The sequence below is a fragment of the Sesamum indicum genome, linkage group LG8, assembly GCF_026168435.1.
Source record: "Sesamum indicum cultivar Baizhima isolate 11 linkage group LG8, ASM2616843v1, whole genome shotgun sequence".
NCBI lineage: Eukaryota > Viridiplantae > Streptophyta > Magnoliopsida > Lamiales > Pedaliaceae > Sesamum > Sesamum indicum.
The window spans coordinates 22,737,845-22,809,933 of NC_142664.1; the positions used below are offsets into that span (position 1 = coordinate 22,737,845).

The following is a 72,089-nucleotide window of genomic DNA, read 5'->3' on the forward strand; positions in this document are numbered from 1 at the left end:
CATTTAAATTGCTCTATTTATGATAAACTGATATGGGTTATGATTTTTGACTCTGTAGTTTATTTTGTTAGATTTTACAATTTCTTTTTTACTTTCATATATTCCATGAAATTCTAATATAAATCATACATAAAGTTGAAAATTTTGAAACTGCCCATATGAGTTTGTCCACAGAATTGTGAATCGTTGAATCAATATTTGATAACCATATCATATGTGATTCAGTGAACGAAAGTTCATACGGGTAACATTACTAGCCCAAGGTCGTTCTGTACAATTTTGTTCTTAACTTGGTGTATAATTCTACAATTTTGCTCTATAGATGCCCTCGATTCTATTTTTCGTTTTGTTTGTGACATGCTTTGGCAACGTCCTTCTAATGAAGGAATATGTATATGTATGCATACACACGAAATTTTCATGTTCTTGAGGTACCGGAGTTGAAGCCACCAAATTTTTTTAGGGAAAAAAAGACATTCATATGCATATGCAGAATATTTTGTGATTTTAGGAGTATGTCCCGACTCGTAATGACAATCGGAGCTGTAGCCACATACACTTTTGAAAGAAAAAACAAGACAGATTGTGCATACAAAAGCTATGAACTTGTTATTATTGCAAAGTTCATACTTAAAATGGAAGAGCCTAAACTAAGAAATACAAAGGGAACTAATGCTTTAATATCGAATGCCTTAAAAGTTAACATTCAATTCGAACGCACGCGCCTTTCTTTTATATAGTTAATTAATTTGCATGTTTTGATGCTTTGAAATAATGATAATTTAAGTATAGTAATGTAACAATACAGCTGGACTAAGTGTGATGCATATAAATACTCTACTATTATTAAATATGCAAAATTAATTAGGTGTAATTAAATTAAATTAAATTGACACTATCTGAGACGAAGAAGATCAATTATACAAACACTCTCTATTTTACGCAAAACTACAAGTCCATGTCTTCATGTTGTAGTTGTAATTATAAATATTTTTCTATTTAGTAGCAAAAATTAACACAAAAATCCCTTAAAATACATTATACTAATATCTGCTCGGGAGTTTACCTATAACATCACCTAAAGAAGATAAAATATTTATATAATTAAACCTAACCTTCAAAATTGTCAGTATAATGTACCTAATTAATTAATAGAAGAAGGGCAGTACAACATATGATCGTGCAATTTAATTGTTTATGTGAGGGCAAAACATCCTTTCCACAAAGTTGCATTCCTCAAAAGTCAAAATCATACTGCAATTATTATAATATATATATATATATAATACCTATGGAACATTTTCTCACAACCTGGTACTATTTGACGTGCAATATATTTAAAAATTTGTATATTGTGGAGTATTAGTTAAGTGTCCATTTTATCAATTAATACATTTTAATTAATGGCCTAAGCTACATATGATTGTTAATAAGTTTTTCTTGATCCCAGACCTGGAAAAGGTCAATCCCCTTGATAATGACATTTATCATCTCAGATTTTATAATTATCTTCTAAAGAAAATAAAATAAAAATGTGGGCTCAACGCTAATGTTTTCTTAACGCATTATTTTGGGAATTTTTTCAATCCAGGACATTTGATTTTTATTTTATGTGAAGATTCTTTACTTTTCTTTTGAACGGTAGATCAATCACATAATAAGTACACTATATTTATTATCACTTAAAAAAAAGTAGAGAGGATAATCGACAAGAAAAATCATGTGACAATTTTTAATCTTATCACTAATTATATGTGTATTTAGTGACAATTTTTTTTTTTATTTTATCACAATAATGAATTTTATAATTTTAACAATAATAATTTTTTTATAAAAATTATTATTAGTAAGAATTAATAACAAACACTTGTGCATAAAGTTGTCATTAAAAAAATAAGCAACGGCAATTATTAATTATCATTATATTTGTTTTGTCATTAAATTATCATTATAGATGCATCACTAATTATCTCCACTTAATGCTTTATACATAATTCTCTATCACTAATAAGTTATATTCTGCAACAATATGTCATTTAACATATACTTTGAGCAATTAACAATTTTAAAATTTTCAATTCAATCTTGTTATTAATATTATATTTTATTATAGTATATATAATTAATTCAGATATGATCGGATCCAATTTCAACTAGAGTGAGCCTTATTTTTCGGGAGGAATTGGTCTAACTTTCCTAAACAAAATGATTGTCAACTTGAAAATATATTCTGAAAGCACCGTAGCTGGAGGCATTATGCATGCATCCGAATATTAATCATGATGATTTTGTGGGATTTCCCGACCGAAATAATAGGAATTTTGACTTTATCTTAAAATTAATTAGCTAGCAGCCAGCCAATAATTTTATAATTACCACTTCTTAAAATTATCACAAAAGGCTTACAGACAATGTGCGTTGCTTAATTTCTCCGCGCGTGTTTGGTATGAGAAAGAGTGATATATAAAAGAGAGAGAGAGAGGGACAAGAAGTACATATTTTTTCTTGGAGGATAATTATTTCATATGTTTGATTTGTTGTGATTGAGGGAAACATTTAAGGTTTTTGAGAATTATTAACTGAAATTTAACTCTAGCCTTGTGTTTTGAAGTTGAATTATTTTTCTAATGTTTTTAATATACTATATAGCGAATTAATGGACCACATGACTCGATTCGTTTTTGTAATTTTGAATTTTTTTGTTATATTTATTTAAGTAAATAAAATAGAAAAATATATAATGAATGATTGATTAAAGTTGATAAAATACATTGATGGGCTTGAAATGTATATTTATAAAATATTATTTACATAATGAGTAATTGATCAAAAGAAATGGTTATTTGCAAGTAAAATTATTACTGTTTATTGATTGTTACGGTTAGTTAATGCTGTTCTATGTCTTTAATTGTTACAACATATGTAATATGTACATTTTGAAATGCTGTGTCGGGATTCGATCTCAACAACTTAATTCTTTAAGTGAGATTATAAATATGATAAATATTTTATCGACCCCATAATTTAGTTTTAATTACACAAATATTGTTTATATTGTGCAAAATTATAAATAAATCTCTTTTTTACGAGCAAAATGTTATAATTTGTAGACCCTTTAAGTAAATTATAATGATAATCCCTCAAAGGTGTAATATTTATAATTTCGCAAATAACAGAAAATATTTGTGTAGTTGGACCTTTTAACTTGAGAAGATATTGATGTAATTTATGGTTATATATAAAATGTTGAGTTTGTGAACATGCAGAAAAGCCCGTTTCCTGCTTAAAAGATATGAGAATGAGGACAAGAAATAAACAGAAAGAGAGATGAGATATATGCAAAGAGGGGAAAAAACAATGGTCCAGTGGGGGGTGGGGTTGAGAAAGAAATATGAGAGATGAATATAGCTGAAGAAAACAAAGGAACCTTTTGCTTCAAATTGCATGGCAGGAAAAAAGGAATCTTGGGCAGAAAGGCCTACAAAAAACTGTGCAGACAGCAGAGAGAGATAAGAGAGAGCCAAACAGGGAACATGAGATGGACCTTTCTCTATCCCCATTGGTACACACATTGTCTCACTCCATCACCATATCTCTCTCTCTCTCAATCAGTTTGGTCAAAGAAAATGGTTCTTCATGCAAACATTATATGTTTAGGTTAGCGTAATTAGGCCTTAAAATTGTTGGTCCTTCTATACCAGCTGACGGGTTAGGACATGCCTCCAAAAACATAGAAATTACTCATCAATACAACACTTACATCCAGAGGAAAAATCAAACTCCCACCTCCATCTAACTGGAAGTGGAGCATCGTCAACAATTATTGACGTTATATATAGACACACAGTACACTCACTTGACTCAATACATACATACATACATACATACATACATACAAGGGATAAATGAATAGTGGGTATGCAGGATTGAGAGAGGGCACGGGGGGCCATCTGTTGCGATGTTCGAAGCAATATTTCTGTTGCTATTCCTCCATCTTTTATCCTTTTCATCATATCGTTGGAGTTTCTTTCTGAGGAGGAGGGAATCTCTACCTGCTGTCTTATTGCTTTTTATTCATGCTCTTGTTTCCATCTCACACTTTGCATCTTTTTTCCAACACTTTGCGTTTCTAACCTCGACTACACAGTCTCCACATCTCTGACCTTTTCTCACCTATCTCCTAACCTTTTTTTTTTTTTTTTTCAATGGATCAGATTCAGATTCTTGCGATGATCATCGATCGATCGGCTTTAACTGACCCATGTATGAGTAGAAACTTGGCCTCTATTGCTGGCTAAGGCACGTACCCTACTCATGGTTTGATGAAGAAAAGGGTGACAAAGTGATATAATATATATATATATAAAGGTATTTATATATATATAAAGTGATATATACTCGTAATATTAAATTACTATAACAGTATAAAGATAATTTTTATACTTAATACACTTAATATATACACTTTATGGCATTTTAATATTTCCAACTCCATTATAAATACTCAAAATATTATTTTTTTAATGCAATTCACTATTCATTTAACATGACAACTCATACACTCTTATCCACAAAAAAATCTCTCTCTATAAAACAACGCTTTGCAAGTATTATATATGTCGAGATAATTTTTTCTTTTCATGGCTCTACTCAAATCACAACCACAACCACATTATTGATGTCGATTATAAACAAAAATTGCCCCAGCGTTAAAGATGCAAACCAAGTCTCGAGTTTGCAACATTCAAGTGGTGGATGTAGCCCACGAAGCACATGAGAATGGAATCGAACCCCCCCCCCCCCCAATGAAAAAGGTCCACCACCTCGTGAAAGAGTCCTACCTCATGGGCAAGCCCTACCCCCACCTCAAGAGGAACCACCCGGTATGACGTCTCCTTAAGAAGCAATGATACAACTCATGCAAGAAGCCCTACTTGCTTTAGTTAACAATGCCATCACAGACGGGAGACGTCCTCTGACCCTACTTGGTTGTATCACAAAATGTTGTTAGTTCAGTTTTGACACCACAGAAGATAAGTAATATCGGTCAATGACTATGTTAGCAAAATATTACAAGGGTGGAATTTAGATACTCCCAAATTGAAAAATTAGTGCTATCATTCGTGCTTGTGGCGAGAAAATTGAAGTCTTACTTCTAATTGTGCTAGGTGGTGGTTTTGTCAAATCACCTATAATAAGTTCTATCCGGTCCAGATTTCTTAGGAAGGCTGGTGAAAGTGCGGTGCAGTTACGTGAATTTGATATCAAATATTGCTCGACCAACTATTAAAACATAAGTGCTAGCTGATTTTTTTTCGTCGCGATGGCCTTCAATGAGTGAACATCTCCACGCCCACCTAGAGCTTGTATGTTTACGGATAATAAGTTTTATTTCAAGTTTCTTTTATGTTTGTTGAGTGCCGAATGTCCGTGATTAAGAGACTAGTTCTCTTTCAATTTAGTATTTAAATATGCTTATTTTCATACTTGTGTTCTTGCTAAGTCCTAGGTCATCCCGATTCTTTCACGTTTACATTAGTGGGTAGTGGAGCTGGAATAGTCTTCGAAAGCCCCATGGAGATAAATTAGCATATGCCATGAAGATAGAGTTCCCCACGTCAAACAATAAGGCAAAGTACAAAGCTTTCTTAGCTGAAGGAAAACTAGCCTTGGTGACGGGGGCGAGAATATATAGTGATTCGCAGCTGGTTGTTAATCAAGCCGAAGGGTCATACAAAGCACCAGGGGAAATAATAAGTATCAACTCTAGCAAAAAAATTACTTGAGAAATTCAAGGAATTATCTTTCATAAAAGTATCACGAATAGAAAATGCCACTAGGGACCAAGGTGACAATTCAAAATAGAAGGACCACTTTTCCTCTCCTCGAATAAAGCCGCAACAGAGGAGCAAAAGAAAGTTATGTGCACGTACACAACGCCTTCGAGTTGAAAGCATTGTCAAATTCCTAACAAATGGGATATCACCTGAAAATCAGAATGAAGCAAGGGCGTCGAGAGTCAAAGCAGCTCATTTTGTGATGATTGATAGAGAGTTCTATAACCGCGGTTTCTCACAACTCTATCTTAAATGCCTAACCCGGCAAGGAGGAAACTACGTCCTAAAGGGAAATTTGTAGAAATCACCTCAGAACACATTTTGTGATCTCTTATCTGAAGGAGAAAACCCAGAGCGTACCCCTGGGGCCAGGACTCAAGAACATCAACGGAAGAAGTGAAACGGTCACCCCGAGTCGAATAATGGTCATGCGTGAGCCGCACTCGCCCTTTGCCCACTATGGAGCTAATTCCTATTCACAACGTTTCTGCTCGTTCACGGCTCCTTCACCACTGACATCATCCAGATGTCAATCTTCTTACTTGAAATAAGAGATGAATAAGTAAGAAATCCATACATACGCGAGGAAGCTAAGCTAACATCTAAAAAGTTTAAGTAATGTCGAAAACAATATAAATTCAATACTAAATGAAAACTATCGCGAAATGTCAATCGAACTATTAAATAATCCTACTGACACAAAAGCCTCATAAAGGCTACCCAACTTTCTATAGTGGGGAACCAAAATGGGCAAACTACTTCACTCTAAAGCTAAATCCTAGCCATCATCCCTAACATAGAAAAAATTCTACTTCCATGAGCCCCGAGAAAAAGTGAACCCTTCTAGAAATTTATACCCACATGAGGATAAAAGTAAAATACCTCCCATCGTAAGTGGAAGAATACAACTCAGCCACTTGTCGTGCATTCCATAATGCATGAAAACCATTTAGTGTCACGGGAAGCCCCATGATCACGAGTAAGTGCACTGTTGCATATTCCGACATCACCACACGACATTAGGGAACAACCCATCCCTTATTACGCTCGTCATCGTAAGCATTCAATGCCATGACCATGCGTAGCAGCTCTAACTCCTCAGAAACATATACCTCCTTACCTCACTCTCGACAGGATCTATTCACCGTCACTCTCGGGCTCATCATCCTCATTTTGGGATACAACCTCTTCCACAAGTTCATCACCTGACTGAGGCTCTTTAGCTGAATGACCCAAACAAAAACAATCATCTAAAGCAGAAGGATTGTTAGGCAAACCCATAATCACCACGATATGATCAGGTGAATAAATTAGCTTAAGGTTAAATTACATTGGCATTCCCTATAGTAGGCAAAAATGCACACACTTCTTATATTTTGTTGAATTACAGCTACACCCACTGAAGTGTGTTAGTGTAATGTTTTTCTTTTCGCAAAAACACGATGACATCCTTTTAAGGGGTGTTAGTGTAATACTATTTGGAAGGTGTTTGTGTAATGGGGTATATTTGTAATTATAACTATAAGCTTAGAGACAAATTTGTAATCTTACAAAATATATGGGGGTCTTTGTGCATTTTGACCTAATCTCACAGATGTAAATGTAATTTATCATTATTTTAAATGTCCATGTGTACATTGTAAGTGCGTTTTTGTACCCATTTGTGCATGTAAACTCGTGATTCACTACTAGGGTTTGGTTGGTATATTTGAAAATAAAATGGATGTTCTGTTGCATTGGGCATGTTCTTGTGGTGCTGGGCAGATGTTGTTGGCATTCATGGTTCTTATACTAGATTTTCTTATTAGTTTGTTTGCTCGTTGACGGTATATTATATAACTTAATTATGGATGTATGACTTATTTTTCTTATTGAGCAGCTTTTTTGGGCACTTTATATTAATCTGGAATACTTGTTGCAAATGTGTTATGATGCGTTATTTATTGGAAAAAATGTAAGCAACTCCTTGTGATATTGTAAATAAGAAAATTATCCCTTTATGAAAAAGAAATAGTAATTTACTTTACAATATTTTCTAAAATACAGCAATTTACCTCCATATATTTTTTAGTATGAAGCAATTTACCTCCTTAACAGGGAGGCAAATTATTTCATTTTAAAAAGTACAGAAGAAATAAATTGTTATCTTACTTTTATAAGGGGATACTTTACTCATTTGTAAAATCACGTTAGGGTAAATTGCTATTCAAAAAATGTGGTTGGATTGTTTACTTAATGTATTTTCATTGTATGTGTCACGTAAATTTGTAATCGTAGAATTGATAATGGGTTGGTAACAAGTTAAGTTTCATTTGTTTATGGGAAAAATGCTGCCGAATTTTTTTCTCACATTGTATAAATATTTTGGTTTTCTAGTGTAAAAAAAAAAAAAAAAAAAAAAAACATAAAAATCCAATCCATTTAAAACCAAATTTATCTGAACCTATTTCCAACTCAAACCCGACATAACCCACCTATTTGCCACCCCTACTTGTATATCGAGACAAAGATTCAATATGTTATTACATGGAGTTCAGAGGCAAATTTGGGCCGGACTATTTGCTCATATAAATCAATTGGTTGAGTTAAAGTTCAGAATGTCATTTTGGAGTCTTCTGGGAGTGAGTTGCCCTATTCATGAGTTTGAACTTCACACGTCCGAGTTCTTAACAATCATGCTTGTTCTATTTGAATTCTACTAAATTAAACATAATTACTATAGATTTAGTGGTTTTTTTAATGCAATATACCCCTGGTAAAAGTTTCAAATGTTTGAATTCCTTCAGTATAGTAAAATTGGACCAGAAAAATAGATAAAGGATACAATATAGACAATAGAATTTACATGACATATTTTAGAACAGAGTATCACATAATAGTACCAAATCATATTGAAACTGCTACTTAGCCGCACAACAATACACAGAAGCCATATACCCTTTATCTACAACAGATGATGGTAACCCCAAGCACAAATGAACTCTTTTACATGCATCATACAAACGAACATGTATAATGACTGCCTAGCGAATGGACAAATCATATGCAGTCACTTCTTAGCTAACGACGGGCTGTGCCACATTCCCAGTCGCTCTGAAATCCGAAACGCTATCCAAGAGATGATGCGAAGCTTTCTCAAAATTCACAAAGCCCATGAACCAGAATTCGTGACCGTCTATGGTCACAATATGGATATACTTCTCAGGTGGATTTTCTCTCATGATCACAGGATTCACATTCCCTATGTTCCCCAAAGGTATGGTCACCTGTTCAACCCACGTCGAGTCTGAACATATAAGTTCCTTAATTTTTGCGGGATAAAAATATCTAAACTTGATAATCTATAGATGTTTTGCTAGAGATATTGCAAAAACTAAGTAAAACTCAAAAAAGTTATCCTTTTTTCATGATATTATGCACAGATCAGGCATATCATGATGAATTTCTTCAGTATCGATCATTTCTTCCACAAAGGCATCTAACAATTCGTGCTTTCATAATCTTTTGCTTCCGCATAAATGACCCACCAAACTATTGGGTCACCATTCGTATCGATACATTGTTTACTTGTAAGACTCACGCAAACAGCAAAACAGTAGCCGTTCACTTCAGTCGTTGCATCATATATCCTAAAATTCTAGATCAATTTATTCATATACTTGTTATTCACAGTAAAGCTGCAGCAAGCGATTTTAATGATACCAAGAAGCCAATAGCTCTAAATTATCGTTGGATGGAAATTTAATGTGCTACCTTGTAGTAACTCCATGCCTCCTGGCCAGACGGAGCTCTGAAAGATAGGGGGCGATCGCTGCAGAAAGCCACGCGCGCAGTCGAGAGATAGAGGGTTCCAGCAACAGGACCAGTTGTTGTGGAAAGGTAACAGGCAAAAGTCTTCTTCAGCTTCTCATTTGGTTCAGTTGGGAAAATCTGCCTAAAAAGGGACTCAAATCCTCCTTCTGTTATTGCCTTTGCTGTCAAATTAACCTTTCCCCATGCCGCTCCAGACACAGATGGTCCAGTTTTTACTGCAAAGGGTGGTTCACACCGTAATTAGTCATGACCAGATGATCTTGCTCATGTTTCCCTAGTTCTAGAAAATAAATAAAGGAGAATGCAACATATACGACAAAATACACAAATTTCAGTAATATTATGTCGTGTTCGGATCAACGGATTTAAAGATAAGGATTCCAAATCGATGACAATAAATTCATTATACGAGGAAATTGCATTTTTTGTCAGGTATCTTAGCGTTAGTACACTTTTTGTTCCATTGGTAACAAGATCCTCAATAATGGTCCCATAAGCTAAAGAATTCTCATTTTTAGTCCTTTAGTTAGATTTCCTTAGTATTTTACCAGCAAAAGCACGTGGCCGTTATCTAGGATACTAACAGAATCTGATGGAAAAACTAGAAGTGAGAACTTTTTGTACTTGTGGGACCATTAACGAAAATCCTGCAACTAATGGGACTAAAGTACGTGGCTAAAAGTGGCCAGAGAGCTAATGGCCATGTGAGCTTGTGCCTTTTCCTATCACAATTCAAATAAATTATGATGGAAGGACTAAAAGTAGGTTTTTTATAGGGGTGGCAAATGGGCGGGGGGTCGGTTTTGGGTCGGGTCCAAAAGGTTGGTACAATATAGATTAGGTTTAATATGAGTTTGAATTAATGGGTTGAAAACGGGTCTTGGATCAATTATACCCATTTTTTTATATTTAATATTTACACAATTTAAAATTCAGATAATGATAATAAGATGACAATATTTTTAAGACAACTTGTAATATAATATAATACAATTAAATTTGTTTTATTCATTGTTTATGGAGTAATCAAGTTATATTAAAGATTCATTTGATAAATATAAAATGAAAAGCTTGTAAAGTATTACAAAATACCGCATTTTTCCAAACAAATCATGAGATAAACAGTTGTGCAATCAATTTCACCATGATTCTTTCTAAAATTGAATTGTGAATTTTTAATCGCAATAATAATAGTACATGTTAGTTCATTATAAATTATTATTAGATATTGATATTTGATATGTTCATTGAAATTTATAATATAATTGTATACTATCAATTTTTAAAAAAAAATATTTAAATGGTCACATATGAATTGAAAGTTTTGACTTGTTATAAAATTTCTTCACTTTCCTTTAATTTGTTTCTCATTAATTTAAAAAATATAAATTATGTATCTATATTAATATTCGACTAGCATGAATGTACATATATATTATTTTTTATCAAAATTTAGATAATAATTCGTTAATTTTTTAATTATAAAAAAATTATCTATTAAATTTTTATTTGAAATTAAATGAATATGTACTATTTATAAAAGCGTTTTAAAAATTTTTAAAGAAAAAAATGTCAAGAAATAATAATTTATTTGATTCTAACATATTATAAGATGTTTCCATATCTTATAAGTTTCAACATCTTATTTTATCCAAACAGTTCAGGAGCGTATTTTAGAATAAGATCCAACATCTTATAAGCTCGTAAAACATCTTATAAAATGTTTTGAAAAAGCTTAGCCAAACCCCTCTAAGTTGGATTTGAAATCACTTTCTCCAAGTCTCTCTTGCATATTCAAATCCATTAGTCCAAATGAATTATTAAATCAGAGTAACTCCAAAATAGTTCTTCTTTTGCTCCTACCCACAGAGTAAATCTTTCTTAAAAAAATTGTCATGTTTATACAAATGAACTCATAAATTTCACCTAATTATGCTCTTGTTATTTCAACTCAAGCTGAACAAGTAATGAATTAAGTACTCCAAGAAACAATTTTCCTATTTGCCTTCATTCTTGAAAATATTCAAAGATTTAGCAGTTTCGTGACTACTTATTAGCTCTACGTAACACCAAATATATGAGGAAATTCAATCAGCTAAACAAAAGGTACAAATATCAAGAACTTACAATTGTGCCAGATATTTCGGGCCATTTCTTCGGCCCGATGACTCCATGAATTGAACGTGTTAACCACATATTCAAATGGGTTGTCTGGGGGCTTCTCCACAGGAGAATACACCAGGTAAGGCTGCTGGTTATGGTAAAATTGGGCCGGGCCTTCAGCCTGCCAAAGCGCCGCCTGCTGATTGTCAGGGTGAACCGTCGGTGCTGCCGGCGAGCCCATTATATGAGTGCCCCATTTCTTCGTTTCTTCTTCCGGACCTCCAGGGGCATCTGAATCTTTAGCTGCTGGTTTGTGATTTTCATTGGGGCTTGCCATGATCAAGAACAAGAAGGGACCCGGATTCAGTTGTGAGAGAATTGAATCCCTCTATCCAGAAAACCGATTTGAGAATGGATGATTGAAGATTGAAGAGTATGGATACGTATTTTAGTAAGAGATGAGAATACTTTGTTCTGGAAGAAGAACCTTAACCGCGTCCCTCAGGTTGGATTGACGACGAATTAAAGTATACCCACTTCTCTATTTGTGATTTTCTAATTCGGGTTTAGTCAAATTGGCTTCATCAGCAAACACCCGAACTTTCCAGATGGATATTGTATTTTCGCCCGACCGCACACAGGTGCCGCAAGCTGGTATTCTAGACTGAGTTCCACCAACCATGTCTTAACGGTTAATAATTGAGATATTATTTATAATTTTAAAATTTATGGGTTTGGATTATACTTGATTTATAGATACTTATTATAATTTATTTTATTAATTTTGATTGTATCATGTATTGATTAAATAATAGTATATTGATTGAATTAATATAATTATGTAATTATTTTGTTTTATTTGAAAACATATCATTAAAAATAAGAACTAAATAACATTCAGTGGAGAAGTCAATAAGGCCCAATTCAGTTGGTGAACTTGAGGTCTCATGACTTTAGAGGTCATGCATTTGAATGCTACTATATGCTTGATGCACAGTTTTACTACATAATAGGTGTCGTCTATTGTAATAGTAGATATTATTTAAATTTAATTTATTTTATTTTGTTGATCAGGGTATAATTATTATAATTATTTTTATAAAATAATGATATTCAATATAAATAATTATAATCGATTTATTTCAATAATAATAATTATCACTTTTTTAATTTTTTAAAAAAAAAACTCAATGGATGGGGTGACCATTATGTAATTACGGTTTAAACACTATACATACATATATATATATATATGAATTGATTTGGCATAGCTTTTTGAATAATTGATGATTATAGGCCTCTAGGGGACAATCCAGCCATTTGGGTTTGAAGATTTTTTTAGAGGTTTTGGACTCAGATCCTAGTATGTAGGCAAACAAAAATAGAAGTAGTTGATGATTATGGAATAATTACTTTTATTTTCAAATTTTTTATAAAAATTAATTTTAAAATAATTGATTCTATAAAATTGCCATAGGCTAAAACTTTTAAACATTAATTTTTACAAAAAAAAAAAAAAGAAATGCAAAATATTGTGTTTGAATAACTCAAAAGCTAAGTATATTTTAGATAATCGTCTCAAAATCATGCTAAAAAGTGATTTTGGATTTACATGACCACTAGAATTATGTTTGTTAATACAAAGTAAGCTTTTGTTTAGGAGTATCGCATTTTTATTAAGTGACCCAGAATCTATTTGTCATTTGTATCATATGTGTTTGCAACATGAAAATATGCTAGTATAGAACCCTTGGGGTATGACTTATGTGTATCTATGCCTACGATGGGGTTACATACGTTAATACAATTGCGAGAACTTGTCCAATAGCAGTGGAAGGTGTCACAATATATGCAGATTTAGTTGGACAAACCTTAACGAATTTGACGTTATTTTGGGAGTTGATTAGTTAACTCGTAATCGTGCTTTGGTGGGTTTTTTGAAAAAAAGGAGGTGTCACAATATATCCAATTATTTGTTTTTATCATTATTGCTTTTAATTTAATTAAAAGAGGGTATGAAGCATATTTAGTGAATGTACGTATACTACGATGGTTAGTTCGGGTGTATCCGGAAAGAATGAGTTGCTCATTTTATCTTGTCTGGACTACATTTGATTATGTATGTAGATAGGGCCGCTTATTTGCTTACTGAGTTACAGGTTCATTCATCTACTAATATTTTTCATATACGGATCTTTACCCACCGAGGGCTAAGTTCAAAACTTTCATTTCAATCAAGTCGGGTCAATATGCAGTTTTCTCTTCAGTCAGTAGTAAAAATGAAAATCACATTCTTGGGGTGTATAAAGTAATAAAATGTGGGTGACGTGCAAACTAATTATAAAAACTTTATTTTATAGTGTTTTATATGTGCATATATATATATGGTCTTGTCAATGAGGTGACAATTGTACTTGTGGTGATAATGAGAATACGTGTGTGTGTGTGTGTATATATTGAACAGGAACTAGATTACGTGCATAGTGACATGTATAAATAGGGTTTATTTCGAGTGTGATATTTAGGGGATATGTAGTCATAGTGTAGTTAGGGGATGCTACAGAGAAGGTGTCAAAGTGATATTTATGGGGATGAATAATATAACTCCGTATATTTTTTTATTATTTATATTACTTTTTAATTTAAATTTAAATTATTTTATCAATTTTTTTATTGAATCTGTTTATAAAATTACACCTCTTAAATAATTAAAATATTAAATTATTTAATTAATATATTAATAAAAATTAGTTACTAGTTCATAAATTCAAATTAAAAAATTATCAAACATGTATAAATTCAAATTAGTTACTAGAATGTATTTATGTATTTATACATACATATTTTTATGATGAACAATGGCGGAGGAAGGAAATAGACTGGACACAAGTGGGGCGAGGTCATAGGCTGCAATGGGGCGGTGGGAACAAGGGCACAGGTAGTAATTGAGGGTAGGCATGGCGATAGGATCGGAAAGAATGAGGTTAATTTTGAAATTTAACTACAATTTATTTTATGTCTAAACTTTGGGCCTGTAAGTTTTTGAACATGGGCTTGTTCTTGTATTTTATGTGCTTATAAATTTTATTTGAGATAATCATAGTGTTTTTCTTAAAAGTTTGGTTTAAAATTATCAAGTTTGAACATTTAATCCGCCTCCCCTACTTCTAACAAATGTAAAAAAAAAAAAAAAATCTTGTCGTTTAATATATATATATATATAATTAATGATAATTTTAATAGTCAATAAAGTTTTTCAATTTTATTTTGTGATTATATTTGAATTTTATTTTATTTTTTATATATTGATCCCACCAATTATTTTAATTTTCTTCAATAACACGATAATATGAGTCCAAAGTACGAAAATCCAATATGCAAATATAACAGTTTGAAAACTTTTAATTAATTAAAGTGGATTAGTTGCACAAATAAATTAAACTAAAAGATATAATTTAGTAAGAAATCTAAGGATTAAATCTTTGAATTAAAGATTTAAGCATTCAACGCTTCTCTACCCAAATTTTTAACATGTGCATTTTTTTTAAATAGCATTGGACGAGACCAATTAGGTGAATTTGAATCTAATTGAGTGGGAAATGGAGCCTCTTGAACCCACGATTTTAGAGGTCATGGATTCGAATATCGCCAAGTTTATGGGATTTGTCTACTATAATAGTAGGTATTGTTAAGCAAAATATGATTATTATAATAGTATTTATTAAATATTAATATCGACATGAATAATTATAATTATAATCTATTTATTTCAATTAATAATAGTTGATCGCTTTTACTTCTAGAAAACGGAATCACAATTCGTTCTAATTATATTTGGAATAGGTCCAATTTAACCCGAACGTGGAATAGGCCCAATTTTACCACTTCCACCTTGTTTGGTTGAGGTACCGAACATATTTTTTGAACTTATATTAATGATAATTATATCGTTCTCTGAATAATAATAATAATAAATAATTATGTCGGCCTTTTATAAAATTTAATATCATTACGTCACCAAACTTTATCTTATCCTTTTAAGAGATAAGTTGATTTCATGTGGATGGATCTCAATATCTGTGTTCTTGACCCGCACAAATTCGTGTTCTATACTCTAAAAAGTAGAAATGAAAAGATGGTGACCCAAAATTTCCACAGGAAACAGAGTAGTGAGCTAAACTATTGAATCACGTGTAAATTTGAAAATTCCCAAATATAAAAGTCTTCGGCAGGCAGTGGCAGACAGCGTACTCAATACTCTCTGTCTCATCTCTACCCGCTCTTCTGAAAACGAGCAGTTTTTTGTATTAGGGTATTTAATCTTAATATATTTAAAATATTTTACAAAGTTATAAGATATTAAATTTTATTTTTTAAAAAATAAATATCATAGTTAATCAATTAAGTTCGCATTTATAATCACTTTAATTATTACAGCTTATTTTTTTATGTTAGCATCCTCAATTTTTTTTTTTTTTTATCTCAAATTGATCCCTTCAACCTTTTTTTGGCAAACATATGACCCAAAAATAGTCATGTGACTGGTATATGGCTTAATGTGTAGGGGTAGCTTTTTCGTTGTGCAATTTTAAAAAAAAAAAAATAGACAAAATTTGGTTATATTACTCGGACATACTTTTTAGATGAATACATCTTGCATTCATACTAGAAGTTACTCACCAGGCCATGTTGTTCGTGTTTTTATACGTACAATTATAATGCACGATCAGACCAGATCATGTCCAAACCGTGTTTCACTTTCAAAGTTGTGTTTTCATACCAGAATCATAACTTTATGAAAATTCTTCTCCAATCATAATTTTACATACTATTGAGCTACTTAAGGGGAAAACTCAGATATCGGCAGGGGGCGGGGGGATGTTTAAGCTGAAATAGATTCATTTCATTACATCACACGTATTAGTTGCTAGAATAGCTAGTCACATAGTAGTCCATGTGTATTTTCAGCACTTTTATTACATCTTCCACACCACAAACATAACTGCACAAGCTAACATTAAAAAAGAAAAGTTCCACACCTTTATGTACATCATTCTCCAAACTTCTCACTTTTCTCAGTAGGTCAAGACTTTTCCACCCAAAAAGTTACTATTCATAGTTTTACAAACTTGAGGATTAAAGTAAAAAAAATTTAAATTAATCATTTTATCCTCTAAAAAGTCAAAATTTAACAACATTTTTGTCGAGAAATAGTCAGAGAACCAATTTAAGACAAAAACTGAAGTTTAGAAATGCTAACGTCAAGAAATGAACTTAAGAGATTAAAGTGATTCTAAACACAATCTTTTGGGATCAATTTAAAAAAATTATTTTCAAAAAAATTAACTCCTAAAGCGTTTGAATAAAATAAGATGTTTTCATATGTTATAAAATGTTATGGTGGTTGGCATAGTAAACTCTTTATTTCGATAAAGTGTTCAAATAAGACATGCTAGTATTAAGATAAAGTAAGTAGCTATTTCTTGATATATTTAGCATCTAAACTTTATAAAATACTTTTATAAATATTACACATTAGTTTAACTATAAATAAAATTTTAATTGGATAATATTTTTTACAAAAATGAAAAAAAAAAAAAAGAGGGATTATTACCTAAACTTTTGCATCAAAGTAATATATATGTTTATTCATGCAACTCGAATATTAACAGAAAAGGTGTATTTTTGGTTCTCGAAATATAGTCACTAATGCGACTTTGGTCCTCAAATATAGTCACTAATGGGATTTTGATCCTCAAACAATTTAAGGTTGTAGTTTTGGTCCTCAAACTTTAACTTTTTGACACTTTTGGTCCTTTAGTTAAGTTTTCCGTTAAACCTAAGGGAAATTTCATTTAAAGTGGAAAAAATTGCTATTTTTTTTTTCCATTTTGTAGTCTTTTTCAAGTTGTAATCCACTGCATTCATTTTTTCTGTTTTTCTTCAAACTTTTAAAAGATAATAAATCAGAAAAAATAAATTTAAGCAACAAATTTACTAATAATCTTGACAAAAAATTATCAATAAATTTTAGAAAAATTGTCAATAAACACTTTTATGGACTAATATGCTCTATAAAGTAAAACCAACAAGAGTAAAGTAATAATTTCCACTCCACTGTCTGGGAGCTACACAAGTATATTTTATTTGACATGGGTATTTATAATTTTTCAAAAAATAAAATGTATTTATAATTATGCCGAATCTTAAAAAATATAGGTATAGTTTACTCTTCATTAAAAAAATAAAAATAAAGAACTGGAATATAGACAAGAAAAATGAGGATATTTTGGTTTTATGAAATATTAATTTATAAAGCTTTATAAAATATTTTTAAAAAAATGGGTGAAAAAATTTTTTTCAAAAAAAAATTACAATTTTATAAGTTTTTTTAAAAAAATTGCAAACAATTTATTAGTGTTTATAAATTTCTTAAATATCAGCCAAACATCCCATATATCTTAGTGCATGAAGGTAGTAATTGCGTGTTATTTTGAACTTGGAAATTAGAACAGCCATAGAGGGAGGAACAAGTTGACCCGTTCAACTCTACAAATTAGACATCAACTTTTTTGGACCAAAATCTTTAAGACAAACAACAGGTTTACATGAATTATTCATAAAACCAATAATTGACTTTAACTATCATTATTTTATATATATATTTTTTCTGATGTGGGACTACCTCAAAGTCTTGAAATTTATATAAAGCTTCCTGATTTTTCTATCAGTGACAAAAAAATATAAGAATTCGCTCCTTTTATATTTAGGTTGCGTTGGCTCAATCCTGACCATACTTAAGCTCGGGTATATACCGATTGATGATGACAATTTGATTTTTTTAGATCAAACGGTTGACGTAAAATTGTACAACTCATAATATCGAAAAACATTACCACTCTATGTCACGATAATACGGATTAATTGCATTTTAGCCTCATCTAAAAATATACAAAAAAATTCTCAAGATAAAAAAGAGACGCAACCTATGAAACTTTTAAAAAAGAAATTCATTATTTCCAACATGGGAGGTCGCATCGGCCCTTCTTTTTGAAAAATTCCGACAATCATGTTATTTTTTTCTTTTTTCCCTCTTTTTATTTAAGAAACTATTTAATTTACCCAATAATATTTTTAAAGATGGGTCTATTTCATTTAATCGGATAAAGACTAACGAAATACCGTACACGCCTATATGTATGAATTGATTGTTCACCCCATTTCAACTACTCCTTTTTGCTTTGTTTTCAAAGCTCATAACTATATTTATTGCCTTGGACTTATGGACATGTTACTAATAAATGCTATGTATTTCTTTTTGGGTGATGATGTATAGTTAGTATGCAATGATATGCTATTAAGTACGTTTTGCACCCCCTAAATATGTTATCCTCATTAATTATCCCTCTAAATTAAATAACCTTTCATTTATTCCTATTTTTGGATAATTCTTTAAATTAAATAAAAATTAACAAAAATACTCGTGACGATTAATAATTTGATGTATTCACATTAATACCCTCTATTATTAAAGATATCAATCAATTTGAAAAGTTTATTCAACTACAATGTTTATAAATTAATACTAGATTTGTATAAATTAATTAAGCACAAAATAATTATTTTAAATTTGAGTGTATAAATAATCGTATTGATAATTAACAAAAGTTTATAAATTCACTAATTTTAAATTAACGAATAAAAATGCATTTTTGCATATTAAAATTTTACCACAAGTATTTTAGGGTATAGGCTCTACCCAAATCCCAAAAAATTATTACGATAGATATGTGTTCAAGTTTGGATTTAATGTAAAAAATATTAAGTATGGATATGGGTCATAGCTATCAAAATGAGTTTGGATTTGGATCTAGGTATTGCACACTAATTGATAGGTCTAACGTGCTCGACACAAGGTTAGGTCAAGAAGTGAAATAGAATTACTATATAGAAAGACAATAAAAAAAAAAAAAAAATGAAGACACCATTAACTTCCAAATTACCTCACTTGATATTTGGGTGCCAAAATAATAGACTCGACGACCACATATAATATTTTTGTTATTAAAATTATATCTCGTGTGATGCACAAATACAACTTTATAAATTTATTTTAATTTAAAAGTACTAATATTAATTTTATCGATATACGACTAATCCAATATTAGTTTATTAATATCATAAATGAATAAAAGGTGAAGTCAAATTAATTGATATATTCAACTATAGAGAGCATTAAAATAAATATATCATATTATTAATAGTTAAGGGTATTTTTTTTCTATTTTTGTTTAATTTAAAGAATTATTACAAAATGGAGGAGTAATTGAAAGTTTCTTTAGTTTAGGTGATAATTGACGAGGATGGTATATTTTAGGGTGCAAAATGCATTTAATTCTATTTTAAATTTAATCACAAAACATCTTAATTCGAAAAACATTTCATTCTATCACGTTTTTTATAAGAAAATATATCTCAGAATATGTTAACCCAAACACATTTCATTTCTCACGCAAAAACAATGCAAAAATAAAAAAAAATCACATAAAAATATTGGAAATTAATAATTAAGAATGAATCAGCTAATTAATGAGAATAAAGTGAAAAGAGTAATTTATTTTTATTTTTAACTGTTTAAATGAAGCTAGTTTGAGTCAAGAGTTATAATCAGTTTTCTATATATAGCACCCCTTACAGCAATGTACTTAATTACCACTAATTATTATTTTTTTTCTTAATTGTTATCATTTTTATAAGAAAGTTTTATTTTACCAGTAAAATAAATTCTACTTTTATCAATATATATATAAATATTATAAGAGATAATGGACACACCAAAAGTCTATTTACTTCAACGGATGTACTCATGTATACAACCTAAAAGGGAGAGAATAAATATCCAGCTACACAAATTTTTAAATACAAACCCGACAAAAGACCAATATACTTACTATGCACATAGCTAGAACTCCCAAATAAGAATAATTGCACAGCTCAAAACTCAAAGTGGCTAGTCAATGTGACATATCTCCTGAAAAAGTACGTGGCAAAAAATGAGTTGCCTACTTAATAAGTATAGCTAACCAGTCTGCATACATGCAACAAGTCAAGTATAATGCAATCTTACCAAACAATCAATATTCGTTATTTAATAACAATAGATGTAAGAAATAACACATGCCCACAATCATATATCATCCCACGACATAATATCTGACGTTATAGTTTATTTCTTTGGGGCCCTATTTAACCAAATTGGAGTGCATCACTTGGTCTTGCCGGCTATCATCACCTCAATCACAATGTCTTTTTTTTTTTTTCTCTCGACATCACACATCACACAACTCGTATGATATTCTGACATCAGTGATACCAGACAGCTCATATGATATTTCATCATCAATCAAATTACACAGCACACAGGTCATAGAATATATCACATTATCCCCATTGATCAACGACAACACACAACTCGTCGTTAATCATCATCATAAGCCATTGTAGTATGCTCCACAATAAGGTAAGGCATTTTTATTTTAAAATCGCAACATTGACATTGTTAATTTCATCATTCAATTTCATTTAGTAATTATTTTCTCGTCAATAAAATTTTCATTCGATTTTATTCAATAATTAATTATACGATCACATAATCATTCATCTGATTTTTATACTACACCACCACATAAAAGCTCATAGTAATAATTTCACAGATATCAAGATAATCCAAACAAATAGTCAAAATTGACGATCAAATATATAAACAACCAATATACAATATCCATATATATATATATATATCCAATTAACTATACTTACCTCAAATCTTAAAACAACATAGAGTTGTGCTCAATCCTCTACTTTATCATCACGTCCTATAATAAAGTATTATACGTATAAACAATATATATTAAAAATATCATAAATATTAGATAAGATACTAAATAATATTCGCACATTTTTGCCAGTCTTTTAATATTTCATTTATTGAAATTCATACCTCCATTCAGTTTTCTTCTAAATAACTAAACTTTCTTAGTCATATATTTAATTTATTAACTAACTGACAAATTTATTTTATCAAACCCCTCATATTTTTATAACTACCGTTCTCCAAATAACATCCCTAAACTAAATTATTGTAAAAAATCTCATTTCCTTTTCGTAAGCAAAATATTTCTCAAATATATATAATTTTTTAATATTTCTATAAATTTTTTATCAATTTCTCCCTACTATAGAATTTAATAAACACCAATACATGTAATTAAACATTTGGTTAATAGGCCCGATAAAATTGAATAAACTAATAATAGTAATGATTAAATTTAATAAATTTAATAATTTAACTAACCAATTATAATATTCTTAAATTAAATGTGATATTTATTAACCATCAATTTAAATAGTCAAACTCATAAAATTTTTGATTTGAATATTATATCTGATGTATAAATTACATTTAATAGATAGACTAATCAAATAATATAATTATAAAAATTAATAATAATTAAAAATAAAAAATTTCATACCTCTTTAGTTACCTCCAAATGTGTGTACAAAATTCAAACTTCAATTGTTAAACTAACAATAGACTAATATATATATATATATATATATATATATATATATCGGTGAGGTGGTGGAGGTGATGGTACACGTGTCAAATTCTCATCCTCTATGTCGGTGCGGTGGTTGGATGATAAGCCACATGTCAAATTCTCATTCTCTCTCTCTATATATTATTTTAATTTAATTTATTTTTAAATAGTCATTACATGTTTTTTAAATCTACTCCATTCAAATTTTAATATATTTTAATTTCAATCTAAAATTTATTTATAATTAAATTTAATAATTATCAATTAGTCTCAATTATGTATAAAATCCTACGAATCCCATATTATATATAACTTATTGAATAAAATTATAAATTTCAAAATATTTTTTCAAACACTCAAACTTTGATCTTCTTTCCACTTTTTAATATTTCTAATGCACTCTAATTTACAAATTGATTTTTATTAATAAAGTAAAAGCTATTAAAATGGATTTCATATGTGTGATGAAAAAAATGTGTAGAGTGATGATTGTGATATATGAGTACTTAGTTGTGTGCCATTTTGTTTGACTAGACTTTTATGATTGAGGAGTTGAAAACGTGAAATATGTTGATGAGTTGCCCATTAATTATAAAAATGTGTGGAGGGGCGTTCATAAATTAAGTTTATTTAAAATTAAGCTTATATAGTTTTAAAAGATGTTTTTGCAACTTGAAAACGTAATATTTTATTTAAAATTAATTTTTTAAAGTGTTTAAATAAAATAAAATTTGATAAGTTCAACTTTTCCTAAAAGTTTATCAAATACTATTCGATATTTTATAAATTTTGAAATAGTTTTATAAATATATAAACTCATCCAAATAAAAGAAAGTATTTAAAATTTACTTCATTTTCAAATGTACCCAACAACTTAAAAGAATTGTTCTTTCTTCTCATCTCCGCTCGCCTTTTTACGTTCCCACCTTTTTTCACTTTTCCTTTCCTCTCATTAAATTAAACGAACCCTAAAAATCCCTCCTTTAATAGATAGTGTACATAAGGGACATATATAACTAACACTAGTATACAAAGGAAAAGCATAATCGTTAAGGTTGAATCACTAATCATTTTATCCACTTATTATATGCTGGAAATGAGTTAGAATCTAATAACCAAAAAACAGAATTGGTTTCCAGAATCCAAATGCGTCGATCTAGTTATTTTTGGGCTTCTACAATCATGTTCTTGCGGCTTCAACACTATCCTCACACTCTTTTTGCTGATTATATCTCTCTCGCATATTGCTGAAATTAAGTATGCATGCATGTGTAGTGGTGAAGGAGAGTTGGGGGTCACTTTTCCAAAACTACTCCCATCAGACATGTCAATGGGTAGTGTCTTATTTTACTCAAATCAAATCAGAAAAAAATCTACCAAATTCATTGAACTCCACTCAAGATCCATGGGTCTCTAGACCCAATCGGACCCAATATTTGGATTTGGTCAAACCCAGACCTGATTTTCTTCTTTTTTTTTTTTTTTGTTCCAAATCATTTTTTTTTCGAATTGTATTGATCAAATCAAATATCTTTTTTTTATATTCTATTTTGTTTCATAATTTATCAATAAATTCAGAATTATCAAGATCAATTTACAAATAACTCTTTTTTTTATAATTTTTTTAAAATTATATATCATTTGTTATACCGTTTACAAAATAATTTTATGAAAATATTACGAATAATGTTATGATATCTTAAGTTTTTTGATTTGTTCACTTGAAGTTAGATCGATTGATAAATAATAATTCAATTGAATAGCAAAGAAAAATATATTTATTTTTCAAATTCAAATTGGGTACATAGATCCATGGGTATTGATAGATAGAAACTCAATTCAGACCCAATTTATATTTTTTTAATGAGTCTGAATGTGGATCTAATAATATTCATTGAATTTGAGTGTTAATCTATAGATTTAGATAGGATCTTACCCTATCCATTGACACCCTTATTTCAGAGGTAATTCAAATGAGTGGTATTGGGTCAACCCTCATGGGCAACCGATTAACCCATTTTTCTAACACTGAGAGTTGTATTTCTTTCCGTGTGACGGACCAATATATACCACTAATTTCATACAAGTCAATGAATCGTGTGAGTGACGAGCATATGACGAGAGCTAATTAAGATCACATATCGGTTATGGATACATAACCCATTCTAAACAAGGAATTGAGGACTATATATCTCACTATACCTTAAAATACTTTCACTGCACCCAAACGTAGCTCTTACCCTTTGAACAGCATACTTTATTTGGGCTAATGTCATGTATTCATAATTATGCCATAACCACTAAGTGGCATCTCTCAAACTTCACTTCAGCTGTTTCCTAGCCATGTCGGGAAATTCTTGCACAGATCCAGTTTGGTTAAATCTGAACAAATCATATGGTAAGTGTAATACACTTGTCATATAATTGGTGTACAGTTTAGGAAAAGTGATCATCACAGAGCAAGTGTGATACACTTGTTCTGTAATCGACCTAGTTTGATCGAACCAAATTCGAGCAAGAATTTTTCCCTTTGGATCTTCACACAATGGAAAATAAAAGTTCTATTTTTTCATTACCTGAAAAGATCATAAGCACACACGGTATGAAACACTTGATATAATACATCTTCCGTCGTAATTTCATCTTAGTCATTTATTAAGCCGGCATATGAATAAATTTTATTTTTTAACTAAAAATTATATTGCTTCATCTTTACACATTTCTCAATATCAGAACCGAATATCCCTATAAAAAAGCCAATATCTACTTGTCTTAATACATATATTTTTAACTCGATAACACATCATATGAAACACGTATATTAACAATATTTGAATATTACAAATATCAAGAGCACCACATAGTAAAGAAATCAAAGTTTAATGTATTTTAAAATTAAATTTGCACTTATAATACCGTGCAGTTCAGTTGGACCACCCTATAAAGTAACATAATTGACTTTTCATTTCATTTATTGTATAGAAAAAATTTAAGTTTATTTAATACAAAATTATTTTTTTCAGTAAATGCAAAAAGAATCATTAAATAACACTACAAAAATTTTGTATTATTCCCTAAAGTGTAAATCAGTCCAACTTGAACATCATAGTAAATCAAAATTATCTATCACGGTCAAATAAAATAAAAAAAAAAAGTTAAAATTTTAACCACAATTAATCAGATTTACCATAATTTTACCTATGACAAAAACATCAGCGTTAGTTTTTAACTATAGGTAATATTTTAACTCCACTTATGAAAACAATGATTAATGATTATTTGATGAAATACAACCGCTGGATCATCTGCAATGCCTTGAAACTCAGTTGCAATCTGAAGACTTTAAAGCTAATCACCATGAAGACGATGAAGATGAGTTATTGGACACAGGATGAAATCGCATTCCTGAGAGTCGCCTTTATCTATGTTCATTAGTAAAATGCTGACATGTGTAATGCCTCATTTATTCCTTCTTGTATTGGGCCATGTCATGGATGAGTCAGTTAGTTAGTTAGGCAGCAGTTATGTTAATTCATTTGTATTTAAACTGTTCATCATCTTCTTCCTTCATATACGAAATTACAGAGTACAGAGAATTGAGCTTCCGTTGATGGCTTCTGTTCACTTTTACTTGCTTATTTTTCATTATTGCATAATCATAATTAATTATCATTCTTCATAATCTTTTATTTTTAATCATAATAATTAATAATAGCAAAAAATCATACTTATTCTAATGTGATCAATAAATCATCAATTACTCCAAGACCCGGACGCCACTGAATTCTAGAAAAATAGAGATGTTGTTGGACTCCCTACCTTAAAGTACAAATGTGACACGCAACAAGAGTCAATTAAGTACTCAAATCAAGCCCACGTGAAAGTTTTATTTAATATATATGTGGGGTGCCTCCACCAACAAATCAATACTTTTTTTGAACTACTCCTAATTACAATTTTTTTCCTTTTAAAATTATAGATTAGAGTAAACTAGAATTAAAATTAATATTCCTTTTTTTAAATATTCAGTTTTGAGTGTTCCAACAATATATGTTTCTCTTTAATTGTTTCTGTTTTTTTTTAAAGAAATTGAGATAAAAAGGATGAATAATTGAAGAGAGAGGGAAAAAGAGAACCCTCTTCTAGAAAATTGTCGAGCGTTGTAAAAGTGAAATTAATCGAAATTTGATACTAATTAATGTAGAAAATAATTAAGACTACGAATTTGCAAAGAGAGAATTTCATTTAGTGCTGAACATAAATATCCCATATATTTATAAGCTCGAGAATCTTAACAAACCTACTTAGAAAATAAAAGAAAAAAATACAAGTAAACTCTTTACAATATTGCAAACGAGCAAATTAATCTTTTATTAAAAAAATAAAAATTTATCTCTTATATTTTTTAAAATGAAGCAACTTATCTCTCTAGACAGGGAGTAAATTGGTTCATTTGAATTAACACAATGATTTAAATTACTATTTTTTTTTTATAAAGAGATAATTTATTTATTTACAATATTTCAAAGGACAAATTACATTATATGTGAAGATAAAATCCTATTGAATATAAACTTTGTAAATAAGCAATTAATAAATAAAACTCTATCCCAATGTTACCCATATCGATAATTACGTGCAGGTCTAGTTCATTCCAATCACTACAAGTCTGTGAAAGTTGATAGTACGTGATTATTTTCTTATTATTATTATTATTATTATTTTTGCTTAGAAATGAACTTTATTGACTTTTATATTATTTATATCTTTCTGTTAAATAGCTTTTACTTTTTCTCAAAAACTAATGAACACGTGGGCTCTTTTATCTAAATAAATAACAAACGTATTAGAAATGCACTAATTTTTCAGATATTTTGCTACGACCGGTTCCAACCAAGTCTCTTATTGTGTTTTGATGATATTTTATGTAATTTGAATTTTTATTTAAAAAATTATGGATTTACTTATATCAAAAATAAAAATTCATATTTAGGTACGATCGATTTATTATAGCAAATTTTATAAATTTTTATTAATGAATAGATCTATTTTGTTAGATGTAATTTCTCAAATTACAAAAAATTTACGTACAGTCGCAACAACTTCAAAGGATGACAATGTAATTATCCAAATTATTATAACAGAATAATTACATAGTGTTTTTCTGAAAATCCCATGTAATCACATATAAACTTTTTATAATTTAGAAGATCGTACTTTTAATATATTTAAAGTTTGTTTCCCTCTAGTAAAATTTATAAAATTTACTAATATTAGTAAAAAAAATAAAATTAAAATCGACATTTACATTCGATCAACTTACTACAATAAATTTTGTGAATTTTTCAAAGGAATTGAGTATTGGTTAATTACATCAAACATAGGCATTGTATTTACCAATATATATCTATACTATATATATATATATATAAAGACTAAATTTTTACTTATAAATAGTGATTATTTATTCCATGATACCAATTTTTTAAATTACCAAAAATATCTTTATATATTTACAACCACCCCTACTCAAATTCTTTTTACTATATCTCAATCTATACTATATACCTATTTATACTAATATGAAAAGTTCACTCACAATTATATCTACACTATTTATTTATATTAATATAAAAATTTCACTCATAAACGACAATTTGTAAAAAATCGATACCAATTTTTTTGCAATATCACTAAATTAATTTATTTTTATTTATTTCTTTTATTATAATATGCTAAGTTAATTTATATATTTTATTTTTATTTATAATATATTTAAAATATAAATAATTATTTATTATATACACATAAACAACGTGCTATAACGGTCAATTATTATAAAAGTAGTGCGAGTCCAGCATAAATTAGTATTACCTGTTCTCCCATTTTCCTCGTGCATTTATTTGTTTGTGGATAGATCGGCGGATTTCATATCTACTCAAATCAATATTCTCTCTTACCCAACCCCAGCCCCTCCCCCCCATTACTCACACACAGACATATATATATATATATATATATAAAGAAGCCCTGCAGGCAGGTAGGCAGGCTGTTTTCTTCCAATTCCAAGAACCCAAAATGGGTATGCAGCAGAAATCAGCAGGACTTGAACTCGATTTCTTCCGCAAGGAGAAGCCTCCCATTTTTGATCGCAGAAGAAGCTTTCGTGGTATATATGTGTTTTTCTCTTTTTTCTGTTTTTTTTTAAATATTAGTTCTATGTATTGATATATATATATACATATATATAGATATACAGGGTGTTATATCGAAGATGGATCCTGAGTTGGTGAAGAGTGTGATCGGTGGTGGGAAGAAGTCGTCAGTTTCTGTTCCTTCGACTCCCAAGCAAACTGATCAGACGCCTGCAATTTGTGATCCTACGCTTAGGTTTGTAATTATGAAAGCTAAAACGCGTTTTCTTGATTCAATCATTGGCTGTTTCTTAAGGTTTTAGCTTTGTCTTTTGCAGGCTGAGCTGTGGGTATGAGAAAAATAGTGATGAGACTGCTCCCATGACCATTTTCTACAATGGAATGGTTGCTGTTTTCGACGTGCCTCCACATAAGGTTTCTTTTCCCTTTTATGAGTTTGATTTTTTTTAATAAAAAATAATGGGCTCGAACAATATATATCTTGTATTATTAATAAATTACTGTTAATATTATTATTATTAATTATATATCAATCACACGACAAATATAAATATTAGAAGTAGGGACTGATTAGGCGGTTGCGAATGGTGTAGGCACAGGACATTCTGAGAGTGGCTGAGGAGGAAATGGTCCCAAAGCTGCCTGACCACTCGGCCTCCAATTCATATGACCAAGAAAATCTCTTGGAATCTTTTAATGGAGGTTGGTTATATTCACTAAGCCCTAAAAAAAACTCCATACATATATATTAATATAATTTTTTTTACTTTATTAAGTAAAAAATAATGATGATAAAATGTATAATTAATGAAAACTGACTAAATTTTTAACTAATGAATTATAATTTTTTTTATGATTAATTATCATAGTTAAAAATAAAATTATAATGAATATATATTAATTAATCATAATTATAAAACAACTATTAGTCAGACGTCAAAGTATTAGTTATAAGTAAAAACTATGGCAAATATTTTAGCCATAAGTAAAATCATAGCTAATATTAATTAACTGTGGTAAAAAAAACTTAAATCTTTACATCATTTTTATTTGTCCATAGTATATAATATTAATTTACCATTATTTTTAAGTTTCATTAACTTATAATATAGGAAATAATATATATTTTTCCCTTTACTAAAAGAATTTTGTTGACGAACCTATGCAGATTTACCCATAACAAGGAGGAAGTCTTTGCAGAGGTTCTTGGAGAAGCGAAAGGAAAGGTGGATCAAATAAAATTTGTATGATCTTGTAAATAAAAATTTAGTTTTGAGTTTTTATTATAATGGAAATATATCAAAATAATTTAACTTTTTCTTTTCAAGAATTGTACGGACGATTCTCCACATCCCTCTTTCCCTTCTATCGATGTCGCCCTTTTTTATTTATTTTAACATTTACTGCTGAAAGTTGTGAAGTTTTAGGAACTCTCATTTTTGGAAAATTAAATTTATGTTTGAGTGAAAGTATTAATTTCATTTAGACGAGCTTATAAATTTTTCTAAATATTATATAAGACATTTGAGAATTTATAAGATGTTAAAAGATATATGATAAATTTTCAAAAAATATAATTTTAAGAGCTTATAATTTTTTAAAAAAAATTAAGAAATTTTCAATTTATTTTTAATATATTAACAGATGGCTTTTAATTTTACGCAATTATTTTATTATGTGTGTATAAATGACTGAATTAGTAATTATTTTTAATTGTTTTTTCTACATGTATGTAGTCGTGGAAGAGACGTCAGCTGAGTTCATAATATGTATGGTGTACGGAATCCTACGTGCCTTTAATTAATTCATGCAAATGTTGTTATTCTCTATTCTTTTATTTTTATTTTTTTCCATTTTAGTTTGGTTTTGCTCATATCAGGAGATATATGTTAAGATTTTAGTTTAGCTCCGCGGTTGTATAATGAATTATGAAATAATTAATTGTTTGAAAAGTGGTTATAGCGTTTAGATTCATAATTTCATGATTGATTATATAACTAAATAATATAATTAGATTTTAAAATTAATTCCATTTTTGCTAGAGAAGATGAAACGATACTTGCAATAATCTTTTAATTTGATTGTGAATTTTGACATGCTGAATCAAACTTGCAAATTTGGATTAAAATTAGTATAGATAATACAATATGGCGAATAACAATTTATTCCCCTGTGATGTTGAAAATGAGCACATTATCCCCCTATGAAAAAATTATATTAATTTAGTATTTTAAAAAATATAAGAAGGTAAATCACTATTTGTTTTTTCATAAATGGAAAATTTGCTCAATTGTGATATCACAATAGGGTAGTTTGCATATTTTTCATATAACATGTATAATTTGAAATAAGAAATCAAATTTTGCCTTATCTCTTACAAGAGAGCTAGTTGTGTCACGTGCATAAATATTCGTGAACATAGAAAATCAATTAATTGAAAGTCTATATATGTTTTTATTTATTTATTTATTGTGCCATAACTGTTCATAATTTCATGTACTATAATTATAAATTCATGCTAAAGTCAGAAACAAGCACATGCACAAGTTAGTATTGATAAATAATTAAGGTGGCCACCCGACCAACATTAATTATTTGGGACCTCCCCTTGCACTATTTGTATCCTAAATTAATATTTATTCCTTATAATTTGTTTTCGGCATTTCTTTTATTTTTGTATCTGTTTTCATATGGAAAATTAAAATACAATTACACCCTTAAAATAGTGGTATAATAATATTAATACCAATTATAATTACTTTAAAGAGAATTAAATACCGTAAATGTATATAAAACATTCTCTTTTGGTGTTTCAAAAATTTATACTTTTTTTGAAAAGTGGATAAGTGATTAAAATATAAAAATTAAAAGCGTTTAGAAATTAAGTAGAAAAGAGTTGAGGTAGAGCCGTACGAGTGTAATTTGATTTTCTTAAAAAAAATTGATATATTACCAATTTATTTGTTGAGATTACCTAACTTTCCTAGTAAAGCGGCAAAATTTGTAAGAATGTCCAACTTATCCACTAAAAATGCCTTAATTTGTGATGACCAGCTTCTTACAAACTTAAAAATTTTAATATCATGTTGATAAATTAACCAACGTATTGAGAATAAACAAAACAATTAAACACTACTATGGAAAATAGACAATAGACTCATATTCGTGGGACTTGAACTCACATTCTCGTTGTTGAATTTAAATAGTCTTATTATTACATAATTTCGTTGTCACGCGTAGAATGTAGGTATTCCTAAGTTGCAACCGCTGCAAATATGACGCGGTTTGAATTTGTGTGCAGGCTGACTACGGCGTGCCCTCACTCACTCCTCACCTACAAATTTAGCGCAAGAAAGCGCGTTTTAGACGTCAATCTCTGCATAATTGTTTTCTTTGTTTATACAGAAGTTTCCCAAGATAGTAGAATTCTTCTGTAGTTGGTAGGGCCGGCGTAAAGCACGTTTTTAGTTTTGATTTTGGGTAATGGTCGTCCTTCTATCGTCGCACTTTCGGGTTAGTTTCCCGAGCTTTGCAGGCACATTTTAGTCATGTTGATATTGAGGAATCTTTCTGAATTTTTTATAATTATTATTATTTATTTAGCCAGCTTTATTTGTATTTTCAATTAATTGTCTACAGTTCATATAGTGCAAAATTGATTTTTGTGTGACGTTACGCCCGCGGAGTCTCTTGTTAAATTATTAATATTAAGTATTTTTTTAATAATTTAAATTTTTAAACGATATACTCATTTTATATAGTATTAGAATCATGTCAAACAAGAGGTCTTAACTTCGAATCTCATTTCCTCCTATATTTATAATAGAAAAGGTCTAATGCAATTTACCTCGTTGTAATATTGTAAATGAACAAATTATGTCCCTATGAAACATTTTAAAAAATACAAAGAGAAAATTTTTGTATCTTTAAAAATACAAGGAGGTAAATGACAATTTTTTTTTTCCATAAGAGGATAATTTGCTCATTTACAATATCACAAAAGGGTTGTTTGTATTTTTTCCATAAAATAAATATTTCATGAGCAAGACTGGCACGTGATAGGAGCGTATTAAAATATTAAATTTTAAATTATTCTCCCCTTTAAGTCGTTGAACACGGTATAAGAACAAGAGGTTTTAGGTTTGAATCACATTTTCCCCCATTTATTAAAAACAAAAAATTATTTCATTTGCAGGATTTGGATGTAAGGGGACGAATTAAGATATTAATATCAAATTATTTCACTCTAGCAACTTAAATCTATAAACGAGGTGGTCGTTTAGTAACTTTTGCTTTTGGTTGTTTCTATAAAATAGATCAATAACAATATTCCTGTTAATAATTTTCGTATCAAAATATACATGAATTAAAATACAATAAATCAAAAACTACAAAAAAAAAAAAAAAAGAAAAATATCCATATTGATGTGGGATAATCTCCTAAAAATCATATCAAGATCAATAACCCCATCCCAATTTTAAACTGAGGATGAATTCGAAAAATGTATTTTGGATCGTTCCAACTCAACCCCGATATTTATTAAAATTTTAATATGTATGGATGTATCGTGACTAACTGATTATTTTTAGATCTATGGTTCAAAATTACAGCTATATCCCTTAAGGTTATAGTTGTAATTATAACTACACCCCTATTTAAAGACAAAATATGCACTAATACCTCTTGAAAAATATTACACTAATACTTCTCATAAAATATACCTTTAATTCTACAAAAAATGAAAAGTATTTTTTGAGTTAATTTCAAACGATGTCAACATAATTTACACGGATAAAAATGTAGGGTTATATAATAGTTATTACGTGTAGTGTATGGCGAGTCCACCAATCAAAAGGAAGCCAAATGTAGCATACCCTATTGGAGGGTGGTGACCTAAAATAATTGCTGGTAAATGAATGGGTGGAAAATAATTAGGTTTGGTTGACCCTTTACATAAAGAAATGGACCCATACCACAAAACTTGAAAGCACGTTGCTAATTGTCCCTTAGCAAAGTGTATTTATCTCTAATAAATATCATTGTTCTTGATTGATGCGTATTTTAATTTTTTAGTAAATTAAAATAATTTTAATATAATATTATTTTTTATTATTTAGTACAAAATGAAGAGAAATATTTAATCAATAAAATTATAAAAATTAATTATTTCTTCTAAATTTATTTTTCTCGTATCAAATAAGGGCCACAAATATTTGAGATGCATTTTCCTTTCAATTATAGTATTTTTTCTTTTAAAGAAAAACCCACACATTTTTACTTTCTTTTTTCCCTCATCGAATCAAACGAGGTATAAAAATAAGGTCTGTTTTGAACTTTATCTATACTTTGTACTTATATAATTAAATAAAACTATGAATACATAGGCTGTAGTTATTTTATTAAAAATTAATTATCTCATTAGGGATGTCAATAGGTAGGATAAGACCTACCTGATTAATTTTAAGACGCAAATTCATATGGAATATTATTAGACCCAAACCCATTAGAAAAATATAAGTTGGGTTTGGGTCGGGTCTCTACCCATTAATAGTAATGGATTAATATACCCAATTTAGACCCGCAAAATATATTTATTTTTCTTTACTATTCAATTTGATTATTATTTATTAATCAATTTAACTTCAAGCGAACAAATTCAAAAAAATTAAGACATCATAACATTATTTAATATGAAATATTTTCATAAGATTATCTTATAAACGGTATAATAAATGATATATTATATATAAAAAAAAAGTTATTTATAAATTGATCTCAATAATTTTGAATTTATTGATAATTAATGGGTAAAAGTTGAAAATAAAAAGAAAGAAATTTTATAGTATTTGCAAAAAAAATGTATCTAAAAAAAAATTGGATCTGGGTCTAGATCTAATAGGATCTAAATACTAGGTTTGGCCGGATCTAGAGTGGGGTTTAATAGATTGAGTAGGGTCTGAATCTAAGTTAATTTGTTTGGATTTTTTTTAAATTTGTGCTTGAGTAGAAGAATATGCCTAATTGGGCCAAATGTATAGTCCAATTTATGAATGTAAACAAGGCCTAAATGTGTTGAGTCCAAATGTCCAATTTCAATGCTTTGAGTAAAGGTGTAAAATGAGCCAAGTTGACTCGCGAGCTCACTTTTTCTTTTTATATATTATTTAAGTATATATTTAATATTATATCAAGTTTATATTCAAAATTCAACATATATTAGAATTATTAATCAACATGTCACTTATTCTAATTTTTCATAATAATAAAATATGATTTTTTTTATTTATATTATTTAAAAACAAGCTTAAGCAACAATTTAATAAGTTTTGATATATTTATTGTGAATAAAATATTTAAAATTCACCATAAATTAGAATTATTAGTTAATATCTCATATTTTAGTTTTAGAATATATTAAATATGGTATTTTAGTTTATATTATCTAAAAAACCAGTCTTAATCAACGATTTAGTATATTTTTATAATTTTTATATAAATATATATTTAATATAATACATTTGAGTTTTATCGTTATAGTTTCAGTATCCACTACAAATAAAATGCATTTATTTCTTAATTCACCATATATTATAATTGTTAATCAATATATCATATATTAATTTTAGATGATATTAAGACATAGTATTTGGATTTATACTATATAAAAACAAGCTTAATCAATAATTTAATATATTTTGATAACTTTTTTGGATATAAATATTTAATATAATGCATATGAATTTTATCATTACAATTTCAATCCATCGCAACAAAAAAAATTTAATTATTATATATTATAATTATTAGTCCATATCTCATATTTTAGTTTTAGATGATAATAAAATATGGTATGTTAGTTTATATTATCTAAAACAAGCTTAATCAATAATTTAATATATTTTGATATTTTTTATAAATAAATATTTAATATAATGCATATGAATTTTATCGTTATAATTTCAATGTCCACTAAAACAAAATATTGTATTTAATATTCACCATTAATTAGAACTGTTAGTCAATATATCATATTTTACTTTCAAGTGATATTAAAATATAGTATTTTGATTTGTATTATTTAAAAACAAACTTAATCAAGAATTTAATACATCTTAATAATTTTTTTGTAAATAAATATTTAATATAATATATATGAATTTTATTGTTATATTTAATATTCAGTACAACAAAATACATTTGTTATTAATTTTTTTAATCCTATATTTATTTAATGTATATAAACAAATATATTAGTTATCTCTATATTTATTAAATAAATAAATCAATCAAGTCATTCATTAAAATTAAAATTAGAAATAAAAAAAGAAAAGCTGAAAGGTAGTAAATACGTAATGTGAGAAGTTGAGAATTGCCCATTCAGTATTGGGAAGTGAACTCTTTCTCTCTCTCACTCTCTCTGTCGCGCGGAGTGAAGAAAAAATTTGCAGAACTCCACAACTCTAGCCTCGCGTCCACGAATCCAGCACACGGCACACATGAGCTCCGACACCACCATTAACAGGTTGATTTTTGTTTTTGGTACATTTATTTTACTGTTTGTAGAAGAAATTCTTTGAGTAAGTTTTGCTTTCAAGGTGCTTGATGAAATGCCCGATTGAATGTTTATTGACTTTGTTTGGTTGTGCTTGGACTTTGGCTGGATTTTGTTACTTTGTGATTATCTATGTTTTTTACACAACCCTTTTAATTTAAAGATGATCTTTTGTTCGTTCCTCTCTGATTATAGAAACCAATGGATCCTTATGAGCCTCTTCCACTCGTTCGCGAGCTCATAGTCGAGCTCGAGCTCATTCAGCTAGCGAACTCGTCCGTGAGCTCGAGGCCGAGCCTATTTTTTGGAGCTCGCTTTGCACCCCTAGCTTTGAGAATGATGGGTGTATAGTTTAATTTTCTTCTCAGCACTGTTGTATTGCTTAATATTCATTTTAACGCTTGATGTTGTAAGTCAAAGTATTTCCTCATGTCACCAACCTTTCTTTTGTTATATGATTACATTAAAATCTCAATAAATTAAATAATACATCGATTCGATTGATACATCAGTACTCGAGTAATACATCAATATAACTAAAAATAATAAAATAAATTACAATAAACTCATAAACGATATACAGTGAAACAAAAATCTACGTGATGATGCTCGGACTTGTTCATGAAAACTTGTTCAAACTTAACTTAGAGGGTGTTTGGCTAAGCTTTTCTAAAATATCTTATAAGCTCCTACATCTTATAAGATGTTTTAGGAGCTTATAAGATATTGGATCTTATTTTAAAAATAATCTCCTAAAGCGTTTTGATAAAATAAAGTATTAAAGCTTGTAAGATGTGTAAACATCTTATAAGATGATAGGGTGTTTGGCATAATAAGGTCTTTAATTAGTAAAATGACTAAAATGGGCATGTATACCATTAGAATCAAATAAGTTGTTATTTCTTGATATATTTTGTTTTAAACATTTTTACACGCTTTTATATATAGTATATATTAGTTTAATTTCAAATAAAGATAATCTTTTTAAAATAGCAAAAAAATGACGAATTATTGCCTAAACTTTTGAATAAAAATGACGAATTAATATAAATATATAATTAATATTTGTTAACGAAATGGTTATTTCTAGTCCTTGAATTTTATATTTTTTTAGTAAATATAATATCAATACCAATTTTGTTTTTATTTAACTATAATAGTTTATTATTAAACAATAAAATACTTTTTCCTTTTCGAATATGTGACTTAATAATATTTTTGCTATATACCTAATATTAGTTTAATAGTAACATAATTAGTGAAAGTATAGAAAATATACATCAAATTCTCTAAATACTTACACATAATTTTATATAGTTATATATATATATACCAAATTAAAAAATATTTGATAAATTCTTAAAAGAATTCAATAATATCTATAGTATGCGTTTCGAAATATATTTGTCCAAAATAATTTTTTATAATAGTTGAATTGTATAATATATTAATTTTAATAAAATAGATAAACATAAGAAATTTTCTAAAAGTAAAATTAATGTGAATGTTCATGAAAATACATTTCTAAAATATAATGATGGCAATTTAAATTTTATATCTTTCAATTCTAAGAACAAAGTTTAAACTAAGCAGTGATGATCTTATTATATATATATATAATGTAATGCCAATAAAATAAATTTTTTTAACCATAATTTTTGTTTTTTTCATTAGATTAATTCATGAGAATCACCAAATTTCAACATTATTTTGCAAGTAGTAAAGTAAAAAATATTACATGTAATGTATCTTGGTCCAAATATACACTCATAAGTATAAAATATTATAAGTTAATTGTTCGAACTAGTATTTACAAAAATATAAGAGTTACAGATTGATATTAAAAAATATAACAATAAAATTTAAATGGATTGTATTAAATAATTATTTACAAAATAAAATTATCAAACAACTAAATTGTTAACTAAACTTATTTTTGGATAGATATTTGATAACATACATAAATATAACATATTTTATTATTATCTAAAATTAAGATATGAGACATAAATTGTTCTCTAACACGTTTTGAACTATTTAAATAAAAACCTCTGAATTTCGAATAATCTATGATATGAATCATACTCTTTCAATCAAAGAGATAGTTCAGCGATTCTCGTGTTTCTATTTCGAAAAGAAAGGAGGGTTCACATGGTTGGAAATTGGAGTTCTCCTACTATAGAGCTTTATTAGAACTGAAAATGGCTGGAATTCTCCTGCATCATTCGCCTTAGTAGGACCTGATAGTGGTTGGTATTATGTGCTTCTCTCTGATAGTGGATAAAATGGAAATATCCACCTTGTCTGCAAACAACAAACAGTAAGGTTTAAGCCACCTCTGTAATGGAACCCATGTGGTGGTGCGCTTGCTGTTTCTTTTATATCCTGTTTGTGTAAGAACTTTCTGATAAACTGTCCCGTTAGTTTGCGAAATAGTTCTAACTATCAAGCGGTAATCCAATGTCTAGTAAAGAAGGGCTATCAATGGAGTGATTTATACTTTTGTTTAGGAAGGACTCTAGTTTTTTGTTAAGAACAATGGTCCAGTTTTAGAAATCTAAAAGTGGTTCTTAAGCAAATATACTATCCAATAAGAAGCTTTTTACATGATTAATAAAACTGAACAAGCCTAAGTATTTCATGTTGCTGTAAGGATTTTGTTCAGAAACTGATCTGTGAGGTTGATTTTGGTAGAAGTACTTTCTAGAGATTGTCAATGACCAGACACCATGGAGTAGAACAAGCTGGTGACAACTACAATGTTCTTAAAGGGAGGGATTTTAAACTTATACGGACATAAAATATATCAATTTTCCAGTTAAGGAGAAAAATATGATGATTGAAATCTTCGAATAGACATATGTCAACTCCACAATAACCTGGATGCACAGAGTTGACCGTGCTTCTTGACAATTTCTTGTACTTCTCTACTATTACATCATGCGAGATATGTCCATCTTACATTTCATGCATGATGCAACTCACTTTGAATTGTTGTGCTGATACTTGACCATTATGACCCTATAGATGGCTTTGTGGACTTTCCTGATAAACTTGTGATAAAGTTCACATTAGGTTCGATAAATTTGTTTATTGTTCAGCTTAAAAGCAATCCGAGAATGGTGCTTCAGTTCCCCATAAGCTCCTAAGAACATAGGTGCTCTAGAATGACTAATGTTATTACTGTTTACCAGACAAATGAGATGCTAGAGATACTGCAATTCATGATTTTTAAGTTGAGATGAGATTAAGTGGTTAGTTATCATTGAGATAAAATTACTGGTGAAGTTATCATCACTTATCTGATGTAAGATTTCTGGACAAAGTGATGTGAGTAAGACATTTCTCGTATGACCAAAATGTCGTTATTAACAATGCCATTGATTTCATATGCCTGTGGTGTGGCAATTGTCGTATTCTGTGATGTGCCTCAAATGGACTGAACCTCATCCCTTGCCTCCTCGTACGTCAGTTATGGAGGTGTAACATTGAGATTGTAAGTTGCTAGTTAGTGCTGACAGCCTGACACTAGATTAAGCTTCACTAGGTAACTTCATCTATAGCTTCAGTAATTGTGAAGGCACCTTTGCATGTTCCTATTGATGGACTTTGAAATTTAAACTGCTTATGAAGGAATTGAGTCTCCCCCTTATTTTTCTTTATATGATATTCCCTTTGTTACAGTTTAAACATGCAAACAATGAGAAGTATGAATGATAGTATTTACTGAATTGCTTATATCGTCTTAAACTTGTGGACTCTAGTTATCTTATACGAATTAAATAAATGGGAGAAATCCATGATTAATCAAAATAAAACACATTTTTTCCTAACACATCTGACTTGTATTGTAAATAATTATTTTAATAATTTTTCTGTCCCTCCTATGTTACTTTCTTGAATGCTTTACCACTTTGGTAGTCCCTGCTTTCTGTAAACCGGATTTTGGCTTCAGCTGTTCTGATAGTTGTTGGATCTTTTCCTGGAGCATTGTTGATGTTGCTTCTCCTGAATGGGCGTAAACCTGAGCTGATAAAGGTTAGTGGTTTCCTGCCTTAGTTTTCATTAGCTCAAATGATGTCCTCAAATTGACTTTGTAGCCTTTGTATTCATCATAGATTACTGGAACTAGCAAAGGAGTTATTTTGACACGTCGAAATTTATTCTAAGAGACCTTCAAATCGTCTCTCTCGTTACAACTCTCCGCATGATCTTATTCAAATGCTACAAAGTACTGCACCAATGGAGATACTTCGCAGAGCATCGGCCACCTTATATATTTTCATTTTTACAGCATTGTTTCTCATCGTTGGGTGCTCAAGTATGTCGAGACGAGCCCATGAGCAAGGAGATATTCCCGTCCTTGGATGCAGAGTTCGATTCTCATTTATATGCCGGGATGCTCCAGCAATGCATAAAAAGTAACGAGCCTGCGAAAGGAAAAATCCTTCACTGCCACGCCCTGAAGAGAGGAAACTGTTTAGACTTATTTGCTCGCAACATTTTGTTAAATTTGTACTTGAAAACCGGCCTTTTGTCAGATGGGGTTACGTTGTTTGATGAAATGCCTGACAGAAATGTTGTTTCCTTTGCTACTATGCTTCAGGGCTTTGCACTATTAGAAGAATATGATAAAGCAGTTGACTTGTTTTTCAGGTTGCGTAAGGAGGGTCATGAGCTTAATCCATTTGTCTTCACCACGATTTTGAAGTTGCTTGTAAGCATGGATTGGATAGAATTGGGATGGTGCATTCATGCTTATATTCATAAGCTTGGCCATGATACTAATGCCTTTGTTGGGACAGCTCTTATTGATGCTTATTCAGTTTGTGGGTTTGTGAATGCCGCTAAGGAAGTGTTCAAGGGGATTGTTGAAAAGGATATGGTTTGTTGGACTGGGATGGTGGCTTGTTATGCTGAGAATGATTGTTTTGAGGAGGCATTAGATCTCTTTAATCTGATGAGGATGGAAGCTCTACTGCCAAATAATTTTACTTTTGCAAGTGTCATTAAGGCTTGTCTTGGACTTCAGGCTGTTGGTGTGGGAAAGAGTGTTCATGGCTGTGTTTTAAAGACTTGTTATGAGATGGATCCCTATGTGGGTGTTTCATTGCTTGACCTGTACACTAGGTCGGGGGACATGGAGGATGCTAGGCAAGTTTTTGAGGAGGTACCTAAAGATGATGTTGTCCCATGGAGTTTCATGATTGCTCGGTACTCACAGAGTGACTATTGTGAGGAGGCCCTGGATATGTTTCTCCAAATGAGGAAAGCATGGGTATGTCCTAACCAATTCACTTTAGCTAGTGTCCTTCAAGCTTGTGCTACAATAGGGTGCCTGGTATTGGGAATGCAGATCCACTGCCATGTGCTCAAGGTTGGTCTTGATCTGAATATATATGTTTTGAATGCCCTCATGGATGTGTATGCTAAATGTGGGAAGATGGAGGCTTCAATGAATTTGTTTGTGGAATCAAAAAACAAAAATGAGGTGTCATGGAATACAATGATAGTTGGGTATGTTCAAATAGGAGATGCAGAGAAGGCCTTCTTACTGTTCATAAATATGTGTGAGGAGCAAGTGCAAGCAACTGAGGTAACATACTCCAGCTTGCTTCGTGCTTCTGCCAGTTTGGCGGCTTTGGAGGCTGGCATTCAGATACATACGATGACTATCAAAACTCTGTATGATGGAGATGATGCTGTCAGCAATGCTCTAATTGATATGTATGCGAAGTGTGGACGAATTAGGGATGCTCGTTTGGTTTTTGAGACAATGAATGAGCGAGATGTTGTTTCCTGGAACTCGATGATCTCAGCATACTCAATGCATGGTCTTGGTGCTGAGGCTCTGAAAATCTTTGAGAGTATGCGGGAAACTGACATCACACCTAATCAGCTGACATTTGTTGCTGTGCTTTCAGCATGCAGCAACACAGGATCATTAGACCAAGGCCAATCTTATTTCACTACCATGCAAGAGGACTATGGTATTGAACCTTGCATGGAGCACTATACTTGTATGGTGTCACTTCTGGGGAGATTAGGTCATCTTGACAGGGCTGTAAAGATGATAGACGAAATTCCAGATGAGCCTAGTGTTATGGTATGGCGTGCTTTACTTGGGGCTTGCGTTGCGCACAAAAACATTGAGCTTGGAAGATTTGCTGCTGAGCATGTGCTTGAAATGGAACCTCAAGATGAATCAACTTATGTGCTATTATCAAACATATATGCAACCGCAAAAAATTGGGATAATGTTGCATTTGTTAGGAAAAGTATGCGGAAGAAACGAGTAAAGAAGGAACCAGGACTTAGTTGGATTGAGAACCAGGGAATGGTGCACTATTTTGCTGTTGGAGACGATTCACACCCAGATAACAAATTAATTCATGGGATGCTGGAATGGTTGAACTTCAGAAGCAGAATGTTAGGTTATGCTCCTAATCATGATGCTGTTTTGCTTGATGTGGAAGAGGATGAAAAGGCACGTCTCTTGTGGCTACACAGTGAAAGAATAGCTTTAGCTTTTGCTCTTCTTAGAATGCCTATTGGAAGCCCCATCCTCATAATTAAAAATCTCCGTGTATGTGCCGACTGTCATGTTGCAATTAAGGTTGTATCAAAGTTGGTACGGAGAGAAATTGTTATTAGAGATATAAACCGGTTTCATCACTTCGAAGATGGTGTTTGCTCTTGCAATGATTACTGGTGATACCTTAACAAGTTGTGCAGAGTTCTTCAACACAATTGCCATTTTTGAACTCCATTGTCCCTTTGTTGGCAAGCTACTTTCAAAAACTTCCTGTTGAATGGTCTTCTGCAGGTAAAAAGAACAGGTTTCATTCTAATGTGTATCCATTTTAAATTTTCATTGGCATTATAATTTCTGATTCAACTTGACAGCTGAAGTTCTTATGCTTGCAGCAATATTACTTGATACGTATTTTGGGGGAGATTGATTCGATTGTTGAAGATTAACACTACTATTCAGTAAATGATATTACTTGTAATACCTATGGTCTTGTATGGTTAATCCATGTGGAAGGTTTCAAATTACTCCTTTTTTTCCTCAGTGGACAGAAGTTTCAGCAGTAACAGTTATTGGACGAGTCATTTCAAAAAGAGGATCCACTCCCTACAACAGGTTGGTTATCTTAGTTAACAACATCATATACCAAGTATACAAGGTGTAATGTCCTTGTAGTTCATATATCTCTTTTCTGTTAGTTCTTCTTTCTTGTCTGCTATGTAGTTTTATTAACATGCTATAGTTTAATGTTGTGTTAATCTTCCGAAGATTTCAGCCTTCATTTAAAATTTGTTTGACACCACAATGGATCTATGAACGTGTCTGACTTCTTCGAAAACTCTCATATCCATAAATGTGCAGGCCTTGCAAACACAAGTGCTTAATCCTGGGAAATATGTAGGAGTGCCTCTCTGTCACATCATTTCTAGTTTCCATCACGGTGGAAAATTACAGATATGGCCGTAAAAATTGAAAGCCTGCTAGAACTGAAACTTTGGATGACATATTCTAAATCGAGTCATTGATTTAATAGATGTCTTGTGAATTTTGTTATGCTGATTTAGTCCCATGCGGGGAAACCAATGATCCATCCATTTCAGAGCCCCCAGTATAATCTTAATGTGATCAAAACACTTCTATGTTATGAAGTTAGCCTTTTCCAAACTTAAAGTTTTGGTAAAATTTATTTTGGTACCCGAGTTTTGTTATTAATGTAACTTTGATACTTGAGTAATTACAAATGACTCAATTGATACTCGAATTTCATCATTAATATCACTTTGATACCAAATTGATGTTTTTATTTATGTTTTCTATTATTTATTTATGTAATTACCATTTTACCCTTAGATATTAACATAAAAAGTAATAAGTATATCAAAGTTTTATTTAATGAAACTAATTGTTTCATCATTTCTTTATGCTATATGACTTGGGACTAGTGGTGTTCAGGACATGCAAAAGGTGAATATTCAGAAAACAATCTTTCCTCCTTGGTCTGTGTCCAATATATGAGGCCAGTTGTTAGGTATGCCTTTGTTTTCTATTTGGACTTAGGGTGACTCTATGATAGGTTGAGAGATCATGGAAGGAGGTATAAAGGTGCTCTAATGATATAATGGAAAGAAATATTAAACAAAAAGAAAAGGAAGAAAACTTGGCAAATCTTTGCTCAATAGATCAAGAAGCCTAATAGAGAGTCCTTTGATGAAAACAAAATATAGCAGAACTTAATTGGTCTGCTTTTGATTGAAATGGTAAACAATTTTCTTTTCCAAAATGACAAACTGTGAAGGGGACACCAGAATTCTCTTTCTTTTGCTTTACTCTTCATCTGCTTTTTACCCCTTGAGACGTACTTTCACTTCCTTGCTTATTTGTTTCTTTTTCAACAGAAGGGTATGTTTAAAAAATTTGCTCGAGTACCAATATGCACAAACACACTAATAAAATTTAAACTTATATCTAGTTGATCTTCATCTCTTATTTTGATCTGTTTGCCATTGTATCTTCTAAAATAAATGAAGTAGATCTGGGTGAAGAATCCAGTTTCTGCTTTGGTTGCAAAACCTTTTTCAAATGTGCAAACAATTGCAAGTAGTTTCATTTCCAATGCACCTGAACTTGAAGGCTGTAGTTGTTGAAGACCTTTGTCATTCAAATATATCAACCATTTTGGAGAATCTTTTTTGTTTTCGAGCAACAAATGATTGTTAACTTTAACATTCTCAGCTCTTGTTTGGTTTCAGTTTTTAAAACAGCAACAATGCAATTAAACACATGTTTGTTTATACGTATTTTCATTGGAAATGCTTGCTTACCAATATTCTCATCTCAATGATAACATTTTTATACGTATATATATACATATACAATTTTTTCAATCTACAACTTAATATATTAATAATATACTTTTTTGTTAATGCATTGACATCACATCACTAACAATAAGAATAAAACTATCAATTTCATTCAAATAAAAAACTGTGTTTGATTCAACATCACTAACAATGGTAAATAAATCTCATAAATAATCCAAACGTATTTTCATTTTTGCAAGAGAAGCTATACAAATTGAAAGCTCAAGTTTCTCATTAAAAACTGAAAGTTGTGAATGAAAACAAAACGAGACATAGGCTCAGCTCCTATGCCTTCTTATAGCTGAAGATATTGTTAAATATGTGGACGGGAAAACATTTTTCTATGATGTCAAGCTTATTGTTTTCCTAATTTGGATTGCTGGTTTTATGACTAATTATGGGGCAAAATGGAAAACTTTAAACGAAGACTCTAATTATACTGTGATAGTGCTTCACAGGTAGCCTGTCCTTATCTCTTTAATCTTCATTGCAATATAAGTATTATTTATAATTGACTAGTTTACCATCACATCTCATGCGCTCTAATTAAATGCCAAACCACTCACTCCTTTTGGTGTATAATGATATTAATCATCAAGAGTTGAAATGTTAAAGTGCTTCTACTCAAAGTAAAAACCAAGATTCCTGAAGCTTATAATGGATTTTACTTCACAGGGAGACTGATCCGGCTATCAATGTTGATTACTACTGATACTTTTATTCGGTTGATCAATTTTCACTTGTTGACTCACGATTAAACACCTTATCAAGTATTAGGAAATATATAGGCTGTAGTGGACGGAACATGATTGTGTTTCCTTGACCTAGCAAAATTTCATCTTCCCTCTAACCTGCCTCCATCCTACTGTTCCGTTGCTTCATAGTTTTCTGTTTGGTTTGAGTTTCGTGCATTTTGTGGCATCATATGATTTGATATCTTGCCAGTGTACAACATTAACATATTTAATATCTGATGCATCTTTGTTCCAAGGAAAGCAATAGCTTATCTTACAATATGGTTTATTGTTATAATCATGCTGCAGAAGAGATTTGAAAGACCAACTAGAAATTCTTTAGCTAGACCATCAATACCATAATAGGATGCTAATCTGAACATAAGTCAATACAATTTTTTTTATAAAGTATGTTAAAATGAAGATGTCCTTCATGTGTGAAATTTAAAATTGTCAGTTTTCACTGGCAGAAGAAATTGTTTTCCATTATTTATTTAACTGAAGATGGATAAAACTAAGGTAGATTAATTTTGTTTGTTTAATACTATACCGATATTAACTTGTTGGTGTGCCGTTGAAGAGCTAAACCACAGATATCACAGTTGAAGTTCAGGGAATAGCGGCACTGTAGAATTTTTGGTGTGTCCATTTAGGAGCTAAACTAAAGATTTTAGATCATCATTGCAACGTAAGTTCAGGGAATAGGTTGCTGCTGCTTTTTTTCTTTCTTTCTTTCTGATCTTCTTTTACTAGTGACAAGGGGTGAAGGGGAACTTTGGGTTTAGACAGGCCTGGTCTTGTTGGCCATTAGAGATGACGAGTTTAACCATTTTCAATATTTTGAAATGTTAACTGAAGTTTGGAGGAATCATCATCATTGTTGAGTGTTGACAATGTAAAAATATTGTCTCTTCCGTGTAAGACTATGATTAGGATTTTCTATTTTTTATGTTCATATTTGAGAAAGTTGATTGAGGGAAAAAAATGGGGGAAAGGAAGAAAGGAAAAAAAAAAAAAAAAGAACTTGAGATTGACTGGTAGAACATTTCTCTGATATCCCAGTATCAGTAGCAAACACACTCTGAGCAGGTTAAGGAGATAGTGTTCTCTGAGTAATATCTTTGAGCCCAGATAATCAAATTCAATATGTAGATTGCTTTTATAATCTATGACAAATATAGTAACAAACTGATCATTTGTCTATGATCTATAAGGTCTGGGATAATATGCATTAAAATATCGCTTGAATTAGACGCTTTTTCCTCTAGAAGGTCTATATTTTCTTCCGAGCTTCCGGTAGTCAGTAGATAATATCTTTTGTGCTCTTCGCATTTGTCATTGTGTAGCATCTATTCATAGTTTGTGTTATCGTTCAAAGCTGTATCATTTATTAATTATGATTGACTCTCGAATATAGGGTTATCTGAGAAGATAGGAAACTTGCAGCATCAAGCCTCCCGTGGCTTGGACACATTGAGAAGTGCCTCGGGTGTTGCAAGAGGATTGCCTTGGATTGCATTCTCCAATAACATTACTGTATCTCATGTCCCAACCATTTAACAATCAATGTGTGTGGAGGAACTGGTCTCTTTACCCTCTTGCTTCATTCGCAACACTTAAGATAACATTAGAATTCATCAAAATGAAATTAGTGAGCAAGCTTCTACTCTTTTCTTATTCTTCTACATGTGCAAATTCCCTACCCAAAAGGCTTTGTTCATAAACGTCCCTTGTTCTGTCATAGGTCATTTCCTGTTCACGGCGCATACCTGATCATCTTGTGGAGGAAGATCTGAAAGCATCCAACTCTGTTGGATCTAACAAGGGTTGGAGGTAATTCAATAGTTCTTACATGCAGTGAAAAACTATAGAAATTCACTCAATTGTCCTGCTCTAACTGTAGATTGATCTTATGCTTTGCTTCAGCATATGGATGCAACAGAAGCAGTCGGCAGTTACTGGTTGTAGCTTCGATGCATTGATTAGTTAAAGCACACTATCAAATTCTTTACAGGATGTACTTTTTGAAATTTAGTTTGCAAACACTATCAAGCCTCCACTGGCAAGTGTACTATCGTTCCTGCACTAGGAAGCTTGTGGGGTACCAAATCAGGTCCATCTCTCCACTTCTATTGCAGAGCTTGCCTGGAGACATATAAGACTAAACGGGCAGTAGCCCACTTCTTTATTCCTGAAAGATTGATATCTGGAAAAGTGATATAGTTGGTCTCCTTTCAATCTGGGTGAGGCTGGGCCCTTAAATCCTTTCATGTTTGCTGTTGTACAAAGAGTGTTGGAATGATATTCTGCAGATGAATGTAAAAAGTAGAGCTGATTGAAACAAAAGCACCATGTATATGCATGTGACTATCAGTCTTTCACAGAGGTACTGTTCTCCTTCTTTGTAACGATGTGGTGAACAGAATTGGACGTTGGTTACAATCATTCTGTCAACCCACCATAGCCCCAACGCTCGTTGGTTCTGCGATCCCATGGTAATCGTGCTCCTGAAAAGACATGGGATGACCTGAGTAACTGGAAAACATTGAAAGAAATACTAATGGATTCATCCAGACTTTTTACTTGGCAGCATCACTACTTTTGAAGCATTATGTAGATATGTGAATTGAAATCAGAAGTACATATTTCAGCCTATGCCACACCCGTTAACCCATTACCTCTTAGAGTTGGTAACCTCATTTCTTGCGTTTTTATTGAAAATTAAAATATTAGGTTTTATTTTCGTTCTCAATTTTCAATTTTCAAATTGTGGTCGGAGTAAAGATATGTTTATTTACATATACTCTCTCATTGAAAACGTGTTCGCTGTTGTCCTATCTATATATATGGATACATATATAAGTTTATTTTTTTTAACTTAATAAATTAATAATATGTTTCTCATAATACATCAAAAAAGTTGATATGGGATCACTAGTAATTTGGAATAAAAATAAGATATTCAAATAAAATATACATTGATTTAATACGGGTAACAGCAAAAACAAAATGTAATCTCACCAATTAATTTAAATATATATTCAACATATATGAAGTTAATACCAAAAATATTTACTGAAAATTAAGGATGAAAAAAAAGAAATTAGACATTGACCGACCTTTTTATCATCCTTTTCCCAATCTCTTCACCTTTGTGCAGTTAGAAAAGTGAGTGAAATCACTTGGCAACAATAATAATTACCAGACCGACCTATTTCCCCATACCCCACAATACAAACCCCATAAAGAAACAAAAGAAAAGTAAAATAATAATAAAAATAATAATTAGCTCTCAATTAAATCAGCCACCAAAAATTCTGTACGACCCACGTAAAAAGATAGATTAAAATAATAATTGGGAAGAGGTCCAGCAAAAACTATGATTAAAGCGTTGATAATTAAGATTATTATTATTATTTATGGTAATTAATCATAATTTAGTAAAAGAATGTAATGATGATTAATTAGAATATAAAAGAAAAAAAGAAAAAGAAAGAGAATATATTTAAATTGGTACGTGGGGATTTTGATAGAGCATTAATGGGGGCCACAAGGGCGGGGGGTTTTAGCACGCGTTGTCAGGTGGTCTGGGGCCCACATGAAAGTCCAGCTCAGCAGTCAGCACGTCCATGCAGGCGTGGAATTTTATGGCCCCCAACGCTGCGATGTCGGGAAGTTCGAGGTAAGGGTGTTAGGGGTTGTTTGTTTGTACGCCGTTATTTATATTCCCCCGCATGACTCTTTCACTCCCTTTTCACGAGGTAACGGGCCAACCCTTGTTTCTTTCTTTCCTTTCCTTTTTTTCTTTTTTTTTTTTATTATTATTATAAATTATGATGAGCTTTTTTAAGATTTATACAATTATTAATATCTTTCATTATTTATAAAATTATTTTTTTATAAAATTAATCACCTTTTTAGTGACAGCTCATTAAGGAGGTATTTGTTAGATAACCGTTAAAATATAGAAGGATAATTGTAATTTTTTAAATAACAAGAAATATTTATAATTATGATAAATTTTAGGAGAACTCATTCGAATTTATCTTAAATTATACGTAATATTAAATGAGATATAAAATTAAAAATCTACATAGTATTTTTTGTTGGTGTTGGTATTTTTTTATTCAAATTCTAAAAAAAAAATATTATGAATGAAGAATTTTTGAAGGGAGTGCAAGTGTAATTTTAAAAATTTTTAGAAAAAGTAAAATTTCAACTTTTATTAAGAATTTAAATATAATTAACTCTAAAAGTAATAATAAAAAGACATATTTCATGTAGTATATTGAGAGGTAGTCATATAATATATTTCCGTGAAGTGAGAGGATAATTTTTGAAGAAAAAAAACATGAACCCCATTTCGGAATGATAAGAAAAAGAAACACAAAAATAATAAATTTGAGTCCAATATATATCACATTACATTAATTATCACTTTCAAAAGCAGTAATTGAAATTACATTTTTGCTTTTAGGAGGGGAAATTAAAAGGAAGAAGTATTATTCGGACACCCTAACTTAAAACTATATTGATTTGGATATAACTAATAAGTTAAATTACAACAGCCTCACATGAAATTTGTCATAGTTACAAATATCTCATTATTGTTTGAAAAATTATAAATACCCTATAAAATTAATGAACGTCTAACAAATACCCTCGTGACAGCCCATTATAGGATTGTGTTTATTAGACAATTGATCTAGAAAGTATTTGTAATTTTTCAAATAACGAGAAATATTTATAATTAAAACAAATTTTAGGAAATTCCCATTGTAATCTACACTAAATATTATTAATCCGACGTGTAAAAGAAAGAAGCTTGAACAATTAAATTAACACAACTTTGACCAAATTCATGACCTCTATGAGTTTTGCTTTAAGATTAATGGGACTTGCATGAGATTTAGGTTTGGTGTTAATAATGAGTTATATTTTGCATGACTATATAGCAAATGATGTTTGTTGGAATCATTATATTACAATTTGATTTATGATATTATTTTGAATATGAGTGAAATTATTTGTCTTCCTACATAATTTCAAAGGGACCCATTACGTTTCATGTATGTGTAGGGTTGAAGAAATTCCTAAGATTGTCAACAAAAGAAGAGTAAACACACATTGATGGTGCAAACATGTAATTATTATCATCCTAACCTAAAAGAAGAAATTCTGATTTGACACCACATACGTACTAAAAAAAAAGAGATTATTTCCTGTATTGTATATGTTGAATGTTTATATATTCACAGTTATGCATAATTGTGTGATTGAGTTCGTCTTGTTATTAATTGATGAGATGGAATTTGACAAAGTCTATCTTGTTGATAAGATGATCGAGTCATAAAAGAGTTTAAGGTGGATTATAAATCTCTATGACTCCACTATAAATAGAGAATTAATAAACTCAAATACCACGGGAACTAATACCTTCTTTTAGTCGGAACTACCAAAGATCTTATACCTTAAAATATGAAACTACGTAGTGGGAGAATCACCAGATAATTTCGAAAATTTAGAGTGTGGACGTTGAAAAAGATATTGGTTGTCTTCTCTTGCGAACAAAGGATTATGCACTAGAAAGAGGATGTCCGATCCATTCATGGTTTGTTGTATTCGTAATTCAAGTCGTACAAGAAATCCATAAGGTTGGAATGTATTCTACTGTCCGCATTAATTTATTTGATGTGCTTATTTTGTTGAAATTCACTCATACTAAAAGTAGTAATTCAAAATAGAGAATAAAACATGGGGTATAAAAAATATATAAAACATGAGCATGCAAATTAAATTTTTGCAACCTTATCTGGTTAATTTGTCTTGTTATGGACATGCAGTTCAAAGTCCAGGTTACTCCACACTAGACCTTTTTGGGACCATTCTACCCTCGAGCATGCATGGACTATGTTTGTGCATGGGGAAATAATCAAGTGGTCTCAAAAGAAAGAGTAAAAGGCAAAAAGACGATTTCCCAAGTCATAAATTTTTTACTGTTTTTCTTTGCAATAGGGTACGTTAAACCAAAATTGTCCTACAACTTGTGGGATGGTATTTTTAATTTTACACGCATTCATGTTTGTAATTTAATTCTATAGTTTTAATTTTTTTTTTTGGTAAATTTTACCTTTTTTCGATCAATTTCGCCAAAAGATTGTATGTAATTTGCACATGATCCAACAAATTATAATCTTAGTCCTATAACTTAGTGAATTTAGTATTTTTAATCCTGTAACTTAGAAAAAATGACATTTTTGGTCCTGCATGAATTAATTTACAGAATAAAATTGCAGTTTAATTGTATTATGTGCAATTCACATGCAATTTTTTTGTCAAGTTGCCCGAAAAAAGACTAAAATTTTCTAAATTATAAAGTTATAGGATTAAATCATGAAATACAGGACCAAAAATATTATATTTCTTAAATTACAGAATTAAAATCACAATTTTTCAAGTAGGTTAATAATATGGATCTAGGAAGTTGAAGTTGTAAATTTTGTCCTGTGAAAACAGAAATTAGCAATTAAGGACACTAATTAATGAAAAATTTCACGTTGAGCACAAAATTAACTAGAAATTTGCAACACTCTGGAAATTGATTTCTGATTCGGGATTTGAATTTTTCAGCCAAAAATGCTGACATGAACTTGTAAATATTAAAGATAGGACACTTCATGTCTATGTGGAATATATATAAGTGGACAAAGTATCAAATTAATCTATTTGAATTTTCAAAAGGTTACATCAACATTTCTTTATGGGGAACTAAAAGAATTCCCAAATTAAAAATTGATTTTCGGCAAGTTGTACGATTTTAAGTGAAATTTATCCTAAATTTGCCACTTCTTTAATAAAAAATAGTATCTTTAATTGCTAATTCCTATTGATTAATAAATGCAAAAAAATATTAATGAGGAAGTAAAAGAGTTGTTTGAATGTTAGTTAAAAGAGGTAAAATCAAATTATGCACCTTGGAGATAACTATGCTGTTATTATAAACGTGTAACTAATTATTTATAATAACAATTTTATATATAATTTTTGTTATTAATAGTTTTATTGTGATAAGATCAAAACGACTGCACTTAGTATATATCTTTACTTATAATTTTAAAATTAACACTTAATATTTTAGCAGCAATATTGTCTTTTGTTAAATTTTATTAAGACAAAAATTGAAAATGGTATTTTAATCGGAACATTGGCCTAAAATAATGGTTAAAGAATGAATTATTCGATTCATATTGGTACTTTGAACAAAATAATAACGTAAAAAAGTTAAAAAAAATAAAATTTTATATTTAAGGAGTGAAATTATATATTATTGTAAAAAAAATAATTTTTTGATAAATAACCACAACTTAAAAATCATAATACTATTAATTATGGTTAAATAAAATCAATTCAAAATTTAAATTTTTACTACTGGTAATTAATATTTGTCATAATTTTTTACAGTCAAGACGTTTATCACAATTTTAATGGCTGATACATGTTTTGGCTCACTTCCTAAAATAATGGCTAATACATGTTGCGGAGCCATTCTTAATCTATATTCTACTTGATTTTTACTCTCTGCTAATTATAATAATTAATTATAGTAAAAAAAATATTTTTAAATATATATATATATATATATGTAGGGCAATGTGATTGGGTGGTGTCAGGAATAAGGGGGTGGGTTTGTGGTAATGATGAAATGTGTCAGCAAATGAAAGAAGAAATAATAAAAGGCATAGAAAAGAATGGAATATTTAGGGGTTTGTGACATGCAACAATTTAAGTACAAACAATTCTCTTCCCTTCCATACCATTTTTTATTTTATATTATTATTAATATAGTCTTTTTATCTCTAAATTCGAAATGCATATTTCAATATATTTCAGTTTCAGTGAAAGAAGCGTGCCTGCGCTTTCGGCAATGCATGACCTGAACCCTACACATTTGTCTTTCCCAATTTCACCAACTGGTCAACACTACCTACCTCTATCTCTATGTATCAAACAAATAAACACACACACGCATGGGTTTCTGTGTGTACTTTATATCTAATTACATGACTTGTAAACATACTATATATATATATATTTGGATTAGTGAATCTCATGTTCATGTGTACACTTTAGAATGGTCGACAACGGTTTGTGAAACAACATTATTAAAATTAGTAGGGAAGTTCTTTTTTTGTCCCATAATTTAAGTTAAGTATAATTTTAGGTTACCAAAATTTTGAAAATAGTCCTATAATTTGTGAAAAATCTTATCTTTAGTCCTCTTGTTGATTTTTTGGTAGAAGATTAATGGGGCAAAACAAGTACAAACTGTGTGGCTGTTATCTTTTCAAAATGGAGGAAAACGGCAACATGACTTGCACGTTGTTTTTTTGTTGATTTTTTAATAGGAGTTGGTAGAGAACTGAAAGTGAGAATTTTTTATAGTTATGAGACTATTTTTCTAAGAATTTTATGAGTAGGTTTAAAAATGTATAGAGTTGAACGAAAAAAATGCAATTTTCCCATATTACTAATTAGATATCTATAGACGTTATGCAGTACCATATTGCCCTAATTAATCTAGGTACTTTAAAACTTTGAGAGATGAATTATTTTTTCTAACATGATTCCAAGATTGGACTAGTTCAAGAAATTAATTTGAACCAGTAGATCACTTACTATACAGCCACAACTATAATGGAATCTTTTCGCTTAATTGATGTTGTAATTATGAGATTGTTTGATGAAACTTCTGAATTATTACATTAGATATTTTGATAAGTTTAACAAGTGTAGACTCACTTATCTGTCCATAAACAATTACTTCAGTAAGATCAAACTGATCATTTGTACCAAATATATATTTATATATATTCAAAAGAAAATTTTATGCTCCACAACTTACCCTCTTTCTTATTTCACTCCCATTCTCTTAGCACTCACTAGATTTAATCCTATAAATCACAAAAACTTACACATTTTAGTCCCAATCACAAATTACGTTATGTATCTAATGGAGGGAGCACGTGATTTGTACATACTATGTTAAGTAATTCACCGTTGATATTTAACGCAGAGAACAAATTTTTTTCACATGCTCGATTATACATTTATTCAAATTTGTGATTGGGACTAAAATTGCAAGTTTTTCTGATTTATGAGATTAAATCTGATGAGAGCTAAAATAATGGGATCAAAATCTATACTGAGAAACTCTCCACTAACAAACGGAGGTTAATGATATCGTTGTACGAATTTTTTGTGAAGCAAAAAATATCATTCAACTAATAAGATAGCTAACTTTCTTTTCTTTTATATAATGTAATATATCGGTATTTTACTATTATTTATAATATATTTTAAAATATAAAAAATTATTTGTTATATACTCATATATAGGAACTACGCGCTACAACGATCAGTAATAAATAACATAAATCCAAAAAACACTATTTTTTTGTTTTGCTACCCTATAAATGATTGCAAGTTACAAACTATAGTAAATCAATTATACTAATACTCAAGGTCAAACAAAATCACTGTGGGACTTATTTTACCACCGTCAATTAATATTTGCTATGGCCACAATGTGGTAAATATTTTGGTCTTACTTATAAAAACAACGATTAATGGCCTTGCGGAGTTGTGATTAATTTATATTTACCATAATTTTTTTTTTAATTTAGTAATTAATTATAGTAAAAAATTATATTTGTTGCGGTGAAAAGATAAAAAAAAAAAGAGCAATTTCCAAATATTGAAATGATGAGAGACAGGTATTTGAGTGAGATAAAGTGGTGGTGTTAGGGTTTGGGGGCCACAGACAGAAATGGGATGGGAGGGGTCTGATCTCCAAGAAAAAAGTTTTAAATGTAAATTGGAAATGGAAATGGAAATGGTTGGACGTGAGAGGCATTCTTGTTCATGCAATGCAAAAGTGCAACCCCAAAAAGAGTGGGGGACTTATGGAAAGTTGGACCTCTTTTTCTTGCAACTTCCGAATGATTTTGATCCCACTACAACATATATATCTACAAACAGACCCTCATGACCAAATACTGTCCAATAACACTACAAAAGCCTTCAACTTTTCTGTATATATATCCATATATATATATATATTCAAATTTCAATTACTCTCTCTCTCTCTCTATATATATATATGTATATGTATATCCCCACCACCAAGAATAATTAATGTCGACAAATCGATATCTCCATCTTTATCTATCTTTCTCTTCAAGAGTTGTCGGTTTTTGAAAAAGAAGCTGTGCATATGGAATGTTTATAGTTTGTGCATGTCTGTTGCTTGGAGTTTGGCGGGAATTCAGTAGCTTCCTGTTTATGAGCTAGTCGACCGACCGACCCACCGACGTATATATACTTTGATATTAAGATAAAGAAAATTTTATATTTACATTGATGATAAAATTGTACATGCCTGTCAACTCATGTGCTCAGAGAACAACCTGATCGGGTTGAATTGGTTGGTTGCATGGACATTAATTAGATTGGTGATCTTAAAAGAAAACTGATAATTGCACTCTTTTCACCTGGAATTTGGTGTAATTATACGTAAATTTTCTGTGATTTTCAAAAAATATATCTAACACCCATAAGGTTTGCTTTCGTTTAACAAATAAGTTCGTCTGTTTGTCAATATTTACCGAATTTATTTGTATTAACAGAAAAATTGAATGAAAATTGATATTTACCCTTAATTGACTTATTACTAACTTATTACAGGTCAAACAATTTTTTTCAAACTAAGCTACCCGTATAATTGTGAAGATATACCTCCACACATGCATTAAAACGTGAAGATGTATGAGGGTAATTTGATCATAAAAAAATTATTTGATTTGCAATATATAGTAATAAGCCAATTAGAGGTAAATATAGATTTTTTTAAAAATTATTTTGATAATATCAGCAAATTCGGTGAATTTTTTATTAATGAATGGACTTATTAATTAGATAAAACAAACCTCAAGGGTGATGGATGTAATTTATCACATCACAGAGGGTCTACGTGTAATTAGACCAAACCTCAGGGGAGGAGAGTGTAATTATCCCTGAGAAAAATTATATTTTACGTTCCATATGAGTTAGCTTTTTTGTGATTTAATTTGGTCATAATATCTTTTAACTTATCACATCGCATTCCATAATTTAAAAGAAATTATAATTTTACTTACAAGTTTTAATTCCATTGAATTTCTGATGGAAACAACTCCAATTCCCTTCAAAGACTTAATGGAGCTTATGCCATGCATTTACTGCTTCGATTAAAAATTTAATGAAATTAAGGCTTTGGACTGAGATTTTAATTATTTTGTAGATATGAAACGCAAAGTGGTGAATTAAGAAACAATGAGATCAAAATTAACAGGAACTAACTTGTGGGACATAAGATACAATTTCTCTGAGATCTTACAATTTTATATGTGAAATTGATCTATTTATTGTGTTCATAGAGACATTTGTGATTGATATAGATTCGATCTTAGATCATTTAAATTGAGTTGGTACTTGTGATAACCACTAGAAGATACATTACGGGTCTATGATTTTGAATTTAGACCTAAATGTGAAATCGTAAACTTGCTTAATAAGTCCAACTGAAACTCTTCAATGCCTAAGTTAGTCTAAAAATTATTGTAATGATAGATGTTTAGTTGAGGTTGTTTCCATTAAAATATATTTTTTAAATAGAATCTCACTGAATTATGTATGACACCTATCATTTTGGCCCAAAATCTTAGATATATAATCTTTGTCTACCATTTCACTGGTTTGTTTTGCACCTATCATTACTGCTCTTATGGTTTGTTGCTGCCATATCTCTTGTCTGGTTCTAGGTTTTACTGAAGAATATATAGCCATAAAAAAATCATGCCCACTCGAACAAGGGGGCGAGTGCATTTCACACAAGGATAGAATTTGATATTTTTTATTTTACAATAAAATATTTTACACATTATTCATATCACAAACAGATAATTTATATCTTTTCAATTAAAATATTATATAACAGACACATAATTGGTCTAAATATGAGTTTTTGTGTTGGATGTACTGATGATTCACATGCAGGCACTGTCACAAGCATTGATTAGAGCACATGTCAGCATGCAAATTATTTATTTTCACCTCGTTCCCTTAACTCCTTCCCCGATATATACTCTCCTAATAACTACAAAGCTACTTATAATCCATCCCCTAACACCTACGTACACAGTGCTCTTTAATCAATTCCTTAATATTTAAAACTTACACTCTCTTTTGAAATTATTCATTTCAACCTAAAATTCAATTCAGCTATGCTATATTCCTCGTGTTTCGGTTTTTTTTTTTATTGCATATGATAGGTACGTACTGCATTAACTTTAAGTTTGCCAAGAAAAAATCAACAAGTGTATCATGAGACATACAAATGTAGCATATATAGGGCCAAAAAAAAAAAAAAGAGTATTCGGAGTCGCTTGTGATGCTCAAAAAGAGCTAACTGCATTTACTCCTATGGAAACTTTTACAAGCATGAAATTTTTCTCAACTAATAAAAAATAAGAAAAGAAAATGATATTGTGGTCCCTGAACTTTTAATGAGCACAAGGTCAGGTTGACTAACGCGACGATGACTCCATACTTGATAGACGGATAGAGGCGGAGGAGAAAAGGGGCTGATGTTCGTCCCCTTATGGCTTGGAACCAGTGATTCTCTCCCCAAACCTATTTTGGTGGTGAATCAGAGTAGAGGAAAGCTCTCATATTTCATGGACAGGTAGAATCGATTTACAAAGTGATTAGGCTGCTACCTGAGTCCTTCACTCTCTCCTCGTTCATTGCTCTCCTTTCTATCATGCTTCCCGTTCTGGATGTCGCCAAACCACTATTATTGTCCTTTCAGGACCTCATTGTTGATATCTTCTCAAAACTCACTTTCTTGTACATCAGGAGATTGTGTTACCTTATTGAAAAAATTATTTTTCTCATTCTTTAATTTTACCCCTATTAGTTTTAATCCTATAAGTATGTTTTTTGTTTATTTAGTCCTGTAATTTACAAAAATGATAACAAATAGTCCTTCGATTTTCGAAATTTTAATTTTTGCTGGAAAGATGACATGGCAGTTGAATTGGATAATTTTTTAGGATTTTTAATCCTATGTGGCTTTAGATATGAGTTGAAAATACATATTAGACATATTTTAAAAGGAATAAAAAATAATCAATTTTAAATTATATTACATGTATCATTACAACAGATAAAAATAAAATTATTATTTAAAAAAAATCACCTCCCTCAGCCCTCCCCACCCTGCTGCCCTTGCCCCCACCCCTCGCCAATCTTCCTCCCCACTCCCCCAACGTCCACCGCACAAGGGGTGACGATGACCCCCCACCCCCCATCTGGGTGAAGCCCGACGAAGGCCATCATCGATAAGCATGTGGAGGTCACCAGACAAATAAATCCGTCGCCCAGAGGTGAGGATGGCACGATTGTCGTCCTTTACAGGGTAGATGACGATAACAAAATAAATTTTTAAAAGAAAATTAAAAAGATATTTAAAAAAATTAAGAAAAAATATTTATTTTTTAATTTATAAATAATAGGAAATATAGTTACTATTATTTATAGTAAATAATATAATTTTTAAAATATATTTATTTTTTATATTGTAATTTTAATTTAATTTTTAAATTTAAATTATAAAATTATGATTTTATATATTTTTTTTTCAAAATTTTGATATTTAAATAATGGCCAGTCAGCCGCATTAATGACCATGTGTCATACACGTGTGGCTTTACACGTGTATAAATGATCATAAATTCAACACATTGCCGGTCATGTGGGCAATTTCCGACTTATTTTCAAAAATCTCGTAGAAAAATAATGTAGAAAACTCTAATTTGGACTATTTCTCATTAATTTTAAAATTACAGGACTTAATAAAAAATATATATTTACAGGACTAAAAGTCATGACATGTAAAGTTAAAGGACTGAAAAAAATAATTTCTCCTTTTTTTTCCTTTTCCTTTTAGAAAGATTTCTTGTATTACATAATATGATATCAATTTAATTTTTAAAACCAACAATTTATACTGAATCAAATACATATTAATTTTTTTTTTCTAATGAGAAATCTTCCCATATTATGCATTAAAATTATCCCCCACCCCCACCCCTCAACGGGGTCACCCCACCAGAAAAAAGAGGAATAAAAAACAAAGAATAGTAAGGCATGATGAATAACAGTACATGCATAGGAAGAGAAAGTTTGTGTTGGGATCGCACTATGTTGGCCTTTTTATGATGTAAAAAATGGAGGAGATATATATATGTATATATATGTGTGTTGATGATGATGATGGCACTCATGATGCTATCATGACGACACATTAAAGAAGCCTCCCTTTTTTATCTTCTACCATGTAAAAAGACTAGGAACCACTTTCTCCTATTTATATGAATAAAATTCAAACACATGCATGTTTTGAAAAATAAATTAAATAAAAAAAGTTGAATTGAGAATGCCATCATCAGCCATCATATTTGAATTAAATTGAATTGAATGCATACATACAACAAAAGTGATGATGGCATCGTCACTATGCATACATGAAAGCAAAGCATCCCATGCATGATGATTACGTATACGCACCCATACGTGCTCTCGAGTTTGCTTCTTAGTTCCCTTTATGTGTATGATGATGATGATGACTATGATGATGCAGGTTTTTATTTTGTTTGCGGGTGAGGGTAATATTTATCAGCACCTACTTCTATGTCAATGTCTCCCGTTTTTATTAACGAAACAAGCTAATTATTATGATTAAAAATAAAAAAATTATGATAGATATTATATTGCACGACAATTATTAATCGTTATTTTCTAAAGTGAGATGTATCATATATATATATATGACTAGTCCAATTTTATCAAACCTAATTTAAATAAAAAAAATCTCTACATTCAAACAAAAATAATAAATTAGAATAAAATAGATAAATTTTAAATTTATAAGAGTGGAACTCACAACAATTCATATATATGATCTCATTCCACTTTTGGGAATCTTAAGAAGGAATTGTATGGTGGTAGAAAAATATCCACATCATGAGAGAGAGAGAGGGAAGAGAGAGAGAGAGAGATACAACTTTTGATGCTTTTATTCCAAGCTTAAGTCATTCCATGCACTCTGACCAAATCAAGAAGCCCATGCCTACTTCCCTATTTATTCATGCTCCTCTATATATATACAACTTCATCATTATATCAATTCCTACCTCTTTTTCTCAACCAATGTATATATATAAATTCTTCTTTAAAAATGGAAATATCATCATGTCTAAGTTGTTGGACCTCCATAAATATTTACTACACACCCAACCCAGCTAATTATTGGAGTACACTCGATCTACTTTGTATATATACCATAAATTAAGAAAAATATATATATAATAATTGATCAAAATTAATAAAATAATAACTATAAATATGTATAAATAAAAAATTATTAACAAAGCCAATTGGATGAAGGCTGGTTTATTTTATGTATTTGAGAATATTTTAATCCATACACAATTACGCCAATAAAGATTTGTTACTCTGGAGATTTTTCTCTTAATGAATAGTATAAATATAAACTATGTGTGTATGGACGCGTAGGTAGATGCTTGCACTTGGTTGCTATATGTATTAAACGATCATTACATTCCTGAAAAATTTTAGATTTATTAAATAGAATGCAACACTAAAAGAGATATGATTTTTGTTATGGTTAATTTATACGAAATTGTGGCAAATATAAATTAATCATGATTATACAACGACTATTAAGTGGTGTTTTTACAAATAAATTCGACTTTTTGAATCGGTTGATTTTCTGTTCGAAATCCATCTAAAATATAAAAAGGGTTGACCATCTGTCCCAAATTTCATCACAAAGTCCATCCCAAAAAGGTTATATGTAGCCAAAATTAATGGCAAATGTTCTGGTTACAACTATAATAAATGTTGATTAACACTCAACAATGGTCGAGAGTAATTTTTTTGCATTAATTTTGTTTGACCATAATAGATAATATTAATTAATCATAGTTTTAAAACCATAGTAATTCGTAATTTTGGGGGAAATATCAACTTTTTTCTAATGTAAATTTACAGTCTTTATTGTATTCCCTCGTAAATGTTCTGAAATTTTCTCTGGTTTCTGTACGCTTAGACTCGATTTTGATACTGTAAATATTGGGTGATCATTTCATCAGAATTTTGAAATACAAACAATATATAGTGAGAAGCAATTTGTGAAATTCTCCGGAAATTTTGATAATGTAAAGATACTTCAAAAAATAATCTGAGTAGCTGGCATGATATCTTTTGTCAATTCTAAAAGTTGAGAGCAAATGAGTTAGGAAAAAGTAAAAATTAATATCAAATATTTATATCTAATAAATATTAATTGTTATAAAAGTCGGCCATGCGATTCAAATCTACATTCTTATAATAACTCAGCTTCACTAATTAAATTAGGTCTCGTTACTAGTAAAATTGTAAAACAGACCATACCTTTAATACAAGATTAATTTTATAATTAACAAAACAAAACCAAAAAATTTACTACAACTTTATAAATAAGTTAAAACTACTTCATTTTTCCTAAAGGAATCCAAGATGTCTATCCTAGCTAGCATCCAAAGTTTGTGAACACATCATTTTAAAAATTCACTCAATATTAAATATTTCTTTTTATAAACTGTCAATATTTAATTAAATATTTTAAGAAACTTATAAGACTATCTAATCGCCCTCTTAATGGTCGATTGTGACAATACAGATATAATCTTCCGTCCTAAATAAAACAAAACATCTAAAAATCAATTAATTCTTATTTGATTACAAACATGAGAAAAGCAGGGGTGGCACTCCATGGACCCCTTGTGTATAATAAATTGTTCAATCCTATATCATGTGCTTCGGCCAGAGTCCAAATATTTAACTACTATCATCAAAATCAAAATTTAATCACAAAGAAGACAACAAGTAAGTCAGGACAACTAAACGCTTTAATAAGGTTTCGACCCCATCATCATAGGTGTGCTAACATTTGACTTTAACCAGTGAATGATAACATCGGAAGGGTGAGAATTAATTTCCATTTGGGTGGAGACAAGGTAGCACAAAAATGAAGATTACATACATGTTCTCATGGCAATTAGCAGATAAATTTGTAGCATAATTGAAAGTGGGGGTAGATGAGATTGGGATATAATTAAGGAATTATAGATATAAATAAATTATAATAGTAATTGAGTAAATAATAATTAAATGGGAATGAATTATAAAGAAAAGAAAGGGAGAGTTTGGGATGCATGATTGTGTTTCCTGATCACAACCCCAAGAATTGTTGAACAGAGCGACATTCCGTTTAACAGGCATGTGCCCCCCACCCTCCCTGCAACAACCTTCTACAGTTGACCCAACCCTCATTTCTCCCTCAACCTTAACAGGCCCCCCTCCCCCCCCCCCCCAAATATATAGATTTGGGATTATAAAAAAAATGAAATTTACATTTACCCAAGAAGATATAAAAAAAAAGAACACCAAAAGAATCTTTGTGGTATATATATGTTATGGGGCTGAAAGAAATATAATTTTATTTATCATAATTATAATTAAAAATAAAAAAATATAGAGAACATTGATAAACTATGCTTGAACAACGATGATTAGCTATTTTTTTTTTTTTTTTACTATAGAAGGCCAAATCATTAGTTATAGTTCAAAAACATGATAAGTAATTGGCTATAGTTAAAATCATAATCAAAATTTAAATATTGGCGTTGATTCAATCTAATCATTGTAGATAAATTAATTTGTTATGATTTTTAATCTTTAATTATTTGTATTCATTTTCTATATTTTAGGGAAAGATGTATGTGGTAGAATATTCATCATAACAACATAGGACCAGAATGTGGATGATTATGTCTGGGAAGTTTGTAGTATGCAAAGAAGGGTAGTTACATTTTTCTCCCCTTAAATATACTAATATAGATATAAAATCTCTCCAAATAATAATAAAAATAAACAGTACGGCGACATCTGAATTTTTAAAAAGAAGCTCATTATCTCTCACATAACAAAATGGCATTGCCCTTTTTTCAGAAATTGAGAGGACGGCATGCGTTTGTCATATTTTTTTTTTTCAGGAGAGTTTTTTGTCTATTATATTTGCATTTCGGGACCTGTTTCATTTAACCTAGCTAAAATCTTAATAAAATATATATAGGTTCATTTGATTAATTAATAATTAGCCTTCGTAAGATATTGACGCAAGTGCATAATTTAAATTTTTATTATAAGAAATTTCAAAATGAAAAATATAACAAAATAAAATAAAATGTGGAATGTTCATTAATAAAAACTTAATAAGAGAGTTAATTGATTAAACAAACGGATATCTTGTGAATAAATAATATACATTTAACTATATTTTTATCAATAAGTATTTTACTATTAAGATAGTTATTTTAGAGGTCTTATTCTTAATAAATAGTACAAATACACATTATATATATAATATGTGATTCAATATATCGTTTAATACATTTAAATTCGTAGTCGATTGAAGACATTAATAATACAAATTAATGAACATGTTCAAATCAGCAAAAAAACAACAAATTATTATAAAAATAAATAAAAATAAACATACATCTGTATTCATAAAACTCGAAAATGCACAACCTTTTGATTACGAAACATTAACCTTATCAATTCAATAAAGTATCATTGGCCTTATATATACATATATATATATATATATATATTGTATGGGAGGCAGAGCGTGTCTTAAGTCTTGCATCTCCTTCTGAAAAGCTGATATCCCCATTTCCACCCCCATTAATTGTGGTCTCTCCTTATATATATACATATATATATATATTTAAATATTATATTTCTTTTTTAAGTTGTTGTTTGGTTGCGAACAATTAGTGACGTAATTATACATTTTATTTTTTCATAAAGTATGTTTTTATTTCGGGTCATCATAATTAGGGGTTAATACAAATACTTAATTAAGTCATTTTTATTTATTTATTTCAGCCGGCTGTAGAAAAAGTCTCTTCTTTTTTACAAAAATAATAATATAATATCGCAAGTACTAGCTAATTTGTTCTTTGGGTTCAAATATATGATATATACGGCCACATACATACACATTAGACATATACGGCCATACAAATACTATATATATATGATATAAAATTCTATAAAGACTTAGGATATATATGATAATATGGCATGAATGTAGCTGTTAATACACGTATATACGAGTATATACACGTACTACAAAAGATAGAGAATTTCAATTACCAAATATATATATATATATATATGTTTTTGTCATAATATTTTTTTCAATAAATTTAAGGGTAAATTATGTTGACTCTCATGTGGTTATATCTAATTATACAAACACCCCATGCCCTTTTTAAAATAATAAGTACGACCTTGAGATGGTAATTGTAATTAACATTATACGAAATTTTACACAAATATCCTCCTGAAATATATCACACTAATACAGTTTCAGAGACGTATTTATAATTTTATCAAAATAAAAAATATTTAAGTAATTAGACTTGACCTCGGAGGATGCGTATATAATTTATTCTAAATTTAATAATATCAAGCACATATTATGCAAAACTTTATCACTATTAATAAGTAAGGACGGAATAATTTGTATAAATATGACTACGTACTTGAAAACTATTGTGACAAGATTAGAACTGTTATTATTTAATAATTTAAAAATGAAAATTTTAACACTAAGTTATTTTTTATTTCAGTAAAATAATTTTAGTACCCTATAAACTCTCAAAATATTGTATATAAAAATATAGCTAAAAATTTATAAAATATTTAAATAAATTTATCCAAATGCTCTTGAAATACTAGTAGGGGAAAATTAAGAAAAGGAGAGATTCTTGTAGATGGTGGACAGATAGCCCAATTTGAGGGAGAGTAGGCGTGGAAATGAGTGACAATGTAATTATGTCATGCCATTGACTTGGCATCTACTTTTTATTTCATCCCATATGAAGATTATGCTGCGCAATTACTATTAACTATTATTTTTTTTATAATTAAGTTCAAACTATTATTATAATTTTAATTATGTGAAATTATGATAAATATTCATTAAATCAAGAAAATAGAAAGGTGGGAGTCTCGTCTTTCGGTCTTTTCTTTTCTTTATTTTAAAATTTTTAATTTAGAATGTCTAACAAAAGACGGAGTAATTTTTTAAGTATATATGTTATTGAGCGTAATTAATTTTAATTTTAATCAGAATCAAAGTCTCGTAAAACCAAACACATATATTCACAATTTTGGATTTCATATTCCCTTAATTTAATTATATTTATATATATATTAATATTTTTAATGGGGTTGAGGGTTTCAAAAAAGGTAGGACGTACATGCAATTAGTAATAAGCTATAGTTATAAATGACGACAAATTTATTGCAGCCTTAAAGCTTAGAACATTTGCAGAGAAAAGGTAAAAGAGAGGAGGAATTCCTAATTCCTAGCATCCAATGCCCCTAAAAGAAGCTAAAAAGGACCTTTTTGTGATATCTCAAAAAGGGAGTATGTCTATTGTAATTTCGGTTCTTGCAACATATATATGCTCTAAAGTTGTAAACCCTTCATTACAAAACATCTTGGGAACGTACGTGTGATCTGTCTTATAATTTAATAAAGTCAAGAAAGAAAATGTAATAAAACCAAACTCTCTCTCTATATATACATATTACTTTTGGCCCATCTAGCTAACACATATTTAATTATACACATATGGTTAATACAAATTAAACACATATGTATATAAAAGAAAAGAAATATTCAAATTCAGTCAAATTCAATCATCATACATATATAATAATTGTTGTTTCATACAATACTGTATTTATCGTGTAATTACTTATTTACTCTTTTTAATTATTCACGCTATCAAAAATTGGATTATATTTCATGCGTTGTAAATAACTACAATTCAAATCATAGCAAATTAGTACTATCTAACACGGTCAAATAAAAGCAATACCATAAAACTCAAGTTTTCAACACCATTAATCCACATCTGCCATAGTTTTTACATACGGCTAATGTTTTGACTTTGAGTTTGTAGAAACAACGACTGATAGTTATATTGCAATCGTAGTAATTAGTTAATTGGTATTTGTTATAATTTCTTACTTTTGATCATAATAATTAACTATAATAGAAAGTTATGTTCGTCACTGATTTCATAATAAATATATTTTACTCGTCGTATAATTATATATTTTCCTAATTCGGTCAAATTCAAATTAAATCAACATTTCCCAAATATGTATATAGTATTCTCATGACATTATTATTATTATTATCATTATTTATTTATGTACATAAAATATAAAATAATAACATGTAACTGACTGACCACCATCTATCTACCACCCCCTGGGCTGCAACTATTTCATTACCCCCCCACCCCCTTACCCCTACTCCCACCCCCTACCCCCCACAAGCTTCCAAACAAAGAGAATTAATGGAAAGTGAGATTTGTAAGGTTCATTCTCTACCCATATTTTTCCACTGATTTTCTCCACCATAAATTATTAATACCACTACATATATACTTATCTGGTCAATGGGTATCTATATCCTTGTTGTTGTTCTTGATTCCCTAGTACCATGTAAGACATGTTCATGGCATCAACAGATCTCAAGAACCTGCTGAAAACCCCATTTCTTTCTATTCATGGCTCGCCCTGAGATCAACAACATCAAATCTCATCTGCTCGGGGTTCTGGGCTTTCCGGGGTGCTCGAGATGACCATGTTTTCGGCTGAGAACCGGCGGTTTTACGGTGGTTGTGGTGGCGGCTACGGCGAGGGTTTCGGCACTGTTATGAGCCAGTTACAGGGTTATGCTTTTTCTAGTACTAGCGAAGCTAATTGCATAGGATCGGATCTAGTTCTTGTTGCTCCATTGATGGCGGAAGACGAGTCGAGGGCCGAGAGCCTCAACGAGGGCGTGGAGTCGAGCTCCAAGGATGTGGCGGATATCGGTGCAGCGGAGGACGAGAAGGACGTCGGGTGGCTACAGCTGAGCATCGGTGGTGGCGGCCACGAATTAAAGCAAGATCTCATGAGCGATCAAACGTCACTGAAAAATGACAACGGGTCAAGTCTGGTGGAGCTTGAACTCATGCCTACTAGTAGTAGTCATTCGCAAATGATAAGGCCATTAGGCCCTATGCCCGAATTTCGAGCCCCGAGGCCAGTAATGAATTTCGCAGGGTTTAGTCCATCATACTTCTTGCAACAACAACATCATCAAGGGAGTAGTAGTTCCCATTACTTCCCCCCACATCAAGAAATTAACTGGGCATTTAGGCCTATCCCGATTAGTATAGCCGCAGCAGCGTCTTCGTCTTCGTCTTCATCCTCGTTTTCATCTCCGTCTCCTCTAATGGCGGCGGCCCCATCGGCCTCTTATTTCGCACGGCCGTTTCAACTCTATGCTGGGGTGGATATGGCGCCCGTGGGGCCACCCGGCGTGGATTTCAGAGTCATTCAACCTCCTAGGAGGCCGCATTCCGGCGTATGGTTCATGCTCCAAGCATCACAAAATCAGTAAGTAATATTAGCATAGATTGATATATGAATATATCATCAAAATTACAAAAAAAAAAAAAAAAACAAGTAACCATTTTATACGTTCTTGGATTTTAATTTGGTAAAATGGAGCACTTGATTACTCTTTTTCTTTCTTTTTCGGGTTTTCTGTCCCTACCCTGGGAGCTTAATTTTCTGACGACATAATCATGTGTAACGGGTTCGATTTCGTTTTTGGGTTGCAGAGAAAAAGAACCATTTTTGCCGCAGATATCCAAGAGCTACTTGAGAATCAAGTAATTTAATCACTTTCTTCTTTCTCAATTTTCACAAAAATTACTTCATTTGAACAATTTCATTCAAAAAAACATCATATTTTAGTTTTCCTTGTTTTCTTGCCATCAAACTAGGTAAGCATTTAGTCTAACATGATCTCCAAATTTTCCTTGTCCCCTTTTTTTTTTTTTTAAATTTAAAAAAAATATTTAGGGACGGGAGGATGACAATACGACTGGTTATAAAGTACTTGGTTAACAAGCTTAGGCTGGAAAACGAATCAGAGGTACGAAAACGCATCCCATTTTATCTCATTTTTTTATGCGATTTGAAATGCTAGATCATAATGAGTTAATATTCAATACTTGCTTTGTGTTTGTGCAAAACGATGTTGTCTTAACATAAATAAAGCAAATATATTTGAACTATGTATAAATGAATCCCATTTTTGGAGAAATGGGGTTGGTGTGAGGAACATGATGTGAACAGCAGAACCATAAGGCATTTATGTTCTAAGTATTATAAAAGAGAGAACACAGGCATTATAAGATTATAACATCATAAGTAGGTACGATGTATATTTTTCTAGGTAGACATCTAATTAGGTCTCTTTCTTGTGATTCCATTAATTAGCTCAATCCCTTCAATTTATCATAAGGGTTTTTATCTGATTTGAGTTAGTCAATTGTTAATATTCCCCTTAACGACGAAGTCTGCAGTTAGTTATCAGCCCAAGGAAAGGATTTAAGGTTTAGGGTTGAAGTGACGAAACGTAGAAGAAAACTACGTGCCACCTTTTATATATATATATATATATATTATGATCTCTAATTCATTTCTTTTTCAAGAAACTGATAGATGACTACATCTTTTAATCCTCCCAGTTAACTCAACTACTGTATGTTAATCTAGGACAAAAAACTATATATATATATATATATCATAATGCGAAGACCAATATGCCGTATTTAAATCAGATACGTATGAGGTTATTTATACATGTTTATTATGAAAATTAAAGTATAGTTGTACATATATGAGTATAGTATAAAGAGTGGAAGTCGATTACGATTAATTAACGTCCTCATAGTCTTACGATTTTGTGGTGAAAGGAAGAGCTTAATTAAGCGATGAAATTAATTGATGAGGAACTGTAGTTAAAAATATAATTATTTGGCCTTCACCTCCCATAAAAGAAAAAAAAGTCAGAGGTTTATATATATTAGTTACTAATTATGCTTATAATAGCATGAGACTTTCAGCTTTTTTTTATTTTTTTTTTGGCTGCATTATTAAGGAAGCTCTAACACATAGCAGAAGATATTAATATATATTACATACTTATATATATATTTATATTATTCGATTTCCGTTTATAAATATAATAATTATGAAAAAATATGTAGTATATATTTTGTTGAGAACATATTAATTGTATATTTTATTATTTATGTATAGTCTTCAGATGTAATTTTTAATGTTTTAACTAGGTTGTTCATATTCTTAGTAGCAGCTGTCTGATATATTAAAAATACATGGAGTATAATCTAAAAAAAGTTATCTAAATAAAAATACAAAAGTTAAAGAAAAATAGTAGTACGTGTCTTTCGAAGATTGGAAGTTTTAACTCATGCATAAATCGACAATGATTATCTATGTACAAACAAATTTATACATGTTATTATTTAGAATTAATGGTTTCGTGCATGTATATATATATATATATATATATGCAAAATGTAGAAGGAGGTTCTTTAAAGTTTTCATGGTTTCTGACTGAGGATTTTTTGTGTAATGAGTGGGTTTTTGTGTGCAAACATGCATTTATATAGGGTAAGCTTGTATATATACTATCTTTTTAAAAATAAACTTGATTTTTTTATGTATATATGTTTTAAAATTAACACTATATATATTATAAGCTATTCAATTATATTTGATTTTGAAATAATAAAATTTAATTTAGTCAATCGACAGCCCCAGCTTGAATTTTTATCTCCCATACTAAGTGAAGAGCCAATTTGAAATTTCCAACTAATTTAGTTTATCGATAAATGAGAGATTGAGATTTCAAATGGTCCAATCCTAACATAGTATAGCTAAAGCATTCCAATTACTTAATTATCAAGAAAAATTGTTATCCAGATCAGGTTAGTATTACTCATATTTATTATGTGATTGGTCATTTTTCTTTTAACTGTACACCAATTACATATCAAATATTGTATTACATTGTTTTTGTAATTAATTGATTTAAATCCGAATAAATATTTTAGCTAATTATGAATTAATTAACTAGCTCGGTCAACCCTTGCTATGATTAGGATGCATATAACTCTCCAATTCCTTAAAAACAAATCATCATAATTTCCCATCTTAAAGTAAGGGAATGAGATTAAGAAAACATATTAGAACAGCTGCATACCAACTCTAAAATTCTCCGACCATAATTTTAAAATGACAAACACTGTTATACGTGCCTCTCTTAAATACATTACGTACAGAGATTGAAATATTTAATTAAATACGACGATGTTTGACATTTCTGTTATAGAGTTATTCAACGTAATTTTGGAATATATGACACTCAACATTCATTCTCATGCATTAATTAATTTTGTTCCTCATCAATTAAGTCAATGTGATTATAAAATTAAATTAAATTGTGTGTAATTAATACTCATAATTAAAATTAAATTAATTGATATATATATATATATAGGGGAATGTATAGCATATATATATATGTGATAGCTGACTTAAGCAATTATATATATATATATATGTGTGTGAGTATGGAAAAGAAGAAATAATATCCATTTTAGGGGAAGTCTGTCATCACTTTTATAATTTAAGACATGGGAATGGCATGCAACTTAGTGGCCAATCATTGAGATTATAAGTGGGTTGGGATATATATAAATAGTAATACACCACATTTTGGAATATTCTGCATGTAAATCAAGATTATTAATTATTATCAAGATTAATCTCTCTCTCTCTCTCTCTCTCTCTCTCTCTCAAGAACACACACACACAGAAATCAACTATGATTGAAAAGATGAAAAAGAAAGAAATCTTGGGATGATTTGGTATGATGAGATCAAACTACTTTTTTTTTTTTTTTTTTTATGGCTTAATATCTTTGTTAGTTTTCATACCATATATATAATGATTGATTATTTACTGATCATCACAATACGTGACAAGCATTGATGATCATCAGTCCCCATGGGGCAATCATCAATCCTCCAGAAATTAAAACCCCTGTTTCATCTTTTCTATAGTTTCATTACATGCATTGACTTTCAAATTCCAACCCCCCCCCCCCCTAAAAAAAGAAAAAAGAAAAGAAAAATCATTCATAATTAGATATTCAAATTGAGGGTTATAAATAATCGACTCAAAATTGTAAATTATCTGAAATAATAAAAATAAAAAA

At 30.1% G+C, this 72,089-nt stretch overlaps 4 protein-coding genes across 30 annotated transcripts in view; 3 read left to right on the forward strand and 1 right to left on the reverse strand.

The window, feature by feature from the left end:
- Positions 1-8,647: 8,647 nt before the first annotated feature.
- LOC105168466 (GRAM domain family protein) lies at positions 8,648-12,399 on the reverse strand. Its single transcript, XM_011088559.3, has 3 exons — positions 11,778-12,399; positions 9,591-9,865; positions 8,648-9,103 (listed from the first exon to the last, which is right to left on the reverse strand). Exons 1-3 carry the CDS (start codon positions 12,088-12,090, stop codon positions 8,894-8,896), a joined length of 798 nt encoding a protein of 265 aa, XP_011086861.1. The 5' UTR covers positions 12,091-12,399; the 3' UTR covers positions 8,648-8,893.
- Positions 12,400-28,273: 15,874 nt separating this feature from the next.
- On the forward strand, positions 28,274-32,115 carry JAZ10 (jasmonate-zim-domain protein 10). Of its 3 annotated transcripts, none has more exons than XM_011088560.3 (7): positions 28,274-28,523; positions 28,606-28,744; positions 28,827-28,923; positions 29,103-29,211; positions 29,678-29,735; positions 30,246-30,285; positions 31,811-32,115. In XM_011088560.3, the coding sequence occupies exons 1-6, from the start codon at positions 28,433-28,435 to the stop codon at positions 30,265-30,267; spliced, it is 516 nt and encodes a 171-aa protein (XP_011086862.1). In that variant the 5' UTR covers positions 28,274-28,432; the 3' UTR covers positions 30,268-30,285; positions 31,811-32,115. The 3 variants fall into 3 exon arrangements, with proteins under 3 accessions (XP_011086862.1, XP_088739342.1, XP_011086865.2); XM_088883216.1 differs by having other exon boundaries at positions 28,275-28,523; positions 29,678-29,753; XM_011088563.3 differs by lacking the exon at positions 31,811-32,115 and having other exon boundaries at positions 28,275-28,523; positions 29,678-29,753; positions 30,246-30,486.
- A 3,741-nt stretch (positions 32,116-35,856) lies between these two features.
- On the forward strand, positions 35,857-48,142 carry LOC105168468 (Tetratricopeptide repeat (TPR)-like superfamily protein). Of its 24 annotated transcripts, none has more exons than XM_088883614.1 (7): positions 37,918-40,100; positions 40,181-43,055; positions 43,139-43,209; positions 44,047-44,122; positions 47,106-47,339; positions 47,433-47,521; positions 47,615-48,142. In XM_088883614.1, the coding sequence occupies exon 2, from the start codon at positions 40,270-40,272 to the stop codon at positions 42,775-42,777; it is 2,508 nt and encodes an 835-aa protein (XP_088739740.1). In that variant the 5' UTR covers positions 37,918-40,100; positions 40,181-40,269; the 3' UTR covers positions 42,778-43,055; positions 43,139-43,209; positions 44,047-44,122; positions 47,106-47,339; positions 47,433-47,521; positions 47,615-48,142. The 24 variants fall into 24 exon arrangements, with proteins under 24 accessions (XP_088739752.1, XP_088739749.1, XP_088739731.1 ...); XM_088883613.1 differs by lacking the exon at positions 44,047-44,122 and having other exon boundaries at positions 40,181-42,888; positions 42,975-43,055; XM_088883612.1 differs by lacking the exon at positions 44,047-44,122 and having other exon boundaries at positions 40,181-42,888; positions 42,990-43,055.
- A 19,118-nt stretch (positions 48,143-67,260) lies between these two features.
- Positions 67,261-72,089, forward strand: part of LOC105168470 (RING finger protein) — an 8,169-nt gene continuing 3,340 nt past the window's right edge. The window contains exons 1-3 of one of the 2 annotated variants that reach the window (XM_011088565.3): positions 67,263-68,389; positions 68,617-68,667; positions 68,861-68,933. In XM_011088565.3, coding sequence (XP_011086867.3) covers positions 67,584-68,389; positions 68,617-68,667; positions 68,861-68,933 — 930 coding nt within the window. In that variant the 5' untranslated portion in view covers positions 67,263-67,583. Of the gene's footprint in view, positions 68,390-68,616; positions 68,668-68,860; positions 68,934-72,089 lie in introns of both variants that reach the window. The other variant, XM_088884023.1, reaches the window with a different exon arrangement.

Bases quoted from the DNA above. Each gene is read 5' to 3' on its own strand.
- LOC105168466 (XM_011088559.3), bottom strand. From the start codon at position 12,090: ATGGCAAGCCCCAATGAAAATCACAAACCAGCAGCTAAAGATTCAGAT. The intron at 9,866-11,777 runs GTAAGTTCTTGA...CACCCTTTGCAG, and splicing joins CCGAAATATCTGGCACAATT to TAAAAACTGGACCATCTGTG. The intron at 9,104-9,590 runs GTAGCACATTAA...TGGGTTGAACAG, and splicing joins AGGCATGGAGTTACTACAAG to GTGACCATACCTTTGGGGAA.
- JAZ10 (XM_011088560.3), top strand. From the start codon at position 28,433: ATGGGTATGCAGCAGAAATCAGCAGGACTTGAACTCGATTTCTTCCGC. The intron at 29,212-29,677 runs GTTGGTTATATT...GAACCTATGCAG, and splicing joins CTTGGAATCTTTTAATGGAG to ATTTACCCATAACAAGGAGG. The intron at 29,736-30,245 runs GTGGATCAAATA...ACATGTATGTAG, and splicing joins TTGGAGAAGCGAAAGGAAAG to TCGTGGAAGAGACGTCAGCT.
- LOC105168468 (XM_088883605.1), top strand. From the start codon at position 40,270: ATGATCTTATTCAAATGCTACAAAGTACTGCACCAATGGAGATACTTC.